This window comes from Hippopotamus amphibius, chromosome 3, assembly GCF_030028045.1.
Source record: "Hippopotamus amphibius kiboko isolate mHipAmp2 chromosome 3, mHipAmp2.hap2, whole genome shotgun sequence".
NCBI classification, from domain to species: Eukaryota; Metazoa; Chordata; class Mammalia; order Artiodactyla; family Hippopotamidae; genus Hippopotamus; species Hippopotamus amphibius.
The window spans coordinates 89,809,608-89,881,696 of NC_080188.1; the positions used below are offsets into that span (position 1 = coordinate 89,809,608).

Below are 72,089 nucleotides of genomic sequence, written 5' to 3' on the forward strand. Positions count from 1 at the left end.
GAGATGGTGATTGTGATCCAAGTGAAGACATGTCCCTGGAGCTTAGATAGTACAGAGACTTCAGGCTCAGCCAGCATAGGGGTGATGTTAACACTCCGATAATGTGTCACTTTTCTGAAGGAGCAGACCCAGAATGAAGGTGTAGGGGCTATGATGGACACTTTGGGAAAGGTACAGGAGCACTAGGAGCTGTTAAGAGGGAAGATAAATGGGTCACCAGTAAACAACACAAATAAGAATGAAGAAAAGGGCTTGGGTTCAAGCTGAAAGGCCATTGGCTAATGCCTATAAGAGCATGACATCAGCAGAGAGGTGATAGAGGGGATTTTAAAGGGGGAATGTATAGTAAAGAACAGGAACAGAAATAGTAGACATATCACTGGAGGATTTGGATCCCCCAAAAATAGCAAAGTAGGATCTTGGAATAAAATTCTTTTTCTTAAAATGGATAAGATTGAAGCATTTATTAAAGGTAGACTTAAAATAATGAGAGATTGGTAATCAACATACTAGATGGTGAGTTATTTTTGGTGGATAATGTTATCCTTTAAGTGAATGACTTGAGCCTGTGGTGTGTTTAATGTGTAACTTTGTTAGTGTGATTGCCTTGATATGAGAAAACATTTTTGTCTTTAAAAAGACATCTTATGAAGTTGGTCATTCATTCTCTTATAAGCAGCAAATTGGAAAAGAAAGATAAAATAAATTTTTATAATTTCTATCTTTTTAAGGGAATAATTACTCATAATAGAGTGAAAGACTTTTTCCAAGTCAGTGAGTACCTTCACGTAATTCAGAGGCAAATGCCTGTTGGAGACAATTAATGGACAAAGTGTTTTTCTTAGAAAGAAAGTGCTTCCCATGGTTAAGAAAAGGAGAGAAAAAAGGTAAATAACATTTTTCTTGAATTTTTGACTTTTAAGAAAATAGTAGGAATAAAGATAATATTATTATGGAGTCTTTGAAAGCTACTGTCAGTTGAGCTATATATGTGCAATAGTTTACACTCACATAGTACTTCCTGAGTGCTAGGCACTTTTAATTCACTTAATACACTGACTCCATGAGGATAGTACAATTACTATTTCCATTTTACTGATAAGCAAAGTGGCAGGTTAAGTAACTTGCCTGGAGTTGCTCACCCAGGCAACAGAGTCAGGCTGAATCTGGGTAATAATCCAGAGCCAAAGTCTGTGTACACTGTACTTGATGACCTCTTGTAGTGGAGACAGAAAACAGATGGTACAAATTCCCAATGTGATCCAGCTCTTCAAAATATATCTATGAACAACACATTTAAGTGAAACTGGGTAAAATTAAATGTTAAAAATGATCAAAACCAATGTTCTGCTTATGCTTTGTATATTTCCTTTAATGCATATTTTCCCTAAAAAGATGTGGATAGAAACTTTCTTAGCAGCTGATACAAGAATATTCTTACTGAGTAAGACTGGCTTCATGGAGAACATATTATAAATGCTCTACTTTTTCTCATTTTCCTGATGAGGAGCTCCAAAAATTTTATTTGGTTGATGGGAATATATAACCTTTTGGGGATGTATCAAAATTGAGCATACTACATAAGTATAATATTGAATTTATTAGTAATTACAGGTGTGTATGTATGTGTGTGTGAGCACGCTCTCAGGACTGATGGTCTACACAGCACTTTGTGGGAATTAGGAAAAGATGTCCTGCCTGCTTGGACGGATTAGAAAAACAAGCCTAGCTGAGCAATGAGAACTCAGTGGACCTGCACACCCTAAATCCAGGGTGTGTGGGTTCTAATTCTGGCTCTGCCTCATCCTTGTGAAATTACTTTGGGAAACTACTAGCTTTTCTGTGCCTCCATTTTCTCATCTACAAATTAGGGACTTTTAGTTCTTTCTCACAAGTAATTATGTGTATCACTTGAGGTGATAAGAGGAGTGTGTGGCTTATAGAAAGCATTCATTAAATATTAGCTATTTCTCTTTTTAAAAATTATATATGGTGTTAATTAGAAGTAGTGATTTTTCCTATTTGCATTTAATGAAAAAAAACTTATTGAGAATTTTCCCACTCATATTTAATATCTGACTTTATCATCGCTAGACACACTTTTGAATCAGTTACAACAGTTTTTCAGGGCCTGATACCTTGAACCCCAAGTTGAGACACAGCACTGTTTTTTGTGTTTGATGCTGTCATAGAAAATTTTATCCCTAACCAACAATACAGTTCACAGAATATAAAGGCACTTTTTTTCTATTCTTTTGAGTGTGGGTGAGCTCTACAATGTAACTATTGCTTTTTTTTTTTTAAACTAGGAATAGAAAAGAACATTTTTATTCTGTTTAATGATGTTTACTAAATACATACACATAAACAAAGATATATAGGTATAAACACATATATAGGTATAAACACTATATATGCAGTTTATTCTTAATTATGTTCTAGAAAGTCTATGTATTGCTTTCTAAAGGGCTGTTCAAGATGTTTGTAAAGAGTGACATCCAATGTTTCTTGTTGTGACTATACTTGAGAAGTAATTATTAAATCTGAAATTTCTCTACTCTTCTTATGCAGAAGAATTTCTTCTATTTATTTTCCTTTTATGTCAGGTGACTCAGTAAGAATCACAAAGTGGCATTGATTGAGGACATTTCTGGCTAATGTGTCTTCCTCAAACAGTACTTTATGGTTCAAAACAAAGAAATTGAATTAGACCTTCATAGTTGATTATACGGTCAGAAAAATTTTGTAGCTATATATTTTTTTTAAGAACTGTTATTGAGATACAGTTGACATACAATAAACTGCATATATTTAAAGTGTACAATTTAATATTTTTTTTCTTACTAATAATGTATATATGGCAATCCTAATCTCCCAATTCATTCCCCCCAAACCCTTCTCTTTCCCCACTTGGTGTCCATATGTTTGTTCTCTACATCTGTGTCTCTATTTCTGCCTTGCAAACCAGTTGATTTGTACCATTTTTCTATATTCCGCATTTGTGTTAATATACGATATTTGTTTTTCTCCTCCTAACCCACTTCACTCTGTATGACAGTCTCTAGGTCCATCATGTCTCTACAAATGTCCCAATTTCATTCCTTTTTACAGCTGAGTAATGTTCCATTGTATATATGTGCCACATCTTCTTTATCCATTCATCTGTTGATGGACATTTAGGTTGCTTCCATGACCTGGCTATTGTAAATAGTGCTGCAATGAACATTAGAGTGCATGTGTCTTTTTGAATTATGGTTTTCTCAGGGTATATGCCCAGCAGTGGGATTGCTGGGTCATATGATAGTTCTATTTTTAGTTTTTCAAGGAACCTCCTTACTATTCTCCATAATGGCTGTATCAATTTACATTCCCACCAACAGTACAAGAGGGTTTCCTTTTCTCCACACCCTCTCCAGCATTTACTGTTTGTAGATTTTCTGATGAAGCCCATTCTAACTGGTGTGAAGTGATACCTCATTGTAGTTTTGATTTGCATTTCTCTAATAATTAGTGATGCTGAGCATCTTTTCATCTGCCTCTTGATCATCTGTATGCCTTCTTTGGAGAAATGCCTATTTAGGTCTTCTGCCCATTTTCTGATTGGGTTGTTTGTTTTTTTGATATTAAGCTTGCAGCTATATTTTACATTAGGATGTTAGGGTGCATAGGGAGACCCTAAAAGCCATGTTTCGGGAGAAAATAGGTGGGTTTAAAATTTTCCCCTCGGAAGCAGGTGTCCTGGTGCTGGAGAGTTGATTGCGATATGTATGTTTTGAAGCAAAACACTACATCTTACATAGGAAACAAACTTATAGTTAACAAAGGGGAAAGGGAGGGGAGGAACAAAATTGGAGCTTGAGATTAACTGATACACACTACTACATATAAAACAGATAAACAACAAGGACCTACTGTGTAGCACAGGCAAGTATACTAAATATCTTGTGATAAACCATAATGGAAAAGAATCTGAAAAGTGTGTGTGTGTGTATGTAACTGAATCCCTTTGCTGTATACCTGAAACTAACACAACATTGTCAATCAACTATATTTCAATTAGGACTTCCCTGGTGGCACAATGATTGAGAATCTGCCTGCCAATGCAGGGGACATGGGTTTGATCCCTGGTCTAGGAAGATCCCACATGCCGTGGAACAACTAAGCCTGTGCGCCACAACTACTGAGCCTGTGTTCTATAGCCTGTGAGCCACAACTACTGAGCCCTCTTGCTGCAACTACTGAAGCCCATGCACCTAGAGCCCATGCTCAGCAACAAGAGAAGCCACCCTACTGAGAAGACCATGCACCGCAACAAAGAGTAGCCCCTCTCACCACAACTAGAGAGAGCCCACGCACAGCAAAGACCCAACGCAGCCAAAAAAAATTAATAAATAAATTTAAACACACACACACACAAACAAACAAAAGCTATATTTCAATTAAAAAGAAGGAAAATAAAACGTAAAAAAGACTTCAAGTCACAAATACCTAGACATGTTTTATTGTTTGATTATTTGCAACTATTATTGCTTGAGGTAAGAAAGTAGTCAATAAAATTTAATAGAAATTAAAAAAAGAAACCCACTACATCTTGAAGCATAGTCTCAGGTTAAATCTGAGACCTTGCATTCAGGGTTGCCACATAGAGGCATCCTTTCCTAGAGATGGGGCCTAGGAGCCTGCATTTTAAGGTTGGTCTTTCCTATCAAAAATGTTTTTATCCATGCTAAAACTTGAGTCATTTTGCTCTGTATAATAGAGGATATGTGTGGTAGAAAGGAGGAAAGAGAAGAGTGGGAGAAGAAAGAGAACAGAAATAGACTTTGTAATTAAGACAGGGAAGTGGGAATTATGAAAAATATAGAAGCTGCTGAAAATGGGCAGGACCCCTGTTTGTCAATATTGTAAAGGGGTCAGTTTGTGATTCAAATACTCAGTCTCCCCCTTCTTATTCCCATTTCCTCATCACAGACCGCCTCCCCCACTTACATGGGTCCAGTACCCCAATTTTTGCCTGTTTTTCCATTTTTTTCCTCAGCTTTAAGTTCTTTTAATGTGATGGTTGACAAAGTATACTTTACTACAACGAATTCCAGTCCATTCACTTACCTTGGAAACCATTTAATCAGGCACAGATGACCAAGTTGGGGTGAGAGAGACTTAGAATAACAAGGAGGAATTTGGGAGTGAGGAGCACTTGTCTCTCTTCCTCTCCCTTTTATGCCTGCCTGAGAGTTTTCAAAGAGAATGCTGGTCTTTCCTTGACTAAATGTCAAGAGAAAACTGTGCTGGCTGGAGTTAAATAGGCAAGGAAGACTCTATTCAAGACTCCTGAAATAGAGGTCAAGAACATTGCATTAGGGAGAAAGATTGAACTCAACTCTGAATACAAGGATGGCTAGGGATTTATAGTAAATGGGTTGGGTGAGGGAGTCACTGGATGGAAACTGCTAAGAGCAACTTAGTTCAATATTGAGGGTGGGATAAGAGGAACTTGATTGGATATTAAGGTTTGGAGGAATCCTTGCTAAACAGGTTTAGCAGGATTATTGCTAAAACTAGGTTCAGCAGGATTTTTTGCTAAATTTAGGCTCAGCTGACCAAGGTCAGGTCCTAGTTGAGAAGAACACCCAGAGAAGTATGACTAGAGTTTTATCCAAAAGGGAATCCTTGTCAATAACTCAAAGTCTGTTACGAGTGCAGCTGAAAGGTGTGGTGTAAAATGAATGATATAATTTATAGATTTCATTCAGCCAAAACTTTTGGTGTTTGAAGTTCTCCTATTCCTTCTCTTCAGTAGTAATTGTCACAATAACTATTACTTCTGTATAGTCCTGTGTGCTAGTACATTTTGCCCTCACAATAGCCCTGTGGGTCCCTCTACTATTCCCTTTTCACATGTGAGAAAATTGGAGCCTAGTGAGGTACAGTAAATTAGCCAAGGTCACACAGCTGAGAGGTGGGATTCAGCCACCAGAGACCATGCTCTTTTCTGCTAAGCTATCCTGCCTTATTGTGAGGCTTGCACGCAATCAAAGGCAGGCTCCTAACACCCCAATCTGTCTTGGATCCCTTCTCTCTTTTCTTTGTGGAGAAGAGTCCTAAAGTTCAGTCTGTTCTCCCATCTGTGTCTGGGTCTCCACCATCTTCTTCTCTGCAATGTTGCGACTGCTAAGGCAGCGGGGAAAGCCCTCCACAGCCACATGGACCAATCTGAACTCTCTGCATCCTAGTAAATGCTATTCAGGTATCCCACAGGAAAGCACAATGAGGTACAGAAAGCTTCTTGAAGTGGGAAAGCAAGAGACATCATAATTACTTTCCTGGCTTTTGAACAAGTATTTATTAATGTGTGTGCCAAGGTATTTGTATCCCATAATAAAAGAACAGGAAAGTAGGTTAACACTGAGGGACCTTAATAATATTGAAGAACTAATAACTTAAAAAGAGAAAAAAATGTTATTAAAATTTGTGTTGTCATAGAAAGTAACACCAAATTCCAAGTTGGTTACTATGTATGCACCACTCTGGATATGAACAATCATGATCTTGATTTAAGGAGGAAGGCCCCTGGGATCTGCTGTGTAAATAACTAAATGGCAGATTCTTACGCTAACTCAAATCATTGCCCTGGGAGGGAGGTGTAAAAGTTTTCTCTTTTTTTTAATGATAAAAAAGTTTGTGCCTGACTTAATACAGGTGATAAAAATAGTTTGGATAAATGAAGGAACAAAATCATGTATGCCAAGATTAAGCTTACTTTGAGCCTCAGAGAAATAAGAATCAACCCCATTTTTGTCATTTTGAAAGGGTGCCTATCTCCCTTTCTTCCTTTCATCTTTTATTTCTAAGGAACAGCCAAGAAATGGCTTAAACTTGCCCACCTGAAAAGCTGGGTTACAATCTGGAGATGAACCATTTTGCTGAAATCACTATTTGCAGAAATATACAGCTCCTTAGCTGACGAAGTTATTCCTGTCATGATGGAAAGCAGGTGTGACACGGCAGGAAGGCAAGTGTTGCCATGGTCACAGCCAAAGCCTTCAGACAGCTCGGATGCTTCAGGAGAGTTGGCCTGCCAGGATAGGTGTAGCTTCTGATCCTTCCATAGCCACAATGGATGACATTCCCCAGGGAAGTTCCAGTGCTCACTACCATGAGGTGCTTTCACTCCTTTGTGGATTCAAGTTTGATTTGGCAAAATAATCCTGCAACATTTGATTTTAACCTTGTGTTTTATAGTCAAAGCAACTCACATGGGTTAAGAACACTTCAGGTGTTTGGGGCTTTTGAATACATTAGTCACTCTCACTTGTTTTGTTGCTGAACAAAACTTGGGTCCAATTGCCTGTGCAGTAAAACTAACCTACTGACACTGGATTGTGGTGAAGGAAAGTGCAATGTTTATTGCAGCCACCAAGCAAGGAGTCCAGGCAGCTAGTTCTTAAAAGGCCTGAACTCCCTGAAGACTTTCAGGGAAAGGTTTTTAAAGACTGGGTGAGGGAAGAGATTGTGGGGTATGTGATCAGCTTGTGGACATTCTTCTGATTAGCTGGTGGTGAGGTAATTGGGAGTCAACATCATCAGCCTCCTGGTTCCAACCAGCCTGGGATCTATGTGCTTGTGGGCAGCATGAAGTTAACTTCTCCTAGTGGGGGTTTCAGTATCTGCCAAACAGCACAAAGGACCTGGCTCAGAATATTATCTACAGCCCTTGAGGAGGAACTAAAGGTCCTTGACTTTGTTTCATGGCTACACTATTACTATTTTGTCTTGGTTGACTGTTTTCCTTTCTTTCTGCATTTTCTCACTTCTCTGATTAAATTTATTCTTTAGCTAAAGTTTTTTGTACAGTCAAAAGGCAGGGAGAGAACTTTGGGGGTGGTGGTGGGAGGGTGGTGTCTGTTCTGGGAAGGTCCCGTAAAGTCCTGCCCTGTTACAGTTTTATCAGAGGGGATGATATCCAGTGTTCAATTGGATTCTGGAGTCCAGTCACCAGGGTTTCAATGTAGGCCGTAGTACTTTTTAGTGTGTTTGATTCTGAGCAGCCTAGTTTACTTTTCTGTTCCTCATTTTCACTTCCATAAAGGGTAGGGTGATAACAGTCCCTCCCTCATGGAGGGTTTTGATGAGGATTAAATGAGATAGCTGGAAGCACTGGGAGTTCTGTTTGGCACATATACAGGTTCAGTGAAGGTTAGTTAACATTTTCTAAAATGAGCAGTGAATTGAGCAACTCACATTCAAATGAAGGGCTTCTTTTCTAAAAATGTTTAATTCCTAAGTTTTAGTGATTTTGAAATATATAGAACCCAGCTGAGAGTGTGTGTCTATATATGCATGTGTTGAATTCTGGGAGAGGGTAAGCAGTGTAAATCCAGGCATTGCTGTTTACCTCTGTGGTACTGAGGATAAAGAAAAAGGAAGGCCCCAGCTAAGGAATACTAGATTTCTCCATAATTTGTTTTATTTTATTTTATTTTTTAAGTTCTAATTCTAGAGTTAGAGTTAGTCTTTAATTATGTTTCCACCACTGTGGGAGGGTGAAATGATTTTATATAGTCTTATAGACATAACATTTTGGTCCCAGTCAGAAATAACAAGGTCATTTTTATGGATTTATTGTGGGATAATTGACATACAATAAACTGTTTATATTAAAAAGTATAAAATTTGATTAATTTTGACACCCATGAAACCATCACCACAACTAAGATACTGAGTATCTTTCTTCCTCTCAAGGTTTCCTTGTGCCCTTTTTAATCCCCTCCCCCGCAATACTCCACTATCTCTAAGGCAACCATTGGTCTTTTTTCTGTCACTATAGATTAACTTTCACTTTTATTGAGTTTTTTATAAGTCAAACAGTATGCACTCTACTTTGCTCCTTTCACTCAGCATAATCATTTTGAGTCATAGATGTATAAATCAATCTATTTCTTTTTATTGCTAAGCAATATTTCATTGTGTTGATACATACATGTGTCTACTCACCTCCCTTTGCTGAACTTTTGGATTGCATTTGTTTTTGGGCTAATACAAATAAAAGTCCTAAGATCAGTTATATACAAGACTTTGTATTGATGGATGAATGGATAAAGAAGATGTGGTACATATATACAATGGAATATTCCTCAGACATAAAAAAGAACAAAATAATGCCATTTGCAGCAACATGGATGTTACTAGAGATTATCATGCTAAGTGAAGTGAGTCAGAAAGAGAAAGACAAATACCATATTACATCACTTACATGTAGAATCTAAAATACAGCACAAATGAACCTATCTACAAACAAGAAACAGACTTACAGATATAGAGAATAGACTTGTGATTGCCAAGGAGGAGGGGTGTGGGAGAAGGAAGGACTGGGAGTTTGGGATTAGGAGATGTAAATTATATATAGGATGGATGAGCAATAAGGTCCTACTGTATAGCACACGGAACTATATTCAATATCCTGTGATAAACCATAATGAAAAAGAATACACAAAAAAGAATGTGTATATGTATATAACTGAGTCACTTTGCTGTTCAGCAGAGATCGGCACAATGTTGTAAATCAACTATATTTCAACAAAAAATTAAAATAAAAAAAGAATTTGCGTATATATACACTTTCATTTAATTGTGTAAAAACCTAGGAGCAGAATGGCTGGGTCCAATGATAACATTATGTTTAACTTTTTAAAGGAACCATGCACAGTTTTCCAGAGCAGCTAAATCATTTTACACTATCAAAATAGGCATGAGAGTCCCAGTTTCTCTGCATATCTGCTAACACTTGCTATGCTCAGGCTTTTAAAATTTAGCCATTCTAGTTGATGTGTAGTGGTATCTCAATGTGGTTTCATTTGTTTTCCTGAAAGAATAAAGATATTGGGCACTTTTTCATGTGTAAATAAATATCTGTATATCTTCCTCGGTCAAATGTATACAAATATTTTGCCTTTTTTTTTCTTTTTTCTTTTTTTAGTGATTGCTTGTCTTCTTGAGTTGTAAGAGCTTAAATATTCTACACACAAGTCCTTTACTAGATATCTGTTTTGCAATTATTGTCTCTAAGTTTGTGACTTACTATTTTATTTTCTTCACAATACTGTATAGAGTAAAAGTTTTAAATTTTAATTAAGTCTAATTTATTGATTATTTTCTTAAATGCCTTTTTGTACACTATTTAAAGCACCATTGCCAAACCTAAGGTTACCAAGATTTTTCAACCATGCTTTCTTCTAGCAATGTGATAGTTTAAGCGTCTATATTTCAGTCTATGAGTAGTTTTGTTTTGTTTTTTTTTATTTTTTATTTTTTAACTGTGAGTTTGGTGGAGATGCAATGTTGCCTTTTTTTTTTTTTTTACAAATTTATTTATTTATTTATTGGCTGCCTTGGGTCTTCGTTGCTGCACATGGGCTTTCTCTAGTTGCGGAGAGTGGGGGCCACTCTTTATTGTGGTGCATGGGCTTCTCATTGCTGTGGCTTCTCTTGTTGCATAGCACGGGCTCTAGGCACATGGCTTGCAGTCTCTAGAGAGCAGGCTCAGTGGTTGTGTCACACAGGCTTAGTAGATTCACAGCATGTGGGATCTTCCCAGACCAGAGATCAAACCTGTGTCCCCTGCATTGGTAGGCAGATTCTTAACCACAGTGCCACCAGGGAAGCCCCATGATTAGTTTTTTAATATGATGTCAGGGAATGATTGAGGCTTTTGTTTTTTTAAATAAGGTTATTCCATTGTTCTAGCCCAATTTATTGAAAGGATTATCATTTCCCCATTGAATTGCCCCATTGAACTGAATTTCTGTTGAAATCCATTGACGGTTTGTGCCTGTATCTATTTCTGGATTCTCTATTTGGTTGCACTGAATTACAAGTCTATTTTTATGTCAACATCACACTTTCTTGATTAATGCAGTTTGTAATATATTTAAAAATTAGGTTTCATAAGTCCTCCAACTTTTTCTTTACTTTTAAAAATAATTTTGGTTTTTTAAGGTCTATACACTTACATATTCGAGCCAGATGGTCTGTTTCTATTAAAAATCTGCTGGAATTTCATTTGAAATTGCATTAAATCTAATACATCAATTCAGGAAGAATGAAATATTAACAGTAATTGATGTGACCCCTGAAGATTGTATGCCTGTTCTTTTCACATCTTTAAATTTTCTCTCATCAATGTTTTATAGTTTTTAGTGTACAGGTATTACATATATTTTGTCAAATTTACCCTTATATATTCTAAAATTTTTCATGCTGTTGTAAATGGTGTAGCTTAAAAATTTTAATTTCTGATTACTCATTACTAGTTTGTAAAACTATAATTGATTTTTGAATTTGGTTTTATAAACCTTGCTAAACTTTGTTATTAATTCTAGAAGAATTTTGCAAATTCCTTAAGATTTTTTTACATAGGTGATCATGTCATCTGCAAATTTTCTTTTTTCTCCAATCTGTATGTTTTTTTTTATCTCCTTTAATGCACTGCCAAGGACTGCCAGTACATTAAATAACATTATCAGGGTGACTTAGTGAATTTTGTACTGTCTGGTTCTGGAATTTCTGTATTCTTTCACATGTTTTTTGAAGTTTGTCCTATGATTTATCTAAGTTCCTTGAAAACAGCAGAGTAGCCTTTAGCAGGGAGCTAACTTGGCTCCACTACTGAGATAATCCCCTTCCAAATACATAAACTGTTTCCTCATGCATTAAGAGATTTCTGCACTTTAGCTGTCGGGAGGATGAATTCTTCCCAGCCTGCAATGATCTCTGGAATTGCTTCACCAGCCGCAGGTAGTTATCTGACAGGCAAGTGCTGAAAAGTACTCAGGTGAGGACTCAAGAGAAATTCCTTGCATATTTTCAGATTTCTCTCTCTCTCTGTTTCTGTAGCACTCTCCTGTTTGTTATGCCACCAACCTGCAGTGTTTGGCTTCTTTGGATTCCTGAATTCTTAGCCATCTCCTCAATTCAGCAAGACTTCCAGGGTGTCTTTGTTTTCCACCATTCTGAGATGGGGCTTAGGAACTCTACAAACACTAGGCTGGAGAAATTTTAGGCTTCACTTCATTTGTTTTCTTTTTCTTAAGAATCACTGTCCTGAGATGACTTCTGTCCAATGCTGAAAGTTGTCATTTTCTACAATTTTGTTTATTTTAAGTTGTTTATGGTGACAGAGTAAAACTGGTTCATGTTAATTCATCCTGAAGCAAAAGTCTTAGATATATTTTGAGTTCATAAAATTTGTTAAAGTTATTAGGATTTATTCAGTTGACTCATTCAGGCTCATTTAGTAACAGAAACACGACTTCCTGAAATAGCTGGAATATTAAAAAGCTCCCCTAAGTGGGAAGTAAAAAGTAGATTGCAGGATACAGAGGTTTAAAAGTGTCATGAAACCCACTCTCTTTCTGCTTCACATTTGCTTGCTTTCCTGTAACAGCTTGGCTTGATTTTCAGAGAACCTCTTTCCATGGAATGAAAAGATAACCTGGCAGCTTTAATCTTATGTGAAACTTAGACTGCTGGTCTCAGAGGAGTTATATTTCCAAATAACTCTGGTAACATTATTTGGGGGGATTCTGATTGGCCCAGTTCAACTTCCATGCACAGATCTGAAGCAATCACTGTGGTCAAGGGATGGCATCCTCTGCTTTGCTGGGCTGGTCTGCCTCCTTGCCAGGGAGGGAGTAAAAGTCAGCCATACCAAGAATGCCATGGATTGTGCAGAATTATTTAGAGCAGGGAGTGAGTGATTATGCAAAGCAAGGGATGTTGGGGAAACACAAGTGTCATGTCTACTATATTTTATTTACTTAGTTATTTAGTTAGTTGGTTAGTTAGTTATTGGTGTATAGTTGCTTCACAATGTTATAATAGTTTCTACTGTACAGCAAAGTGAATCAGCTGTACATAAACATATATTCCCTTGTTGTTAGATTTCCCTCCCATTTAGGTCACCACAGAGCACTGAGTAGAGTTCCCTGCATTATACAGTAGATTCTCATTAGTTATCTATTTTATACATAGTAGTGTATACGTGTCAATCCCAATCTCCCAGTTCATCCCACCCCCCTTCCCCCCTTGATATCCATAAGTTTGTTCTCTACATCTTTAGCTCTATTTCTGCTGCAAAGAAGTTCATATGTACCATCATTCTAGATTCCATATACAAGCGATATTATATGATATTTGTTTTTCTCTTTCTGACTTACTTCACTCTGTATGCATGTCTACTATATTTAAATGCTAGAACTATTTAGGGCATGCATTAATTATTCATCTCTGCATAATGAATTACTCCAAAATGTAGCAGCTTAAGACAACAAATATTTGTTACCTAATAGTTTCTGTGAGTTGTGATTTTAAAGTCAGAGTCATCTGTAGCTGGATGGTTCTGGCTCTGGGTCTGCCTTGAAATTACAGTGAATGATTGGTCAAGGTTGCTGTCATCTGAATGCTGGACTGAGGAATAGTGAGTGGGATCTACTTCCAAGCCCTCTCACTTGCTCGTTGGCAGTCTTTGGTTCTTTGCTGGCTCTTCGCTGGAAATCTCAGTTCCTTACTACATGGGGCTCTCCAAAGCTTCTTGAGTGGTCTCATTACACCACAGCTGAATTCCTGAGTGAATGATCTTTTTTATACCTAAGGTGGAAGTTGCAGCCTTTTCATAACCTAACATCAGAAATGAAATAATATCACTTCTGCCATGTTCCACTCAAGGGAAAAAGAATTAAGTTCCATCCCTTGAAAGGCGAAATATTTTTAAAAATTGTGTACATATTTTAAGAACCACCGCAGGACTTTTATAGGTAGAACTTATGACATAAAAATCACAAGGACTTTTTTTTATTTTCCAGTTCTTTCTTTACATATACATTTACCTGACTTGTGGCTGGAAAAAATGAGAATTATCTTACTGTCTCAAAAAGAAAATAATGCTGAACTTTGGAAATTCTCTCAATTTTTTTTTTTGTGATGATGGTTATAATTTGTTGATTATATGGATTTCTTTAAGGATATAAAGAAGCCTAATGATATGCTAATAGACTCTACTTCAAACATTTTGAAGTATCTCATGCAAATTCAGAAAACCATATAGAATGGAAAAATAACTGCAAACTTTTGCCTTCAGAGACTTAATGTAACTTCGTGTCTGTACGCTTCAATTGAGGTTACTGCCAAGTTCACTACAGTGTGAAGGAGATGAATTATACATGATACCTTGTATTCCATTTAAAGTTATGGTCTGTAGACACTCACTTTGATATATTTTACAAATAATTTTCTATCTTGTGTAGACAATCTAAAAATATCATGTGCTGATATCTTTAGAAAGATAATAGGATGAAAATTAAAGTTACTGTTTGTTACTTTAGTTATTTCAAGTTCCTAGCAGTGAAATATGTACCTTGACTGTAACCGGCTACCTTTTTCTCAATCTTAATATGTTTACTGTAAGAAAGGGGCAGAAAATATTTAAAAATGCTTTCTCTCCCACTTGCCTTAATTCTAATTTTCCTTCAACATGGAAATTGAATGAAAAAAACTCTACATGAATAATGACTGTGAACATTTCTTTAGTTTTAAGCCTGAAGATTAAAAAAAAATCTACTCTTGTCAAAGACATTCACAGAAAACCAATTCTAATAGTACACAAGGTTATATCAACAGCAAGCTTTGCTTCCACTCTGGGCTCCTCCTGCCTTTGTTCTCTTGTCTAGTAAGGGTAACTCTTACAGGTTCCTATGTACTTTTAGAGGGTAGTCTCTGCATCCAAAGGGATGCATATGTGTCAGTGTGTGTGAAAGAATATATGTGTGTGTCTGTGTGCACATGTGCACTGTTTCTTTTTCAATTATAGCAGTGGTTCCCTAACTTTAGCATGCTTCACAGTCATCTGAGGGCTTGTTAAAACACAGTTTGCATTAACGCACCACCCCCCAGGGTTTCTGATTCACTAGGTGAGTTGAGACTAACAAGTTCCCAGGTCATGCTGATCACACTTTTAGAATGACACTGTTAGAATCACTGAATTATATTAATGGCAGTAACTGGCTTTTGAAGATTTGTTCATGTCAGTTTGTTTGAAACTGCACTATTCTCTTTTCAACAATTGATCTCTATGGATATATTATAATGTGGTTAATGTGTCCTTGTTGATGGATGCTTGGGTTGTTTCTAATGTTTGAAGCTTTCATCAGTGCAGGTAAATTGTTCAATATTCAATTTTTCAAAATTGAATATTTACCTAATATAAGTTCAAAAATCAACTCACAAAAAACAAATTAAAGTTCAATTTGTAGAATATCTAATTTGATGAACTTACCAAATTATAGTCCTATCAAGAATGTTTTGATAGCTTTAACAGAAATGATTTAACAGCTTTATGAGAATGTCCAATTTTGATTACTAGTGGCACACACTTTTCTTAAAATTAATTAAAATAAGATTGCTATGTTATTGATGACATTGGCTAGAGAATCTTTAAACTGCTTACAGACTAACTGAAATAGCAATCAGTGTATTCAGGAATACCCTGGAGTTACTGTGGGTTCAGTTCCAGACCGCCACAATAAAGTGAATATCTCAAAGTGAATAGAGCAAGTTGCAAAAATTTTTGTTTTCCCAGTGCATATAAAAGTTATATTTATACTATACTGTAGCCTATTGTGTGCAATAGCATTGTCTAAAAAAAATGTACATCCCTTAATTTTAAGACACTTTATTGTTAAAATATGCTAACCATCATCTGAGCCTTCAGCAAATCTTAATCTTTTTGCTGGTGGAGGGTCTTGCCTTGATATTCATGGCTGCTGACTGATCAGGGTGGTGGTTGCTGGAGGTTGGGGTGGTTGTAGCAATTTCTTAAAATAAGACAACACTAAAATTTGCTTCACCAATTGACTCTTTCTTTCAGGAACAATTTCTCTGTAGTTTGCAATGCTGTTTGATAGCATTTTACCCATAGTAGAACTTCTTTCAAAATTAGAGTCAATCCTCTCAAACCCTGCTGCTGTTTTATCAACTGAGTTTATGTCATATTCTAAGTGATTTGTTGCCATTTCAATAATCATCACAACATCTTCACCAAGAGTAGTTTCCATCTCAAGAAACCACTTTCTTTGCTTATCTGTAAGAAGCAACTCCTCATCAATTAAAGTTTTATCACGAGATTGCAGCAATTCAGTCACATTTTCAGGCTCCACTTCTATTTCTTTTAAAAAATTTATTTATTTATTTATTTATTTATTTATTTATTTATTTTTGGCTGCTTTGGGTCTTTGTTGCTGTGCACGGGCTTTCTCTAGTTGCAGTGAGTGGGGGCTACTATTCGTTGCAGTGTGCAGGCTTCTCATTGCAGTGGCTTCTCTTGTTGTGGAGCACAGACTGTAGGCTTGTGGGCTCAGTAGTTGTGGCTTGTGGGCTCTAGAGTGCAGGCTCAGTAGTTGTAGGACTTGGGCTTAGTTGCCTGCGGCATGTGGGATCTTCCTGGACCAGGGCTCAAACCTATGTCCCCTGCATTGGCAGGTAAATTCTTAACCACTGCGCCACCAGGGAAGTCCTCTAATTCTATTTTGCCTGCTATTTTCACCACATCTGCAGTTACTTTTTCCACTAACATCTTGAACCTTCAAAGTCTTCCATGAGGAGTGGAATCAAGTTCTTCAAAAGTTCTGTTCATGTTGATTGTTTGACCTCTTCCCATGAATCACAAATATTCTTAATGGTGTCTAGAATGTTGAATCTTTTTCAGAAGGTTCTCAATTTACTTTGCCCTGACCCATGAAAGGAATCACTATCTATGGCAACTATAGCCTTACAAATTGTATTTCTTAAATAATAAGACTTTGAAGTTGAAATTATTCCTTGATCCATAGGCTACAGAATGGATGTTGTATTATCAGCCATAAAAATGACATTAATCTCCTTGTACAACTCCATTAGAAATCTTGGGTGGCTAGGGGTATTGTCAATAAGCATTAGTATTTTGGATTTTTTTTTTTTCCTGAGCAGTAGGTCTTAACAGTGGTCTTAAAATATTCAGTAAACCATGTTGCAGACAGATGTGTAGTTACGCAGGCTTTGTTGTTCCATTTATAGAGCACAGGCAGAGTAGACTTAGCATAATTCTCAAGGGCCCTAAGATTTTTGGAATGTGAAATGAGCATTGGCTTCAACTTAAGTCACCATCAGCATTAGCCCCTAACAAAAAAGTCAGCCTGTCCTTTGAAGTTCTGAAGCCAGGCATTGACTTCTTCTCTCTAGCTGTGAAAGTCCTGGATAGCATATTCTCACATTATAAGGTTGTTTTGTCAGATTGAAAGTCTGTTGTTTAGTCTAGTCACCTTCATTAATTATCTTAGCTAGATCTGGATAATTTGCTGTAGCTTCCACACTAGCACTTGCTGCTTCATTTTGTACTTTTATGTTGCAGAGATGACTTCTTTCCTTAAATTTCATGAACCAACATCTGCTAGCTTCAAACTGTTCCTCTGCAGCTTTCTCACCTCTCTTGGCCTTCAGAGAATTGAAGAGAGTTAGGACTTTGCTCTGAATTAGCCGTTGGCTTAAGGAAATGTTGTGGTTGGTTTGATCTTCTATCCAAATTACTAAAACTTTCCCCATATCAGCAATGAGGCTGTTTGGCTTTCTTATTATTTATGTGTTCACTGCAGTAGCACTTGTAATTTCCTTCAAGAACATTTCCTTTGCATTCACAACTTGGCAAACTGTTTGGCACAAGAGGCCTAGTTTTCAGTCTATTTTGGCTTTTGACATGCCTTCTTCACTACTCATTCCTAGCTTTTGATTCAAAGGGAGAGATGAGACTCTTTCTAACTTGAACTCTTAGAGGCCATTGTAGGCTTATTAATTGGCCTAATTTCAGGATTTTTGTGTCTCAGGGAATAGGAAGGCCCAAGGAGAGGAAGAGAGACAGAGGAATTGCTGATCGGTGGAGCAGTCATAACACACAAAACATTTACCAATTAAGTTTGCTCTCTAATATGAGTACAGTTGGTGATGCAACCAAAAATTACAGTAGTAACATTAAAGATTACTGAGCATAGATCATCATAACAAATATAATGATAAAGACTTAAATATTGCAAGAATTACCAAAATGTGACACAGAGACACAAAGTGAGAAAATGCTGTTGAAAAATGACACTGACTCAGGTATAAAAAAGGATAAAATAATGCCATTTGCAACAACATGGGTGGACCTAGAGATTATCACACTAGGCAAAGTAAACCAGACAGAGAATGACAAATATCATATGACACTGCTATATGTGGAAGTTTTAAAAGAAAAAAAGCTACAAATGAACTTATTTACAAAACAGAAATAAACCCACAGGCATAGAAAACAAACTTACGGTTACCAAAGGGGAAGGGGGGAGGGATAAATTAGAAGGATGGAATTAACATATACTTGGTACTATATACAGAATAGATGCCCAACAAGGACCTACTGTATAGTGCAGGAAACTGTACCCAATATTTTGTAGTAACCTATAAGAGGAAAGGAATCTGAGAAAGAATATATACATATTATACACATTATATATATTATTCTTTTTCAGAATATATATATTGATATATATATGTTTATATTATATATATATTTATATTATTTATATATAAAATATATACATTTATATTATATGCATTTATATATATATATAATTTTCAGAATATTATATATGTATATAACTGAATCACTATGCTGTACACCTCAAACTAACATGACATTGTAAATCAACTATACTTCATTTAAAAAAAATGGCACTGATATATTTGTTAGACTCAGGGTTGCCACAAACCTTCAATTTGTAAAAAATTCAATATCTGCAAAGTGCAATAAAATGAGGTATACCTGTATTTAAAAATCCTCCTTAATTTATCCTATTTTTTAACCAAAATTCTGCCATTTTACATAGGATCATAATAAACTGCCAGTGATTTTATTTATATGCCTTTGAATATAATCTTACAGTTTCTAAAACTTTAAAATATTGATTATTCTTTTGAGAATTCCTCAAATGATATGTTTTAATTTTATATGTTTAGCAAAAAAACTAAAAGTTAAGTGTGAATACTGTTAAATTTTTATTAGTTTCTCAATTTAAGTTAAATTAAGCACTTAAATTCCAAAACAACTGAAGGAAACAGAAATAGTTAAAATAACCTTATCACATATAAAATATTGAAATTTTTGGCTTTAAAAACCAGCAGTTATGTTTACTTAAAAGCAGTTTGCAGAAAGATTATATTTGAAAGGACAAAATCATTCAGAAAACCAGGAAAAAATGAGGTACTATGGAAGGAATTTTGTGATTAGTGACTTAAATTCAATATACATTTATTATAAATTAAAAACTCTGAGGCTTTTACTTTTTTGCCTAGGAGGCAAAAAGTTGAAAAGTGTTTCCAACCTAAAAATAAGAAAGAGTCTGATAAATTACAGAATCAGAATCAAAACTTGAGATCATCAGAGAGCTAATGTCAAAGGAAATCCAACAGGAAATCCAAAGACAGGCGGTCTGCTCCCAGGAGAAATGAGGTGTAAGTTGTGGCTTAGGTGGCAGAGCATGGCAGGGAGAGGCGTTGCATACTGTTCAGCTAAACTTCTTAATGAATTTCTCAAGGCCAGGTGAGAGTATTGAAACCCTGGGAGTCACAGACACAAGTAGAGTCTGCATTAAGTCACAGGTTCTTATTCACAGGCCTCCAGTGAGTGCTCATGAGAAAAATTAGAAGCAAGGAGTCAGAGATGGGGGACTTCCACAGTGACAGTGTCTATGGGAAAAACATGAAGCGCCTCCTAAAAATTTCTCTCAAATGGTACAAAATATTTATGATGACAGGGAAAGGAAAATGAATGCTGTCATCCCCAAGGAACATATGAAGACCCGTTGCAGCTAGGGAAAAGGTATAAGGTAAAAAGGATCCTTCTACCTAGGGGGAAAGGCAGGAAAATTCCTGGTGTTAGGGCCCTATACTAACTCAGTTGTGTTGCCCTTTCCCTGGGCAAGGAGCTGGAAACTCTCTTGCAAACAAGGCCCAGCAAATATTCAAGGCAGAGTATGCTGCAGTGAGGAAGAAGAGCGTGATCATTAACAAAACCCCACTCCAGACACCTAAGCCCAGGATTTGCTTAAGAATGAGGCTGGACCAAGACCACAGAGAAATACCTTGCCTCCCCCTGCCCCTGGGTAGTAAACAATCTCAGTGGCTTATGAAAAAGAGTTCCTGTGTGGTTCAGGTGCACAGGGAAGAGTGGAAGTTGAGGTGTAGCATAAACAAACAAACAAAGCACTGGAAATGCTGGTACATCCCTGCCTGAAAACACATGCTAAAGGAAATTGAAGCAAGAAGTACAGTGAAAGTTACCATAACAATAACAAAATGAATTTAGCTCAACCCCTGATTAGATTGCCTTGCTTATTCTCATCCTTCCACATTAATATCTGGCAGAAGAAGAGGCATGCACATTTCCAAGCATAAATATCATTTACCTAAATCTCTACTATTCTACACAAGATGTACGGAATGCAATGAAGAATTATGAGATACACAAATGTCAAAAAACAAAAACAAAACAAAAAAACAAAAAAAAAAACAATCTACAGGTCAAGAGACAAAGTAATCAATAGAACTAGACTCAGATATGGCCCAGATGTTGAAACTATCAGACAGGGATTTTGACATAACTCTGATGAATATGCTAAAATCTCTAGTGAAAAAAGTGGACAATAGGGTTTAACATGTGGGAGATTTCAGCAGACAGATGAGAACTATTAGAAACAGATGTAGGGACTTCCCTGGTCCCTACATTTAAGAATCCACCTGCCAATGCAGGGGATACAGGTTTGATCCCTGGTGTGGGAACAACTAAGCCTGTTTGCCACAACTAGGGAGCGTGTGCTGTAGAGCCCATGAACCATAACTACTGAGCCCATGTGCCACAACTACTGAAGCCTGTGTGCCTAGAGCCCGTGCTCCACAACAAGAGAAGCCACTGCTCTGAGAAGCCTGCATACCACAACGAAGAGTAGACCCCACTCACCGCAACTAGAGAAAGCCTGCACCCAGCAATGAAGACCCAACACAACCAATAAATAAATAAATAAATAAATAAATTAAAAAAAGAAACAAATGTAAATGCTAGAAATAATTTTTAAAAACATAATAATAGAGATAAAGAAAGGTTTTGATGGGCTCACTTATATACTTGACATAGCCAAGAATGGAACTATTTCATTTAAAACAGGTAAATAGAAATACAAACTGAACAACAGAAGAAAAATAAAAGTGAGCAAAACATATCAGGGCACCTGAGAGCTGTGGGACAACATCAAATATTTTAACATACATGAAATTGGAATCTCAAATGGAGAATACATTTTTGATTTGAGACATTCCTCTTGATAATATAAGCATTTAGTGTTATGAATCTCTTAGCAGTGCTTTAGCTGCCTCTCACAAATTTTCATATGCCAAATTTTCATTTGTCAGTATACTTTTTTATTTCCCTTGTGACATCCTCTTTAAGCCCATAGATTATTTAGAAGTGTGTTGTTTAGTCTTCAAGTGTTTGAAAATTTTTCCTGTTATTTTTCTATTATTGATTTCTAGTTTGATTCCATTTTGGTCAGAAAATATATACTGTATGATATTTTTTAGTTAGCTGAGTTTTTTTTTTATGGCCCAGGATGTGGTTTCTATTTGTATGTATTCCATGGGCACTTGAAAGAAAAAAGTATTCTGCCATTGTTGAGTGAGGTGTTGTATGAATGTCAATTAGATCCTGTTGATTGATTGTATATTTTTTTTAATACCCTTGATATTGCAGTGTTCCTTCCTTCCATTTTTTTTTTTTTTCTTTCTTTCCGCTGAGAGAACTTCCTTTAGCCATTATTTTAGGATGGGTCTGCTGGAAATACATCACATTAGTTTTCTTTCATCTGAAAATGTCTTAATTTCTCTTTTATTCATGAAAGATATTTTCGCTTGGTACATAATTCTGCACTGATAGTCCTTTCCTTTCAGCATTTGAAAAATATTGTGCAACTTCTTTCAGGCCTCCAGTGTTTCTCATGATAAATCCACTATCATTGAAATTGTTTTTTACATAGAGTTGTCATTTCTTTCTCAATACCTTCAAAAGTTTAATTATGATGTTAAGCATATATTTTCTTTGGACTTAGACTGTATGAGGTTTGAACAGGTTCTTGAATTTGTATTTTTATGTTTTTTTTAAAGGAAATTTTTTTTCTACCAAATTTGGGAATGTTTTCAGACATTATTTCCTTGAGTATATTTTTAGTCCTGCCTTCTTTCTCCTCTCCTTCCCAGACTCTGATAACACACATCTTAATCTTTTGTTTGTTTTTTGTTTGTTTGTTTTTAGTCTATTTAATCTTTGTTGTTCAGATTTCATTGTTTTTATATATTCCAGTTCACTTATTCTTTCCCCATTTTCTTCTGTTCTTTTACTGATCCCATCTATTGAGCTTTTTATTTAGGTTATTGTATTTTTCAGTTCAAAAATTTCCATTTTATTTTCCTTATCTAGATATGTATTGTTATTGTTTATTGAGGAGAATAACATTGGTTTATAACATATGCTTCATGTGCACAATCTTATATTCAGCTTCTAATTATACTACAGTGTGCTCACCACCAAAATTTTAGCTTTCTCCCTCACCATGCTGTTGACCTTGTGTCCCCTTTTTGCCCTCCCTCCACCTCCCTTCCCCTCTGTGCTGTCTGTATCTTTGTGTTTGTTTCAGTTTGGTTGGGTTATTTATTTACTTATTTATGTATATTACATATATGAATGAAATCATATTGTCTTTTTCTGTCTGACTTATTTCATTTAGCACCCATGGTTTTCACCCATGTTGTCACAAATGGCAAGATTTATTTTTTTAATGAATGAGTAGTATTCCATTGTATATATACATACCATATGAATGGATGGCAATTTTTTTAAATTGAAGTATAGTTAATTTATAATATTGTGTTAGTTTCAGGTGTATAGCACAGTGATTCAGTTATATAGAGAGAGAGTAAAAAATATATATCTCAGATTCTTTTCCTTTATAGATTATTACAAAATATTGAGTATAGTTCCATGTGCTATGCAGTAGCTCCTTGTTGGTTATTTGTTTTATATATAGTAGTGTGGATGTGTCAAATGCTTTTTCTGCATCTATTGTGATCATGTTATTTTTAACCCTTCTTTTCTTAGTGTGGTATATCACATTGATTGAATTGCAGATATTAAACCATTCTTCATCCCTGCAATAAATCCCACTTGACCATGGTGTATGATCTTTTTAATGTATTGTTGAATCTGGTTTACTAATATTTGTTGAGGCATTATCTGTCTATATTTATCAGAGGTATTGTTAGTAAAAACTAAATTCCATCCTCTGTAATTTTCTTTTTTGTATCAACAGTACCTTTTGTCTTGTTTTGGTATCAGAGTAATGGCGACCTTGTAGAATACATTTAGAAATGTTCCTTCCTCTTTACATTTTTGTAATAGTTTGAGAAGGATAGGTATTGGTCGATTGACAAAGTAACTACTGATAGGTGTTTACTAATTCCCATTTTGTTGTTGTTTTCTGGTGTTTTTTTGTTTGTTTGTTTGTTTTTTGTGGTTATTCTTTGTTCTTTTCCTCTCTTTTTTAGTTTCTTCCCTAGTGGTGTGATGATTTTCTTCAGTGGTGTGCTTGTGTTCCTTTCTGTCTAGTTTTTATGTATCTATCATAGGTTTCTAATTTGTGGTTACCATGGGGTTCACATACATTGATGTGTAACTATACCTACTTGTTTTACATTGTTAGTCATTTAAATTCAAACACATTCTAAAAAAACTACCTTTTTTACTCCCTTCCTGTATGTTTAGTATTTTTGATGTCTTATTTTACATTTTCATATCTATTCCTTAACTGTCTATTGTAGTTATAGTTGATTTTTACAATTTTTGTTCTTTAATCTGTGTGCTGGCTTATTTTAGGCATTGATCCACAACTTTTACTCTATATTTGCCTTCACTTGTGGGATTTTTCCTTTCCTATAAATTCTTTACTCCTTGTTGTAGCCTTTTCTTTTCCACTTAGAGAATACCCTTTAAAAGTTCTTTCAGGGTCAGCTTAACATTAATGAACTCTTTTAGTTTTTGTTCATCTGAGAAGTTCTTTATCTCTCCCTCAATGCTAATTGATAACCTACTAGGTAGAGTATCCAAGGTTTCAGATTTTTTTTCCTTTTCAGAACTTTAAATTTATCATGCCACTTTGACGTGCAAAGTTTATGCTGAAAAATCACCTAATAACCTTATGAGAGTTTCCTTGTACATGATTCTTTGTTTTTCTCTTGCTGCCTTTACAATTCTCTCTTAATCTTTAAGTTTTACCACTTTAATTATAGTTTGTCTTGGAGTGGGTTTCTTTGGGTTCTGCTTGTTTGGGTCTCTCTGTGCTTCCTGCACCTGGAAATCTGTTTTGTTTTTCAGCTTCAGGTAGTTTTCAGGCACAATTTTATTACATTCATTTTCTACCCTTTTCTCTCTCGTCCTCTTCTAGGACCCCTATAGTGCATATGTTAGGACTATGTTAATGTTAGTCCCCTAAACTATCCTCATTTTAAAAAATTTATTACTTATTTATTTCTTTATTTTTGCTATTCCAATTGGATGCTTTTCATTATTTTATCCTTCAGATTAAGTGTGCATTCTTCTGTGTCACTTACTCTGCTGTAAATTCCTTCTATTGTATTTTTCAATTCAGTTATTTTTTTCTTCAGTTCTGACCAGTTCTTTTTAAATATTTTCTAGTTCCTTTGTAAAATCTCACTGCATTCATCTATTTTCCCCCCAAGTTCAGTTAGCATTCTTATTACTAATGCTTTGAGCTCTTTGTCTGGTAAATTATTTATCTCTGTTTCATTAGGATTTTTTTCACATTTTTTTCCATATTCTTTCATTTGAAACAAATTCCTCTGCATTGCCATTTTGTTTAACTTTCTCTGTCTATATGAAATTCAATGATACTGTGACCTATCCCAGTCTTGAGTGGGTGTGCTTCTGTGGGAATGTGCCTATGCAGTTGCACATGACCAGTGGCTTTGGTGGGAGATCTGAATCTAAAGTGAGCACAGATCACATCTTCTCCCAGGGTGTGTTGGCTGCTATCATCTTGGTGGGAGGAGGGGCTGGAGATGGAGGGGCTAGAACCAGTGCCAGGTGTGAGCCATGGCTTCTCCACTGCTCAGTGGCCAGCACTGCTCTATCAGGGTTAGGATCAGGGCTCAAGGTAATGGAGCAGAAGCCCCAGGAGTTGGGTCTAAGCTGATTTATTTCTCTATAAGTGTGCACTCTCCCCTCAGCAAGGGCACTTCCATCCCAGTGGAGAGCAGAGGCAGGAAGGGCTCCAGCGGTCACCTGGTGTGGTCTGGGGTGCATGATGGGACTGTTCCAGCAAGCCAATCAGAGCCGCAACAGTTTCCAATCCTCTGTCTCTTCACACTCCCTGGCAACAGCTGCCTTCATCCTGTCAAGAGGCATGGTCATATGTGAGCTGGCTCTGCTTCCTCCATGTGTGCAGTCCTTGCCTGGCAAGGGTGCCTTTGCCCCAGGGACAGCAGCACTGGAGCAAGAGGGGCTGGAGCAGGCACCCAGTGTGTGTTGGCGTGCACACTGTGGTGGTTGCAGGAAACTGGCCAGAGCCTCAGGCCATTTCCAATCTGCTTCCCATGCCTGTTCCCAGGAGTAAGCAAGTGTGTGCATGTGCTCTTTGAGTGGATTATTGGTTTCTTGCAGCCCTCTGGTAGTTCCCACTGGTTTTCAAACCAGCTAAGCAGCTAAGGGGGTTAGTCTTCCCCTTTCAACATTTCTTGCAAAGCATTTCTAGTGGTGATGAACTCCCTCAGCTTTTGTTTGTTTGGGAAAGCCTTTATTTCTCCTTCATATCTGGATGATAACTTTACTGGATAGAGTTTTCATGGCTGACAGTTTTTATCTTTCAGTATTTTGATAATGTTATTCCATTCCCTGCTGGCCTGTAGTGTTTCTGCTGAGAAATCTGCTGATGGTCTAATGGGGGTTCCCTTGTAGGTTACCATCTGTTTTTCCCTGGCTTCCTTTAAAATTCTTTGTCATTGATATGTGACAATTTTAATATAATGTGTCTTGGAGAAGCTTTTTTGCACTTCTTAGCTTAAGTGTTCTCTTAGCTTCATGAACTTGTATATCTGGTTTCTTCTCCAGGTTTGGGGACTTCTCAGATATTATTTCTTTAAATAAACTCTGCTCCTTTCTCCCTGTCTTCTCCTTCTGGGGAACCATAAGCTTAATGTTGCCCTTCCTAAAAGAATCAAATAGCTCTCATAGATTTCCTCATTTTAAAAATATCTTAATTCTCTTTCCTCTTCTACTTGCATCACTTCTATATTCCTGTCTTTGATATCACTAATTCTCTTTTTCATGAGGTTTGCTTTATTTCAAGTACTTTTGAATGCATTCTTCAGCTTGTTTATTGAGTTCTTCAGCTCCAGATTTTCCCTTTAGTTCTTTTTCAGAGTTTCAGTCTCTTTGGTAAAGTATAATATTCCTTCTGTTCACTTCTGTTCATTAATTTTATTCCTGAGCTCAGTGAACTGCCTTTCTGAGTCTGTTTCATGACAGCTATTTTGGATTCTTTATAAGTTAGATTGCAATATTCTGTAACTTTAAGTTTGGTTTGTGAAGAATTATCTTTGTGTGTGTGGGTGGGTGTACAGTGTTACTGTGGTTCTTCATGGTGCTTGATCATTTGTTCGCCTGCTGGTGCATTTGAAGTGGGTGAATTTGAAGGTAAAGCTTTTTTTCTTTTATAAAAGATTCAGCAGGTTAGAAATTAGAGTCCTTTCTTTTATTTCCAGTAGGTAGGGCTATAGCACAAGTTTTGGGGTTGTCTTACCTGAGCTGCCTCTGCTTGTATTTGAGAGTTGGCACTTTCCACCTTTCACTGCCGCTGTCAGAGGTGTCACCTAGCACCCTGTTATCAGTGCTTATGCCTCCAGGGTTGTTGGTGTCTTTCTGCTGCAAGTGTTTCTTGTGTTGCTGCTTGAGGCATTAGGATGGTGCTTTGGCTGTGCACCTGATTTGCAGGCTCTGCAGCTGTGGTGGGGGAGAAGAGGTATAGGAGTATCTAGGGTCATGGGTGCCTCTGCTGTGTCTGATATTGTCAGATTCGTGGGCATCACTGCTGCTGGTGGGGGTTGGGTGGCTGGAATTGTGGGTGCCTTTGCACCTGGAGGGATGAGGTCCCAGGCTCTGCTGCCACTGCTCCCCAGTTGCCTGTGCCATGGGTACAGCTGCTGCCATGGGGTTGGTGTGTGAGCTGCCTTCTCTGATGCTACCAGGTTCTCTGGGGCTATGAGCTTTCAGCTGTTATGTCTGGGGGTTGAGATTGCAGGTATTGCTTCCACTGTTCTCCTGGTTCTGCTTCTTCTATGTGTTCTAGTCCAGCCACCCTTAGATATGCAGGTATGTGGAATTCTCCTGTGTCCTGGTGTATTTGGCAGAGGCACATTTGCTGAGTTGTGGATGCTCTACTTGTAGATTGAAGTGGAGAGAAAAAGGGAGTATCTCACTCCACTATAATGCTGACATCACACCTATATATTATTTCTTTGCTGAGACTATATTTCTTTGCTGAAGTTTTCTACTTTTTCATTTGTTTCTGTAATTACTCATTGAAGTATTCTAATCATGACTGCTTTAAAATCTTTGTCAGACAATTCTAACAACTTTGTCATATTGGAGTTGGCATCTATTGACTTCTTTTTAAAATTGTTTTAGATCTTTCTGTTTCTTGGTATAAAAAGTGACTTTTGATTGATACATGGACATTTTTGTATTATATTGTGAGGCCATATCTTATTTAAGCCTATTTTTGCTGGATTTATGTGATACCACTCTAGCCAGAGAAGATCAGCCTTGCTACTGCCAGTTGGAAATAAAAGTACAAGTTTCTAAAAAAGTGTACTCTGCTGACACACAGTTGGGAGGTCCTCATTATTGCTTGGTGGTGTGGGAAGTTTGGGAGTTGCAGTTCTCCATGTGGTCTCCACTGACACTGCAGGGTAGACTTGGTACTAGCCAGTAGAGATGAAACACTTGTCACCCTACTTGGGCATTTCTGAAACTATCCTGGCAGGGAGGGGACTGGGATAATTTATTATAGTCTTAAAAAGATTCAGGTAGTTTCCACACTTGGTCTTTGCTGGCATGATTGAGGTGGAGCTCTTCTTTTTTTTTTTTTTTTCCTTTGATTTTAAAATTCAGTAGAGAAGCTATTTTCTAAAAGTCTTCTGTCTTGCTAGGCTGCTCCTTTCCTGCTTCCTTCGGCTAGAGAGGCTTTTGTTAGAATTTCTTTTTATGTATGCCTGTTGGTTTTTCTAGTTTGCTAGTTTCTTTGGCTACAGATCTGGGATATATGACAAACTCCAAGGAAATCACCACTGTGTCATTCCCTGGATCCTATGGTCCCTAGACAGTCTTCTTTCTCCTTTCTACTTTTCAGAGTTTTCTTATGTTTGTTGTCTATATAATATATATAATATCCAGGATTTATATATACATTTGTGAATGTGTACATACATATATAAAATATGTATACATACATATATAAAATATTCAAGGTTTTTAGTTGTACTCAATGGGAGGAATAAGGAGTAGATCTACTCTATCTCCCTGGAAGCAGAAGTCTTCTTTTCTTTTTGTTTACTTTTTACTTACTAATGTTTTGTCTTTATGATTTTTTTATGTTTTAAATTGTATAATATTTTTACTGATAGTCTTCCAAATATAAAATATATTTCTTTAGAATAAAATTATTTGAGGGAGATGAAATAGAGATGTGAGTTCAAGAAGAAAAAAAGCAGATTTTAAATTTCTGAATGTTAAATAAAAGCTTGATTATGTGCTTAAAATAAATGGTGGTTGGTAAAAAATGTAGTTTTATATTCATATTCCTTAGACACAATTAAAAAGACAGATATAACAGTTTTATTTAATAATGTTATATTTACATTAAATAGGGAATTACATCATTTGGAACTACAGAAACTTCTGATTAATGATGGTAGTCAATTTAAAAATGGGAAAGATAGTTTAGCATTTTCAAAAATATTAAGGGACTATGTTGGCAAGAAAGATTGAATCCATTGCTTTGGGGTATGTGCTTGAGTTTGAGATTATTCGATTGTATGTGTGAATAGCTTTGGAGAATGTGAAATTATTTTCCAAAATAGTTGCATCTGTTTAAATTTTCATCTGCAGTGCATGCCAGTTCTCAGGGTCATTTGTTCTTGCCAGCACTGAAATTATCAGATTTAAATATTTTTGTTACTATAGTCAGAGTAATATCTCTCACTTTGGTTCTAATTTGTATATCTCTATTTTTGATGAGGGTGAGCAACTTTCAAGTGTTTATTTCCATTTTTATTTTCTCTTCATTTAAGTGGCTAGAGTTGCCAATATTTAAAATTTTCCTCAAATTTTCTGTTGGTTTAATTTCAACTTTCACATTGACTTGAAGGCATTCTCTATGTCTTCACTAATCTTTTGGCAATTATTATGGGTTCTCAAAGCTTGTGGGTTAAAAATTGCAGAGGAAGGAACACTCCCAAACTCATTCTATGAGGCCACAATTACCCTGATACCAAAACCAGACAAAGATACTACAAAAAAAGAAAATTACACACCAATATCACTGATGAATTTAGATGCAAAAATTCTCAACAAAATACTAGCAAAGAGAATCCAACAGCACATTAAAAGGATCATATACCATGATCAAGTGGGATTTATCACAGGCATGCAAGCATTCTTCAACAAATGTAAATCAACCAATGTGATACACCATATGAACAAATTGAAGAATAAAAAGCATATGATCATCCCAATAAATGCAGAAAAAGCTTCTGACAAAATTCAACACCTATTTACGAAAAACTCTCCAGAAAGTGGGCATAGAGGGAAGCTAACTCAACATAATAAAGGCTATATACAACAAACCTGCAGCAAACATCATCCTCAATAGTGAAAAACTGAAAGCATTTCCTCAAAGGTCAGGATCAAGACAAGGATGTTCACTCTTACCACTTTTATTCAACATAGTTTTGGAAGTCCTAGCCACCACAATCAGAGAAGAAAAAGAAATGAAAGGAATCTAAATTGGAAAAAAAGAAGCAAAATGGTCACTGTTTGCAGATGATGTGATACTATACACGGAATGTCCTAAAGATGACACCAGAAAACTACTAGAGCTAAACAGTAAATTTGGTAAAGTTTCAGGATACAAAATTAATGCACAGAAATCTCTTGTATTCCTATACACTAACAATGAAAGATCAGAAAGAGAAATTAAGGAAACAATCCCATTCACCATTGCAATAAAAAGGACAAAGTACCTAGGAATAAACCTACCTAAGGAGGTAAAAGATCTGTACTCAGAAAACTATAAGACACTGATGAAAGAAATCAAAGATGACACAAACAGATGGAGAGATATACCATATTCTTGGATTGGAAGAATCAACATTGTGCAAATGACTTACACTACCCAAAACAATCTACAGATTCAATGCAATCCCTATCAAATTGCCAATAGGATTTTTTACAGAACTAGAACAAAACATCCTAAAATTTGTATGGAGACACAAAAGACCCTGAATAGCTAAAGCAATTTTGAGGGAAAAAAAAAACAGGGTTGGAGGAATCAGACTCCCTGCCTTCAGACTATACTACAAAGCTACAGTAATCAAGACAACATGGTATTGGCACAAAAACAGAAATATAGATCAATGGAACAGGAATAGAAAGCCCAGAGATAAACTATGGTCAACTAATCTATGACAAAGGAGGCAAAGATATACAATGGAGAAAAGACAGCCTCTTCAATAAGTGGTGCTGGGAAAACTGGACAGCTACATGTAAAAGAATGAAATTAGAACACTCCCTAACACCATACACAAAAATAAACTCAAAATGGATTAAAGACCTAAATGTAAGGCCAGACACTACAAAACTGTTAGAGGAAAACATAGGAAGAACACTCTTTGACATAAATCATGGCAAGATCTTTTTTGACCCACCTCCTAGAGTAATGGAAATAAAAACAAAAATAAATAAATGGGACCTAATGAAACTTAAAAGAATTGCACAACAAAGGAAACTATAAACAAGACAAAAAAACAACCCTCACAATGGGAGAAAATATTTGCAAATGAATCAGCAGACAAAGGAGTAATCTCCAAAACATGTAAACAGTTCATGCAGCTCAATATCAAAAAAGCAAACAACCCAATCAAAAAATGGGAAGAAGACCTAAGTAGGCATTTCTCCAAAGAAGATATACAGATGGCCAAGAGGCACATGAAAAGATGCTCAACATCACTAATTATTAGAGAAATGCATATCAAAACTACAATGATATATCACCTCACACCAATTAGAATGGGCCTCATCAGAAAATCTACAAATAGTAAATGCTGGAGAGGGTGTGGAGAAAAGGAAACCCTCTTGCACTGTTGATGGGAATATAAATTGATACAGCCACCATGGAGTACAGTATGGAGGTTCCTTAAAATACTAAAAATAGAATCACCATATGACCCAGCAATCCCACTACTGGGCATGTACCCAGAGAACACCATAATTCAAAAAGACACATGCACTCTAATGTTCACTGCAGCACTGTTTACAATAGCCAGGACATGGAAGCAACCTAAATGCCCATCAACCGATGAATGGCTAAAGAAGGTGTGGTACATGTATATGATGCAATATTACTCAGCCATGAAAAGGAATGAAATTGGGACATTTGTAGAGACATGGATGGACCTAGAGACTGTCACACAGAGTGAAGTAAGTCAGAAAGAGAAAAAACAAATATTAACACATATGTGTGGAATCTAGGAAAATGCTACAGATCAAGAGGTTTGCAAGGCAGAAATAGAGATGCAGATATAGAGAACAAACATATGGACACCAAAGGGGAAAGCAGGGGGGCAGGGGGTGGTTGGGGTGGGATGAATTGGGAGAATTGGGAGGTTGGTATTGCCATATATACAATACTAATAAGAAAAAAAAATCAAATTGTACTTTAAATATATGCAGTTTATTGTATGTTAAAAAAAAAGAATACAGGAAAACTGAATAAAGAAAGGCAAAGGAAAGCTAAGCAACTATAGCATATTACAACCTAACTCTACCTATAACATGGTTTTCAGAGACTAAACATTCTCTAGTTCAGTGGTCTTCCAATTTGTTTTGATCATTCATCCCTACCAACAAAATAATTTTAATCCCACACCCCTAAATCTGGTATTTACCTACATATATATGTCTGTACTGGTATATTATGTACATTTTTAAATATATGCACGTCTTTTGAATTATAAAGATGAAATAAAAATTTTAAAAAAGCTTGCGGCTTATATAGTCACTGTTGTTATTGTCTTTTTGATAAACATATAATTTTAATTTTAATGAAGACATGTATCAATATTTTCCTTTAAAGTTTGCATTTCTTTTTGACTCTGAAAATTTTCTTCTTAAAACCCTGTTAATAGAGATATTTTCTTTTTCTTCTAAAAGACTTTGTAGCTTTGACATTCACATTTAAGCCTATAATTCATTTGTCATTGATTTTTGTATGGAAGATGATATAAGGTTCTGATTTCATTTCTACTCTATAAAATTGTTTGCATAACAATTTATTGTATAATTCCCTTCTCATCCACATACTGTGAATATCACCTCTATAAAAAATTTAGTTTCTATGTATTCATGGGACTGGTTCTTGGCTTGGTCCATTGGTCTCTCTGAGAAACTACCATAGAATTTTATTTACTGTAGCCTTAAAATAAATGTTAATATAATAAATAAATCTTGTAGTTCTGCTGATTTTATTCTTCTCAAACATACTTAAATGACTGTGATCTTTTTGTTTGTTTGTTTGTTTGATTTTGCTTGTCTCTAGTGCTGGCTATTATTATCAATTATTGCTTTTTAATGACTGGGGTTCTTTTCAGTCATCTACCATAGAATAGATGGCGTAGAAGAGGAGCCAGACTTAGTCTGGGCTATCAGGAAATCTCCCTGGTTCTCAGTGGAGCTCTACAGGGTGAAAAATTGTGTGTGTGTGTGTGTGTATCCTTGTCTTATTTTTACCTGAGAAAGACTGGAACTATTGGTGTACTTATCTACTCATAGCTTCTTCTCTGTCTCGCTACAGCAATTACAAAGAATGTGTCTATTTCTTCAGCTATCTTTTTCTCCCCTGCAAATTCTTTTTCCAATGAGACACCAGAAAGATCTTGTAACTGTCGTTACAAGCTCCCTTCTGTTGTAGGTGGTCCAAACTAGGTTTTTCTGGTATTGATTTTTCTCTTTCTACCTGAGCTCTTCAGCGATGAGCAGCTTGTATCCTTTTTCTTTTTTCCATCACCTTGGTCCACTTTGCACTCCAATAGTAGCCCTTCTTTATTTATTTTGAAGTTGGGCATAAGGATATTTATTAGTATCAATTAAGATGGAATTTTCACTTTGCTTTTACTCTCCTTGCATTTGGTTGATTTCAGAAAGATGTCAGCTAAGAGGTTTTTACACACCCAATCTGAAATCTTAGCCTGATGTTTGAAGTCACTGAAATAATTTATCTATCAGATTTTATCTTCGATCAGACTCAAACTCTGGAGACTATTTGCACAGGAAAAAATTTAATATCACATACACCGTGGAAAAGTTGCAATAGATCACAATGCAATCAAGAGTTTAAGATAAAGTTTTTGCAGATTTCAATTGTATTATAGAAAGTGTTTTTGCAAAAATGTTTACTGACATAATATATTTTTGAAATTCATAGCACATTTATAGAAATATGCATCAGAAGAAAATCTAACATGATAGGTTATCTCATTTTCCATTTTTGGCAGCATGATATAAACAGAAAGTATTAAGTGTATACCACATGTCTAGTATAAAGTAAATCAGCAACTGACTTTTTAGCACTAAGAAAGAGAATTAGTAACTGGCTAACATATACTGAGAATCTCCAAAGAACTACTAAAGATTATCCTTTAATATTTTGAAATGACTTACTTGAAAATAACCATGAGTATGCATCAAACTGCAGACACAATTTTGCAAATTCCTTATTTAAAGTGCTGCTTATTTTTTAATATTTATTTATTTATTTATGGTTGTGTTGGGTCTTCATTGCTGTGTGTGGACTTTCTCAAGTTGTGGTGAGCAGGGGCTACTCTTCATTGCAGTGCTCAGGCTTCTCATTGTGGTGGCTTCTCTTGTTGTGGAGCACAGGCTCTAGGCACACAGGCTTCAGTAGTTATGGTGTGCAGGCTCAGCATTTGTGGTTCATGGGCTCTAGAGCACAGGATCAGTAGTTGTGGCGCATGGGCTTAGTTGCTCCATGGCATGTGGAATCTTCCTGGATCAGGGCTCGAACCCATGTCCCCTCCATTGGCAGGCAGATTCTCAACCCCTGTGCCACCAGAGAAGTCCCAAAGTGCTACTTATTTTAAGGTGATAAAATTCTAGAAAAGAGAGAAATTTGAGGTGAATTCTGCCTCACTTGGGTTTTTTTATTTTTATTGGGTCCTGGAGTTGATTAATACTCCTCAACCTCTTGGTCAGCTCTTTAGGATTGGCAAATTCTTCTAGAACAAAGTCCCCCCAGGATGTAAAATCTTTTTCTCTAGATTTCCTTAATGTCCTATATCTTGGCTTGGTTAATCTAGATTCTCTTTTTAGTTCTTTAATGCTTTTTTTTTCCTTTTTCAAATTTTGTCCAACATTTTACTTCTGTGGGGGTTGAGAGGTTAATCTGAATTGTCTCACTTCCAATACTGGATATGATAGTTTTGTTATGTTTTATAACATTTAGAATTGTAATGGCTGTCCTAATGCCCTAATGGTTATCCTAATGATACTAAGAAGTCAAGATTCCAATCATATGTTATAGAAAACTACATGGAACCATTATTCTTTTCCTAACTTGCAATGGTTAACAAGCATTCAGAAGTATTTTTAAAGATACATTATGAAGAAATCCTAGATTTAAACTCTGTGATATTTATGAATAAGGTTTTACACTTTATGAACATTCTATAGTTGAGTAATATATTTTTCCCTTTTTAGCTACAATTATTAAATCTTTATTTGCTTAAAGAGCTATTATTAAATCAATGGTGTTCCTTGCTATTGACAGTGTCTTGTAATAGAAAAGGTACTGTATATTTATGTAGCTGGCTATAATATTTGCCCTTTCTGAATATTCAACTGAAGTTTCTAGGTAAGTTGCTAATTATTGTCATCAGAGACCTATTTATTTCAGTGCTGTCTTTGTAATGGGATCTTAAAATTAAATTATTATTTATGACAAGGTTTCCTGAAAAATTCCTGAACTAATCTTCCTTCCAGCCAGTAATATTTCTTCCAAAAGAAATCATTTACTTTAGAACACTGTAAAACAAAATCTCTAAAATTATGAAGGTTTAGCATAAAGGAAAATATTTAACTTTGATTTAACAATATTTATTGAGTAATTATTATAAACTGTTAGGTACCAGGGATTTGCAGTAAATAAAACAAATCTTGCCCCAACTTTTGTATATTTTTTTCACTTAGCTTAGATTCTGTTGTAATTTCACAGTCCCTAGTAAAACTTTATCATTTTTGTCAAGTCCAATTAACTCAAGATTCAGGATTTCTCATAAAACTGTAATATGTTCCTCCTTGGACTTAAATAGTATCTGAGAGCCTAATACCTTTATGAGAATTAATTAGTTTTATTACTGAAAAATGGGACTGCTTAACTTGGTATGAAGTTCTCTGCTTCAGGTTCTGAAATTCATGATATTGTAGTAGTTAGATACTGACTTTGGATTATTTTAAGGTTGTTCTTTGTGCAGCTATCAGGAAATGAGTCTTTGTCAGTTCTTATCTTGGGGACCTAGGGATGATAGGGGGCAAGAACCTGTGTGTTTAATTAATTAACAAATGAATGAATGAATGAATGAATGAATTAATGTTTTTGGCCTCACTGTGGCACGAAGGGATCTTAGTTCGCTGACCAGGGATCGGACCATGACCCCTGAGGTGGAAGCACAGGGTCTTAACCACTGGACCTCCAGGGAAGTCCCCAAGAAGCAGATATATTTAAAGAGACAGAATAAAGTAGTGAAATAGCATGAATATGGAGTCATGCAAGGATTGGAATCCTTGCCCTGCCACTTAATGAATTTCAAAAAATTATTTAATCTCTTGCGCCTCAGTGTTTATTTGTCTATAAATGAAGAATTATAATGCCATCTTGGTGGGTTTTGGGAGCACCAAACAATATAATGTACATGAATATCTCACACATGGTAACAGTTATAAATATAATAACAGCCATCACCTCCTTCTCTCTGCCCCCAGCCCCAAGGTGTTAGCAAATCGCAAGATCCAAACCAAACATGGAAAAAATTTGTTTTTTCTTTCTCTCATTCTAAAATCTCTTTTCTGGGCTTTACATTAAAGTAACTTATGAAAGTGTTTGTTGCACTCTTTGCCAAGTAAGGTCATTAAAGTTATCTAGTTGTGAATTAAAAGATAAACCTGTTTCACTCTGGAATATGAAACTTGTGGATAGGAGGTCAAATTTCTTTTTCTAGAAAAAGAATAATAATAGCTCCTGGCTGTTTAAGTTGAAATGATATATTTCCTGTGACATTTAATCTGATAATTAAAGGGTATGGGTAGCCCCGATAGAAGTCAGGCAAATGATGCAAAGAAAACCTCTGTTTGGTGCTAACAGTTTAAGGTTGAGTAACTTCATACTGATATAGCAAGAGCTAGTTAATCAGAATTCAACAAAACAAATTGGCAATCTGTGAATTCAAGATGATTTGATGTAATTGGTGATTTTACATTCAAATATATAATACAGATGGAAAAAAGATTGATACCATATCATATTTTGCTTTGAAAAATTGAGTTTGAACAAGCTGGTCTCTATGTGAGTCTTGAATGTCATGCTGGTTTATCTAATTTCAAGAGAAATTATTGACCCGAATTCATTGAAGGAAATTATTTTCCACACCATGAGATCTTTTCAGACTATTGTTCAAATGAACTCCAACATGGTAAATGTTTTACAAAAGAACAGAACAGAGCACTGGAGAGGAAGTTTTCTAGCATCCATAAGTGAAAATATATCTTTTAATTATGAATTTAACTTTAAAAGTAACTTGATCACACTCATAAATAACAATCCAATAAAAGAGTTCAACTTAGTTTTTATGAGAGTTGAATGATAGACATTAAAAAGCCGTTAGATATTTTCAACAAGTGTTTGGAGTGAACATTAGCATGAAATTCTTGTTGTATTTTCTGCCTTTGGTCTGATTCTGGTGATAACCTTTCCCATTACTAAACAAGCCACTTGAATAGAATCTTCCTTTTACATGCTCTCATGTTTAAAATCAGTACACTCCATATAAATTATGGATTTTTATATCTGATAGCTGAGTTTGAATTTTAGGTCCATTATTTACTAGTTGTGTTATCTTAAGTATATTTTTCAAAGTTAACCACTGTTATTTCAGGTACTTTTTGTAGCAGAGTAATATGTTTAAATATTTTACATAGATATAAATGTATGATACACATTGACATGAAAATGGTAATTCTATACATGTAGTTTTTGTATTCTGCTTTTTTGGTATAACAATATTTATAAGCATGTGTTTCACTAAATATTTTTGTATGATATAATTTTTAATGGCTAAATTATGTTTTAACACTGTACGGGCATACCATAATTTACTTGGTTGATTCCTCATTTTTGGACATGTAGGTAATTTCTTTCTCTTTTCCCCTCAGCTTTATTGAGACAATTGATTGATGACAGTATGACATTTGTAAGTTTAAGATGTACATTAATTAATTTGATATATGGTTATATTGTGAAACAATTACCACAACAAGTTTAGTTAATCTATCACCTCACATAGATATAATTTTTTTGTTGTTGGTAATGAAAATTTAAAATCTACTCTCAGTAATTTTCAAATATACAAAACCATGTTGTTAACCATAGTCACCATGCTCTATATTATATCCCCAGAATTTATTCATCTTGTAATTGGAAGTTTGTACCCTTTGTCAACTATAAATTGGCACTTGCCATGGGCACATGCCATCTACCTCTACTACAAGGATTAAATCACACGTGCTGCTGGCAGCTGCTGACCTTCAACATCCCCTGAAGGGAATTCAGGGTGGAGACCAGGAATGAGGTACTCTGTTCTTTGGAAAATGGGCAGAACAGGTCTTCAGATAGATGTTTTCAGGAGTTGATTTTATGAGCCCAACCCTTGCATCTCCTTATATCTAGAAAAGCACTAAATCCCTACATGGTGATGTCTGCTCCTTGTAACTAGCAGAAACCCCCTACAAAAATATATGTTTGTGATTGCATGTACTCCTCCTTCACCAAGATCACATATACTGGGAAGAAAGATGGCAGCAAAGTAGAAGGATGTGGAATGCATCCCTCTCCACAGATGCATCAGGAATACACCAAAAGACACAATAACTCCCACAGAGAACCAGCGGGACACCAGCAAACAAAAAAGGACTGCAAAGATCCCAACATAACTGGACAGAGGGGAAAAAAAAAGGAGAAAGAGGAGGAGAAGAAAGGGAAGGGACAGGTCCCACACCCTGGGGCTGGGGGATCTGAAACAGAGAGGAGATTGCTGAATTCAGGGAAACACCCCTTATCTGATGGGGAAACCCATTCTCCAATGGGGAATTTTCCTGGGTCAGAAGGGAGGCATTTGGGACTGTTCAAAGAGGGTGAAGTGGCTGAGCTGTGGCAGATGGGAAAGAGTGAGAAACACATGGAGGGTCTGCAACATGGGTCAGTGTGTCTGGACTGAGACATCGATTCACAGCTGAACAGGGGGTCTAGGAGCTGGAACATGGGAACTGAGGAACTGGTTCAGGGTGAGAAACATTGTTGGCAGTCGGGAGATGGACTGAGAGGACAGGAGGGAAGAAATCTGCAGCAGAGAGTGCCTACCATGGAAAGCTGCATGGCCATAGTGGTGGCTCGATACTGCTGACTCACAAGCAGGGGGGAGGACCCATAGGTGTAGCCTCTCTCTTGGCGCCTGCGACAAACAAAGGAAGGACCCTTATGGGCCTAGCTAACACACTCAGGGATAACAAAGGCCCCCGGGCAGGGCTGGCCTAGAGTGCCTGCAGCCGAGAGCCAAAAGCCTGCAGAGTGGCCCAGCTCTGGAGACATTCTGTTTACACCTGAGCCACCAATGTCCTCCTGCAACAGGCACCTCCATGGCTGACTGACCCACTGTGACCCAGGCAGGGCGCACCAGCAGAGTCATAGCTGGGGGGAGGAGCTGAGGTTGGAGTTGCTCTCTTGGCCTGAGCCACCCAAGCCACCGTGACCCAGGCAGGGCGCCACTGCTCACTCACTCCCAGGGGAAGGAGCTACTATTGTACCCTCTCTCTCCCCACACACCAGTGCTTAGAGATGAACAGTAAAGGAGGCTCTGCTGGTCGCAGAATAATATAAAAAGCCCAAGGCAGGTAGGAGGACACTTACAGCTGAGACCCCAAGGAAACAGAAATATTAGTATTAATTCTATTGATCTGGTTCATTCTGGGGTCAGTTCTGGGTTTTTTTTTTTTTTTTTTTGGTTGTTGTTGTTGTTGTTTTTTATTAATTACGATCTTAGTCCTAAGAGATTTACACATTTTATAACATTTTTTATTCTATTTTTTATTCTATTTTTATTTCTAGCCTTTTTATATATTTCTATTTCTAGCTAAGTTTTTTGTAGTGCTGACTGTATCTCTCCTACCTTCTTTTCATCTCTTTTACACATTTCTATTTATTTCTTTTTCTTTTCATATTTCCAGTCACACTACCCTCTTCTGTTGCCCTGTCTTCTATCATTTGTTAGTTATTTTATCTTAATATACTTATAAGCAATATTATTTGTCTGCTCTGTTTCCTTGCTTTATTCTCCAAATGACATATTGCTTTGGTTTTTATTATTAGGTTTTCTCTTTATCTTAGTTCTAAGTATAATTGATTTCATTCTGAGAATCTTCAGTCTGTCTGGTGGTATTCTTGCTCTTTATTATATTTGATCCTAGCTTTCAAAATCTCCCTGGATTTATGTTTGTGTGTGGGTGGTGTTTTTTTTGTTTTTGTTTTTGTTTTTGTTTTGTTTTGTTTTGGTTTAGTTTGGTTTTGAATTTCTGTTGGTTTTCCCTTTGATAGTCTGATAGCATACTGGGGTTCTTCTGCCAGGTTTCCTAGTGCCTAATGTTCTATTGGATTCAGTATTTATGTGTCTTATACATGTATGTGTTTCCTAGACTTAGTATTTGTTTGACTCAACACTCTGCCATTAGTCTGGGGCTTGGACAGTTTTTTTAAACCCCTTTATTGCCAGGACAAGCAACCTCTGAAGTTTGGACTACTCCATCATAAGTCAAGTAGGAGGCTCTTGGGAGAGAGCACTGAATCCAGGATGTTAGACTACTAGGGAGTCCTCAGACACAGAGAAGATTAACTACTGAGAACTCTCACAGAACTTCATATCAGAGTCTAAGACTAGGCTTCATCTGACTGTCTGCAACTGCCAGTGCTGGACACATCACACCAAACTACAAACAAGACAAGAACATAAACCCTCCCATAAGCACACAGACTACCTAAAGCCATATTAACCTCATGAATACCCTAAAACACACCTCCTGATATGGCCCAGGTCATCAGAGAGAAAAGACACAGAGCCACACACCAGAAAGCAGATACCAGACCCCCCACCAGGAAGCCTACTCAAGACACTGGACAAACCCCACCTCAGGGAGCAGAGGGCAGAAACAAGAGGAATTACTACTAGACAGCATAGGGAAAGGAGACAGCAAATCCTATAAATTAGACAAAATGAGCAAACAAAGAAACACCATGCATGCCAAGGAGCAGGAAAAAAACAAACAAACAAACAAACAAACAAACAAAAAAAACAAGACCAAATAAATGAAGAGGAAATAGGAAAAGTGCCTGAAAAAGAATTCAGAATAATGATAGTAATGATGATCCAAAAGCTCAATAATAAAACAGAAAATAAAAGAAACAGTTAATAAGGACTCAGAGGAACTAAAGAGCAAACAAACAATAATGGACAACAAAATAACTGAAATTAAAAATACTCTAGATGGCATAAACAGCTGAATAACTGAGGCAGAAGAACAAAGGAGTGAGTTGGAAGATAGAAAGGGGGAAATAACTGCCACAGAGCAGGAAAGAGAAAAAAGAATAAAATGAATGGAAGACAGCCACAGAGACCCTGGTGACAACATTAAGCACACCAACATTCAAATCATAGGTGTCCCAGAAGAAGAAGAAAACAAGAAAGGGTCTGAGAAAATATTTGAAGAAGTTATAGTGGAAAACTTCCCTAACATGGGAAAGGAAATAATTAACCAAGTCCAAGAAGCACAGAGAGTCCCATACAGAATAAACCCAAGGAAAAATACACCAAGACACATATAATCAAACTAATGAAAATTAAACACAAAGAAAAAGTATTAAAAGCAGCAAGAGAAAAACAGCAAATAACATATAAGGGAAAACCCATAAGGATAACAGCTGACCTTTCTACAGAAACTCTGCAGGCCAGAAGGGAATGGCAGGATATACTGAAAGTCCTGAGAGAGAAAAACCTACAGCCATGAATACTCTATCCAGCAAGAATCTCATTCAGATTTGAGGGAGAAATCAAAAGCTTTCCAGACAAGCAAAAGTTAAGAGAATTCAGCACCACCAAACCAGCCTTACAACAATTGCTAAAGGAAATTTTCTAAGTAGGAAACACAAGAGAAGAAAAAAGACCTACAGAAACAAACCCAAAACAATTTAGAAAATGGTCATCGGAACACACAGGTCAATAATCACCTTAAATGAAAATGGATTAAATGCTCCAACCAAAAGACACAGACTGGCTGAATGGATACAAAAACAAGACCCTTCTATATGCTGCCTACAAGAAACCCACTTCAGACCAAGGGATACATATAGACTGAAAGTAAAGGGATGGAAAAAGATATTCCATACAAACGGAAGTCAAAAGAAAGCTGGAGTGGCAATACTCATATCAGACAAATTAGACTTGAAAGTAAAGACTATTACAAGAGACAAGAAAGGACACTGAATAATGATCAAGGGATCAATCCAAGAAGAATATATAACAATTGTAAATATCTATGCACCCAACATAGAAACACTTCAATACATAAGGCAAATGCTAACAGCTATAAAAGGGGAAATCAACAGGAACACAAAAATAGTAGGAGACTTGAACACCCCACTTACATCAATGGACAGATCATCCAAACAGAAAATAAATAAGGAGACACAAGCTTTAAAGGACACATTAGACCATCTTGACTTAATTGATATTTATAGGACAGTCCATCCAAAAATGACAGAGTACACTTTCTTTTCAAGTGCACATGGAACATTTTCCAGGATAGATCACAGCTTGGTCACAAATCAAGCCTTGGTAAATTCAAGAAAATTGAAATCACATCAAACATCTCTAACCACAATGCCATGAGACTAGATATCAATTACAGGAAAAAAAAAACTGTAAAAAATACAAACACATGGAGGCTAAACAATACACTATTAAACAACCAAGAAATTACAAAAGAAATCAAAGAGGAAATCAAAAAATATTTAGAAACAAATGACAATGAAAACACAACAACCCAAAACCTATGAGATGCAACAAAAGCAGTTCTAAGAGGGAAGCTTATAGCAATACAGTCCTACCTTAAGAAACAAGAAAATTATCGAATAAACAACCTAACCTTACACCTAAAACAATTAGAAAAAGAAGAACAAAGAAACCCCAAAGCGAGCCAAAGGAAAGAAATCATAAAGATCAGAGCAGAAATAAATGAGAAAGAAATGAAGGAAACAATAGCAAAGATCAATGGAACTAAAAGCTGGTTCTTTGAGAAGATAAACAAAATTGATAAACCATTAGCGACACCCATCAGGAAAAAAAGGGAGAAGATGCAAATCAACAGAATTAGAAATGAAAAAGGAGAAGTAACAAAGGACATCACAGAAATACAAAAAATTTTGAGAGACTACTACAAGCAACTATATGCCAATAAATTGGGTAACCTGGAAGAAATAGATAAATTCTTAGAAAAATACAATCTTCCAAGACTGAACCAGGAAAAAATAGAAACTATGAACAGACAAATCACAAGTACGGAAATTGAGGCAGTGATTAAAAATCTCCCAACAAACAAAAGGCCAGGGCCAGATGGCTTCATAGGTGAATTCTATCAAACATATACAGAAGTGCTAACACCTATCCTTCTCAAACTCTTCCAAAATATAGCAGAAGGAGGAAAACTCCCAAACTCATTCTATGAGGCCACCATCACCCTGATACCAAAACCAGGCAAAGATGTCACAAAAAAAAGAAAATTACAGGCCAGTATCACTGATGACTATAGATGCAAAAATCCTCAACAAAATACTAGCTAACAGAAACCAACAGCACTCTAAAAAAATCATACACCATGATCAAGTGGGGTTTATCCCTGGGATGCAAGGATTCTTCAATATATGCAAATTAATCAATGTGATACATCATATCAACAAATTGAAGGATGAAAACCATATGATAATCTCAATAGATGCAAGAAAAGCTTTTGACAAAATTCAACATCCATTTATGATAAAAGCTCTCCAGAAAATGGGCATAGAAGGAAATTACCTCAACATAATAAAAGCCATATGTGACAAACCAACAGCCAATATTGTTCTAAATGGTAAAAGACTGAAAGAATTCCCTCTAAGAACTGGAACAAGAAAGGGTGTCCACTCTCACCATTATTATTCAACATAGTTTTGGAAGTTTTAGCCACAGCAATCAGGGAAGAAAAAGAAATAAAATGAATCCAAATTGGAAAAGAAGTAAAATTGTCACTCTTTGCAGATGCCATGATATTATACATAGAAAACCCTAAAGACTCTACCAGAAAACTGCTAGCACTAACTGATGAATTTAGTAAAGTAGCGGGATACAAAATTAACGTGTAGATATCTCTTGCATTCCTATGTGCTAACAATGAAAGAGCAGAAAGAGAAATTAAGGAAACTCTCCCATTTACCATTGCAAGAAAAATAATAAAATACCTAGGAATAAACCTGCCTAAGGAGGCAAAAGACCTGTATGCAGAAAACTTTAAGACACTGATGAAAGAAATCAAAGATTATACAAACAGTTGGAGAGACATACCATGTTATTGGATTGGAAGAATCAACACTGTGAAAATGACTGTACTACCCAAAACAATTCAGAGTTTCAATGCAATCCTGATCAAACTACCAATGGCATTTTTCACAGAACTAGAGCAAGAAATCTTATGATCTGTATGGAAATGCAAAAGACCCCGAATAGCCAAAGCAATCTTGGAAGGAAAGATGGAGTTGGTGGAATTAGGCTTCCTGACTTCAAACTACACTACAAGGCCACAGTGATCAAGACAGTTTGGTACTGGCACAAAAATAAAAAGGAAGATCAATGGACTAGAATAGAGAAGCCAGAGGTAAACCCAAGCACATATGGGCACCTTATCTTTGACAAAGGAAGCAAGAATATACAATGGAAAAAAGACAGCCTCTTCAATAAGTGGTGCTTGGAAAATTGGACAGCTACATGTAAAAGAATGAAATTAGAACACTTCCTAACATCATACACAAAAATAAACTCAAAATGGATTAAAGACCTAAATGTAAGGCCAGAGAGTATAAAACTCCTAGAGGAAAACATAGGTAGAACACTCTATGCCATATATCAAAGCAAAATCCTTTTTGATCCACCTCCTAGAATAATGGAAATAAAATCAAGAATAAACAAATGGGACCTCATGAAACTTAAAAGCTTTTGCGCAGTGAAAGAAACCATAAACAAGACAAGAAGGCAACCCTCAGAATGGGAGAAAGTACTTGCCAACAAAGCAACGGACAAAAGATTAATCTCCAAAATATACAAGCAGCTCATGCAGCTTAATACCAAAAACGCAAATAAACCAATTCGCAAATGGGTGGAAGACTTAAATAGACATTTCTCCAAAGAAGACATAGAGATGGCCAACAAACACATGAAAAGATGCTCAACATCACTAATCATTAGAGAAATAAAGTCAAAGCTACAATGGGATATCACCTCACACTGGTCAGAATGGCCATCATCAAAAAATCTGGAAACAACAAATGTTGGAGAGGGTGTGGAGAAAGGGAACTCTCCTGCACTGTTGGTGGGACTGTAAGTTGATACAGCCTCTATGGAAAACAGTTTGGAGGTTTCTTAAAAAACTGAAAATAGAACTACCATATGATCCAGGAATCCCACAACTGGGCACATACCCAGAGAAAACCATAATCCAAAAAGAAACATGTACCATAATGTTTATTGCAACACTATTTACAATAGCCAGGACATGGAAGCAACCTAACTGCCCATCAACAGATGAATGGATAAAGAAGATGTGGCATATGTATACAATGGAATATTACTCAGCTATAAAAAGGAATGAAATGGAGCTGTATGTAATGAGGTAGATAGACCTGGTATCTGTCATACAGAGTGAAGTAAGCCAGAAAGAGCAAAACAAATACTGTATGCTAACTCATATATATGGAATCTCAAAAAAAAAAAAAAAAAGTACTGATGAACCCAGTGACCGGACAAGAATAAGGATACAGATGCAGAGAATGGACTGGAGGATATGGGTTTGGGGGGGCGGTGGGCGAAGGGGAAGCTGGGAGAAAGTGAGAGAGTAGCATAGACATATATATACTACCAACTGTAAAATAGATAGGTAGTGGGAAGTTGCTGAATAACAAGGGGAGATCAACTTGATGATGCGTGATGCCTTGAAGGGTTGGGATGGGGAGGGTGGGGGGGAGTCATTGCAGGGAGGAGATATGGGGATATAAGTATAAATACAGCTGATTCACTTTGGTGTATCTCTTAAGCTGGTACAAGAGTGTAAAGCAATTATATTCCAATAAAGAGCTTAAAAAAATAAAAGAAAAAAAAAAAGAAAAAAAAGATTACATATACCTAATCTTCCCCCCTGGCTCTTTGGAACAGTTTCTCAGAGCTATCTGGGATGCTCTCTCCTGATCTGCAGTCCTCATTTTGCCCTAAATAAAACTTAACTAGTAACTCTCACATGTGCATTTTTTTTTAAATTGACACCTTTGACCCTCCTTTCCCATTTCCCACACTCCTACACCTGGGAACCACAAATTTGTTCTCTGTGTGAGTTCAATTTTTTAGATTCCACATGTATGTGAGATCATATAGTATTTCTCTGTCTGACTTATTCCACTTTGCATAATGCCTTCAAGCTTCATCTATATTTTTGCAAATGGCAGGATTTCCTTCTTTTCTTAATGGCTGAAAAATATTCCATTGTATATATGTATCACAACTTCTTTATCCGTTCATCCACCAATGGACTCTTAAGTTGATTCTAGTATTGGCTACTGTAAATCATGCTGCAATGAACACGGGAGTACAGATACCTTTTTGAGGTAGTGATTTCATTTCCTTTGGATATATACCAAGAAGTGGAATTGACAGATTATATGGTAGTTCTATTTTTAATTTTTTGAGGAATCTACATGCTCTACATATTCTTTGAGGAATCTACTACTACATACTTTTCCATAGTGGCTGTACCAATTTACATTCTTACCAACAGGGCACAAACGTTCCCTTTCTCCACATCCTCTCCAATGCTTATTACTTGTCTTTTTCATAACAGCCATACTAAAATGTGTGAAGTGATATCTCGTGGTTTTCGTTTGCATTTCCCTGATGATTAGTGATGTTGAGCACCTTTTCTTCTACCTATTGGACATTTGTATGTCTTCCTTAGAAAAATGTCTATTCAAAACCATTGCCCATTTTTAAACTGGATTATTTGCTTTTGGCTATTGAGTTGTATGAATTCCTTGTATATTTTGGATGTTATCCCCCTATTTTGCATGTGGTTTGCAAATACTGTCTCCCATTGTGTAAGTTTCCTTTTCATTTTATTTATTTTTCTTTTGCTATGCTGAAACTTTTTAGTTTTGATTACTACAGTTTTGTAACAGAGTTTGAAATCAGGAAGTGTGATACCTCCAGTTTTGTGCTTCCTTCTGGTACTGGGGGATGTGTTAATTGACTCAAGAAATGAAACCACATTGGGTGGAGCAGCTATAATTGGAGTCACAACCTATTTAAGATTATGATCATACACTGTCATTCTCCAAGGTCCTAAGCAACCCTGAGAAGTGACCAGATGTGTGATTATATGCTGATACATGGGCAGTTATCCAGTTGGGTGGTCAGGGATTTGAACGGGATATGATTAGAAAATTGGTGACAACAAAATTTTGGGAAAAGGTATGTGGATAGACCTCTATGAAAGGGCAAGCAATGTGAAGATATTAGTGTTCCATGTGAGTGCTCCCCAAAGGGTGCCCTTAGTAGAGGATGATTTTAATAATAAAGTGGATAATGATGCATTCCATAGATATCTGTCAGCCTTTCCCCCCAGCCACGCTTGTCAAAACCCAAAGGGCTCATGAAAAAAGTAACCATGGTGGCAGGGATTGAGGTGATGCGTGGGCTCAGTCACAGGGACTTCCACTCAGGAAGGCCTACGTGGCTACATGCACTGCTGTGTGTCCAATCTACCAGGAGCAGAGACCAACTTGAATCCCCAATGTGGCACCATTCCCTGGGGTGATCAGTCAGCTACCTGGTGGCAGACTGTTTACATTAGATCCCTTCCACCGTGGAAGGGCCAGTGTTTTGTTCTTACTGGAATAGACACTCTGGATGTAGATTGCCAACCCTGAACTCAGTGCTTCTGCCAAATTGCCATCTGTGGACTCACAGAATGTCTTATCCATCAGCATGGCATTCCACACAGCACTGCTTCCAATCATGAAACTCACTTCACAGAAAATGAAGCACAGCAATGTGGGGAATCCACTGGTCTTACCATTTCCCCCTCAATCCTGAAGCAGCTGGCTTGATAGAACAATGAAGTGGCCTTTTGAAGACTTAGTTACAGTGCCAGTTAGGTGGCAATACCTTGTAGGTCTTGGCAAGGTTTTCCAGAAGACTGTGTATGCTCTGAATCAGCATCCAATATACAGTGTTCTTTCTCTTGTAGCCAAGATTCCTGGGGTCCAAGAATCAAGGAGTGAAAATGAGAGTGGTACAACACACTATTACTCCTAGTCAACCATTAACAAAATGTTTGCTTTCTGTCCCCTCAACTTTATGCTCTGCTGAATGCTGGCCTAGAGATCTTAATTCCAGAGGGAGGAATCCTTTCACCAGGAGACACCGCAGTGATTTTACTGAAAAAGAAGTTAAGAGTGCTACCCGGCCACTTTGGGCTCCTCATTCCTCTGAATCAATAAGCAAAGAAAGGAGTTAGTGGGCTGGCTGGGGTGATTGCTCTTGACTACCAGGGAGAAATTGGAGTACTGCTCCACAGTGGCAGTAAGGAAGAATATGGTAGATCTCTTAGGGCATTTCTTAGTGTTACCATGCCCTGTGATTAAGGTCAATAGAAAGCTACAACAACCCAAACCAGGTAGCGCTACTAATGGCCCTGACCCTCAGGAATGAAGGTTTAGGTCACCTCACCAGTTGTAGAACCATAACAACCTGAGAGGCTTGCTGGAGGCAGAGGGACTATGAATTGAGTCATGGAAGAATGTAGCTCCACTATGTGTATTAAAATATACACATATATACATATGTCACACACAAATGTATTCACAATATTTTTGTTTTCTTCCCTCCCTTATCCCCTTATCATGTAACATAAGTTACATTGATTTTATGTCATAGTGTTTAAGCATTGTTAATTTTACATAATGGTACTTAAGTTATGAGATATCAAGGAGAAGATTAAATATCACTTAAGGATTTTACCTTCTCTTCTGGGAAGGAGTTAATGTGCTTTTAGTTGTACACAGGTTGTTGTATCGTGTTAGGTGGAATTATGACTTTGTTACTGTTTTTATTTGGAAGTTAAGTATGGTTTAAGGATATGTGTATGGGTGTCAAGTTGACAAGGGGTAGATCTGTGATGGTTAATTCTGTGTGTCAACTTGACTTGGCCATAAGGAGCATAGATAGGTGGTTAAACATTTTTGAGTGTGTTTGTGAGGGTGATTCTACATGAGATTGGTATTTGAATCTGTAGACCGAGTAAAGCAGATTGACCTCCCCAATATGGGTGGGCATCATTCAATCAGGTTGAGGGCTTAAACAGAACAAAAAGGCCAAGCAAGAAAGAATTCACTTGCTTTCTGTCTGACTGCTTGAGCGAGAACATAGGTCTTCTCTTGCCCTTCAATTGGGACTTATACAATTGGCTTTCCTGGTTCTCAGGGCTTTGGACTCAGACCAGAATTTATAGCATTGGCTCTCTGGCTTTGGGACCTTTGGACTTGGGCTGAAACTGCATCACTGGTTTTCTTGTTTCTCAGACTTTCAGCTTCCATCTGGAACTACACCTCTGGCTCTCCCGGATTTCTACTTTGTTGATTACAGCTGGTGGGATTTCTCAGCCTCTATGATCATGTGAGCCGATTTCTTATGATAAATCTCTGTATATACTTATATACACATGTATAATTACATATGTTACTAATAAATATTTAACAATTATTATAGTGGTAAAATGTATAATTATGTAATAATTATACATAGCATATAACAGTAAAGGTAATATATCCTCCCTATGTAATATAATGAATCTCTCTATGCATATTTATTTGTTTGTTTTTCTATATATCATATTAGTTCTGTTTCTCTAGAGAATGCTGACATGCAGTGTGTTTTTGTGGAAATCTTAGATTACATTATAAACTTTTTTGGAGAAACTTACATAACTCTTTGCATCTCCAGTCTTACCTCTGTCCTTATGATAAATGTGGGCTGAGAAGCTTTATTGACACTGACCCTGAGTCAGGTTTTTAAATTATTGGATGGAGACCATCCTGGAGTTTTTCTTGATGCTATCACTAACTGTATATTTGTTGAGTATGTAGTGTCAATAAATGTTATAAGCTTCCTTAAGCACATTAGAAGTAAATATTTACATTCTACACAATGGATATGCTGCTGGGAAATCATATCTCTTCAATAAAGCCAGAAATTTCATTACTCAGTCTTCCATTAGTTTAGTTCTAGACACATTATTCTTTAGAAACAGTCTCCGCATATTAAATATTTTACTAATTCAGAATGCCTTCTATTAGGCCATACTAACAAGTTTTATTGAAAAAGCAGAATGTATATGATACTCATAGAACCACTGCTATAAGGATATTTAACTTCTTTGTATCCATATGGAGGTCATGCCATGCTTTAGGCATTTTACGGTTTGAATTCTTTGTTTCCAAGAATATAAAAAAAATGAGGTACATTGACATTCATAGTTATAATGAGTGAAATGAGGCAAAGGAATTGTGACTTGTCTTGTTGCAATGAAATATTTATGCCTTTTGGAAGTCTCAATTATAATGTTCTCTGCACCCACTTACTGTTTCAGAAAATGAAAAAAGAAAGAAGAGAGGAAGGAAGGAAGGAAAGGAGGAAGGAAGGAAGGAAGGAAGGAAGGAAGGAAGGAAGGAAGGAAGGAAGGAAGAATAAATAGAATAAGTTGGTGAGAAGATTTTATGGTGTAGAACCAAAGCCAAAGCGACCTCAGAGGGCACTTGGATGTCGGGTGACATTCTATCCTGGCCCCCAGGAGATCCTGTTGCCTTCACAGGCAGAGCTGCCCTGGCAGACGCCCCTCTCTTTGCAAAGGTTGACTGCAGTGAAGGAGGAAATTTAGAGATGATTTCCTTGTTACAACATGGCCAGTAGAGAATTTATAGCAAAAGAGGAGTGCTGTCATGCATGGTTTGGAATATGACAATGGCAATTGTTCTTATCATGATTACAAACTATTCTTGCGGGATGTGAATGGTCCAGCCGGCTGGGGAAGTTTTCTCACACTTGGACTCTGTCTACTTTCCTGCTGTGTGGAAAGCAGTTGTTCACTTTCTTGTTCTCTTTCTGTTCTGTCCTGGCAGCCTATCAAATTGAGGTTATGAAGCCTTGTAGTTTAGTTAATGCCTCCAGTTAAGCTTGGGGAAGAAAGCGGGAAGAAGGAGACTGGCTTTCTAGCAGGTTTAAAGGGGGTAGGGCACACTTAACAGATGGCAGTTTGACTCATGGAAAAGTCAATTGCTTCCTTTCATTTCCAGCAGGTATTGAGAAGAGCTGGATGAACAGTTCACAGAGCAACCTGGATACAATATGACTGAGTGTAGAAAGAGGGAACAAGGGACTTCTGAGCCATATTAGATCAAAAGATGTTTGAGGCTGGGTTAGCACTGGCACTTCAAAAGTGTGAGGTGAGCCACTCTGCCCATCTGCAGCCTCAAATGCTGATCCAACCTTCTGGGGTAAGCTTTCATATGCAAAGCAAGAATGAGAACTGGCTTTCCCATGAAATGCCTTGTTATTTCTTGTCCTTCATTAAGCTGGGACCTGAGAGCACAGAGAGAGGAGAAATATAATGATGAAGTTAAGCTGATTTTTTTTTTTGCGGAGCTGATGCTCTTGTTAAAACTCAGATGCTTAAGCATGGGTAGTGACTGTTTAAAACGATTATTTCAAATGCTAGGCATACTTCTCCCTACTGAACTCAATTGCTGATTATGTCACTCTGGTTTTGAATTTTCTGAATAAAGGAATGAATGAGAAAGAAAGAACTGGAGGAGTACATGAATAAAATGTCATTGCTGGAACTCTAACGCTATGAGCTTGCAATGCCATATTGAACAGGCAAAAAGGAAGAGGAAAGCTTTCTGTTCAGTGACCTTTTGAAGCTCACCAGTGTGCAATATATTTTCATCACATTGAAAGCATCTGACAATAGAAACGTGATATGCAGTTTCTTTCTTGCTCTCTCTCTTTTTAAAATTGAATGGCTGAGGTATACCATTGTGCTATGTCTTGACTTTGACTAGAAAATACTCGGAGTATTGTAAAGCCACAACAGATGGAAAGGCTTCAGCTAAACTGAGTAAAAGAGGAGATTTTCGGTCTCTTGATTAAACTTATTCACAGGAAGAAGGGAAGAGAAAACTATAAAAATAAGTAAAAAATGTATTTGTCTCAGTAAAATTACAGATGATTGAACAGAGCAGCAACTGTAATATTGCAGTCAAATTCCTCTTTAAAAATATTAATCAAGATTGACACAAACAGAACTGAAACTGCACTCCTTGGATGGGACTCAAACCCAGCCACACCTTGAACCCATGATCCCTGACTTAGAAGGGGATTTGAACCCCCTGTCTTTTAATTGAAACCACTCACCTGGTGTCAGGACTTACTGAAGCTCAGCTTCTTTTGATTTGATGCAGAAAAAATTCGGCCTGAGGCAAAGCGATAGGCAAAGAGCAGGTATCAGCATAGGATGCTTGTGAGAGGTAGAAGTGGGCAGGCAGGGGAGCGCAACCCTGAGAACACAGAGGGCTACATTTTTATAATCAAAGAAAAAGTGGAAAGGGAGAAGACCACCTTCTTCCTCATTTTTGAGTAAATGGCAAGACTTACATTATTAGTTCCTCCTTTGACCCTATATAGTCTAACCACATTTGTCATGGGACTATTTAAATCATATGTGTATTAGCAAAGGGGTGGAAACATATACTAAAGGATGATAATTCATCTCAGGTTTCAGTGTAATTTCCCCTTTCACCTAGTTTCTTTCCCGTTTCACCTATATTCCTGTCCTGGCTATGTGCAGAAATTCTACTCTTCAAGAACCATTAATTCCCTGACTTCGTGTAACAAGGTTCAGACCCCATGTCTATTGTCTTATGTTTTAAGTATTCAGGATTGTGGCTTGAGTGTGCCTGGTGCTTGGACGCACCTGGTCTTCCTTCAGGGTAGAATAGGTTGTTGCTAGGTTACTGGATTCTTTTCTTGAGTCGTCATTAGCTTACAGCAGTCTCTCGAACCTCCTTAAAATTCCTTTTCTGTCTTTAACCTCCTAGTGGGATTTCTTTTTCTTTTTTTAAGAACTTTAATTGAGATATAATTGACATACAATAAAGTGCATATATTTAAAGTGTACAATTTGATATATTTTTTTCTTATTAGTAATGTATATATGGCAATCCCAATCTCCCAATTCATTCCACCCCAACTCCCCCCCCCACCGCTGACCCCCCAGCGCTTTCCCTGCTTGGTGTCCATGTGTTGGTTCTCTACATCCATGTCTCTATTTCTGACTTGCAAACCAGTTAATCTGTACCATGTTTCTATATTCTGCATATATACGTTAATATACAATATTTGTTTTTCTCCTTCTGACTCACTTCACTCTGCATGACAGTCTCTAGGTCCATCCATGTCTCTACAAATGTGCCAGTTCCATTCCTTTTTACAGCTGAGTAATATTCCATCATATACATGTACCACATCTTCTTTTTCCATTCATGTGTTGATGGACATTTAGGTTGCTTCCATGACCTGGCTGTTGTAAATAGTGCTGAAATGAACATTGGGGTGCATGTGTCTTTTTGAATTATGGTTTCCTCTGAGTATATGCCCAATAGTGGGATTGCTGGGTCATATGGTAATTCCATTTTTAGTTTTTAAAGGAACCTCCATACTGTTCTCCATAGTGTTTGTATCAATGTACATTCCCACCAATAGTGCAAGAGGGTTCCCTTTTCTCCACACTCTCTCCAGCATTTACTGTTTGTAGATTTTCTTATGATGGCCATTCTAACCAGTGTGAGGTGATACTCACTGTAGTTTTGATTTGCATTTCTCTAATAATTACTGATGTTGAGCTGCTTTTCATGTGCCTCTTGGGCTTCTGTATATCTTCTTTGGAGAAATGCCTATTTAGGTCTTCTTCCCATTTTTTGATTGGGTTGTTTGTTTTTTTGATATTGAGCTGGATGAACAGTTTATATATTTTGGAGATTAATCCTTTGTTGATTTGTTTGCAAATATTTTCTCCCATTCTGAAGGTTGTCTTTTCATCTTGTTTATAGTTTCTTTTGCTGTGTAAATGCTTTTGTTTCATTTTATCCCACTTGTTTATTTTTGTTTTTATTTGCATTACTCTTGGAGGTAGGTCAAAAAAGATCTTGCTGTGATTTATGTCAAAGAGTGTTCTTCCTATGTTTTCCTCTAGGGGTTTTATAGTGTCTGGCCTACATTTAGGTCTTTAATCCATTTTGAGTTTATTTTTGTGTATGGTGTTAGGGAGTGTTCTAATTTCATTCTTTTACATGTAACTGTCCAGTTTTCCCAGCACTGCTCAGTGAAGAGGCTGTCTTTTCTCCATTGTATATCCTTGCCTCCTTTGTCATAGATAAGTTGACTATAGTTTATCTCTGGGCTTTCTATTCCTGTTCCATTGATCTAATGTCTGTTTTTGTACTGGTACTATATTGTCTTGATAACTGTAGCTTTGTAGTATAGTCTGAGGTCAGGGAGTCTGATTCCTCCAGCTCTGTTTTTTACCTTCAAGATTGCTTTGGCTATCCAGGGTCTTTCGTGTCTTCATACAAATTTTTGGATTTTTGTTCCAGTTCTGTAAAATATGTCATTGGTAATCTGACAGAGATTGCATTGAATCTGTAGATTGCTTTGGGTAGTATAGTCATTTGCACAATGTTGATTCTTCCATACCAAGATTATGGTATATCTTTCCATCTCTTTGTGTCATCTTTGCTTTCTTTCATTAGTGTCTTATAGTTTTCTGAGTGCAGGTCTTTTACCTCCTTAGTTAGATTTATTCCTAAGTATTTTGTCCTTTTTGTTGCAGTGGTGTGTGGGATTGTTTCCTTAATTTCTCTTTCTGATCTTTCATTGTTAGCATATAGAAATGCAAGAGATTTATGTATGTTAATTTTGTATCCTGCAACTTTACCAAATTAATTGATTAGCTCAAGTAGTTTTCTGGTGATATCTTTAGGATTTTCCATGTATAGTCTCATGTCATCTGCAAACAGTGACCATTTTACTTCTTTTTTTCCAATTTGGATTCCTTTTATTTCTTTTTCTTCTCTGATTGCTGTGGCAAGGACTTCCAAAACTATGTTGAATAGTAGTGGCGAGAGTGGACATCCTTGTCTTGTTCCTGATCTTAGAGGGAATGCTTTCAGTTTTTCAGCATTGAGAATGATGTTTGCTGTAGATTTGTCATATATGGCCTTTATTATGTTGAGATAGCTTCCCTCTATGCTCACTTTCTGGAGAGTTTTTATCATAATTGGGTGTGAGTTTTGTCAAAAGCTTTTTCTGCATCTATTGAGATGATCATATGGTTTTTATTCTTCAGTTTCTTAATATGATATATCACATTGATTGATTTGCATATATTGAAAAATCCTTGTATTCCAGGGATAAACCCACTTGATCATGACGTATGATCCTTTTAATGCATTGTTGGATTCTGTTGGCTAGTATTTTGTTGAGGATTTTCCCATCTAAATTCATCAGTGATATTGGCCTGTAATTTTCTTTTTTTTGTAGTATCTTTGTCTGGTTTTGGTATCAGGGTGATGGTGGCCTCATAGAATGAGTTTGGGAGTGTTCTTTCCTCTGCAATTTTTTGGAAGAGTTTGAGAAGGATGGGTGTTAGCTCTTCTCTAAATATTTGACAGAATTCACCTGTGAAACCATTTGGTCCTGGACTTTTGTTTGTTAGAAAAATTTTAATCATGGTTTTGATTTCATTACTTGTGATTGGTCTGTTCATATTTTCTGTTTCTTCCTGATTCAGTCTTGGAAGTTTATACCTTTCTAAGAATTTGTCCATATCTTTCAGCCTGTCCATCTCATTGGCATATAGTTGCTTTTAGTAGTCTCTTATAATGCTTTTTATTTCTGTGTTGTCCATTGTAACTTCTCCTGTTTCATTTCTAATTTTATTGGTTTGAGTCCTCTCCTTTTTTTTCTTGATGAGCCTTGCTAAAGGTTTATCAATTTTGTTTATCTTCTCTGAGAACCAACTTTTAGTTTTATTGATCTTTGCTATTGTTTTCTTTGTTTCTAATTCATTTATTTCTGTTCTGATCTTTATGATTTCTTTCCTTCTACTAACTTTGGGATTTGCTTGTTTACCTTTCTCTAGTTTCTTTAGGTGTAAGGTTTGATTGTTTATTTCAGATATTTCTTGTTTCTTGAGATAGGATTGTATTGCTATAAACTTCCCTCTTAGAACTGCTTTTGCTGCATCCCATAGGTTTTGAATCATTGTGTTTTCATTGTCATTTGTCTTTAGGTATTTTTTGATTTCCTCTTTGGTTTCTTCAGTGATCCCTTGGTTATTTAGTAGTGTATTGCTTAACCTCCATGTGTTTGTGCTTTTTACAGTTTTTTTTCCTGTAATTGATTTCTAATCTCATAGCATTGTGGCCAGAAAAGATGCTTGATATGATTTCAATTTTCTTAAATTTACCAAGGCTTGATTTGTGGCCCAAAATGTGATCTATCTTGCAGAATGTTCCATGTGCACTTGAGAAGAATGCGTAATCTGCTGTTTTTGGATGGAATGTCCTATAAATATCAATTAAATCTATCCGGTTTATTGTGTCATTTAAAGCTTGTGTTTCCTTATTAATTTTCTCTCTGGATGATCTGTCTATTGGTGTAAGTGGGGTGTTAATCCCCTAGTGGGATTTCCAAGCTATTTAGTTATCCTACTCTATCCCTATCAGAACTGGTTGCATTCAGTTCAAAGATTTATGTTTCATTTTGAGCTACTGACAAACTCATTCATAATTCATTTTCACCAAACAGCAGGCTGCCTCAAAGTTACTTATGGGACTCAACCATAGTTTTGATGATAAAGGTGCATAGGTGAAGTGAATTCTTCAGCCTCATATATCTTGTTCTTCTTGGGGCACAAAAGGTCAAGTACATGGCCTGTGGCATGAAGCAGCCTGCTAAGATGTTTAAGGTTAGACAATGTAAGATTTGTGTGTATGTGTATATGATAATGAAAATGTAGTTCTTGAGGTAAACTTAGTTTTTAGAATTTTAGGTAACTTCTGGGAAAAGCAAAGCCCACAAATTTTTATTTAACCAAGAGCTTCTCCAGGTCATGATAGGGGCCCATATACCATAACTCATCACTAACTTTCAATATTTTGTAAAAGTATTTATACACACAAGTCACTGAAGTACCATTTACACTTTCAAAAGCACAGTTCCTCTTATACAGTTACCTTTTTTTTTTCCTTGATGAAAAAAGTAGGAACTTGAACATCAAAGAAAAAGAAGTGCCTCCTGGTCTTCAATACTGAATAAAATTTCTAAAATATGACATGTCTGACTTTTGCGTGTAAAGAGTGATGTAGTTGATGTATACAGTACATATACCAACATCTTTGTCCTTCCTAAGTGTCAAATGGAATACTGATGAGTCTTTTCCTGGGAAACTGCCAACAGTGTTGCATCTCTGGATGTGGATTATCAGATTTACTTTTCTGAGTCTTCATTTTCTCATCTATAAAGTGGGGATAATAACAGTAAAACTCAATGGAGTATTGTGAGAATTAAATAATCCATGTAAAGCACTTATTCCAGTGCCCAGAAATAGTACATATTCCTGGTCATTATTGTTTTGCTGTCCTTGCTATATTTATTCTATTTTAGCTATAACATCCTTGTAGTAACAAATCATAGTTTTAATAATGGTGGTATTTCATCTTTATGCTGAAGAAAGCTCTATGTGCAATATTTTGCTCTTCAGAGCATTTGTTTATTCAACGATCCTATTTCATGTGACCACTGTTCTAGAGGATGCTGCAGGAAGCATGGAGGAAGGCGTCTCTGAACAAGGATGCAAAGGGAAGTTTCCATGGAGGAGGTAATGTCTCCCTGAATTCTGTAGACTAGTAGGAGCTGGAGAAAGTTAGATGAAAAAGCAGGAAAGATGGTTTGAGGCAGATGGAACATGTGAACAAACAAGGACCTAAGGACTAGAATTATGGAGTGGAGTGGATAAGTAATTTCCAGGGATGGAGGCAACGGAGAGATGAGGGGTGGAAGGTAGTGTTATACATATTTACAGACTGGAAGATTATGAAGAACTTCAGTGTAAGGGCAAGTCATGGAAAGCTCCTGAAAGGTTTTCAAAATGTGACAAGACAGCTTGATCATACTTGTGGTTTGGAGTGGGGGCTAGACTGAGAGGGGTGGGTAAGCAGAATTAGGGAAATCTAGAAACAATTATTGCGGAGTTTTAGGTAAGAAATGATGATTTGAGATTAGAATATACACACTAATATATATAAAATAGATAACCAACAGAGACCTACTGTATAGCACAGGGAACTATACTCAATGTCTTATAATAACCTATAGAGGAAAATAATCTTAAAAATAATATATATAAAACTGTATCACTTGGCTGTACACCTGAAGCTAACACATTTTAAATCAATTATATTTCAATAAAAATTTTAAAAAATGTGAAAATAAAAGAGATGAGACACTAACTCAATAAAGGTGGAAATAAAGGGGCAGGGATTCATAGGAGAGGGATGAAAGGCAGTGTCCAGGAGTTTGTGGCTTTTCAAAGGTGTGGGATTATGGAGAGAAAGATGCTGTTGTGTCTGAAAGACAGTAATGTCTGAGTTGACAAAAAGAGATGTGATGCAAATTGTGGCAGGAAGTGGTTTATTTTGGATATGGTGAATTTGAGGTGCCTACAGGATATTCACAAAAGATTTCTATTAAACATGCTCAGAGCCAAGAGGATTTCTAAGGGTGTCTGTACAAATAAGACTGTCAGCTGATACAAGTTTATATAAAAATATATGTATGTACCCCAATCATCAAAAGTACTTAATTGAAGTAATTTCTAAGCTATGTTGCATCAATTTGTTGTCTTGAGTATTAAAAATATTAAATCTATTAGTAGTGCTGCTAAATCACTGAAGCCTCTAGAAATCCACTAACACAAAATGGAATGGTCTTTTGCTCAAACAGCTCATTCAGACATAATTGTGCCCAAACAAAATAAAATAGAGAGACGTTAAAATAAGAAGACAGGCTGGTTCTGCATAACTTAGTTGATAAAGTCTAGTCATATTGGGCCCATTGCTTTATATCAAGAATATATAGAATTACAGTAAAATAATACCTTTCCCTCCCTTAAGAATAAATCTGTGATTTGAATGAAAAGTATAGATACTCTTCAACCTGGAGGCAAAATTTCTAGCTAAATTTTGGGCCAATTCCTACTTCTGGATTTGTTTAGCTAGGCACTAATCATCTTATTTATTTCTAAAAAATGCCCAAAAGCCATCTTGTAGTTAAGGTTGATTTATGTTTATATATTCACAAAGTATTGTTTTGACTACAGGTATTAACATCTTTTGTGAAAGGATACTCCACTAAATTTCACACACTGTGCTACCTGTTTCCATGTCGTGTTCCCCTCAGTGGCCATGGCTCTTGGCTCATGTTTGCCTAAAGGACTTGAACATGTTTGACCCACAGAAACAGAGAGACTTTTATGGACCACAGTATCCCTGCCATCCCGTGGGCGATTGGCAGTGTCTCAGCCCACACCTCTCTCAGAGAAGAAGCTTGAGCAAGTTATGTTTATTAACTTAAATATTTATAAATATCACCCTGCTCACCCCCAACTTCTCCCTCTTCTATCACTATGACGACCGTAGTAACAAAGGATTAGGAGAGGATTTTGACATTTGTTTTAACCAGGAGGCTTACTTTTTCCATGTAAGTCCCACAGTTTATAACCTCAACAAATAGGCTATCACAAGACTTGATGGTATCCCTAGGCTATTTACCATAAATCCTGGAATTACAGATATTTTTATAATCCAGACATAGAAAAATATACACTTCGTGACCTTTTACGTATATATTTTCCCTCACAGGGGCCCATAATTTAACTAATGTAAAGAATAATAAAATCTGGAAGGAATAGTCTAACATAATTAGCTGGAAAAGAACAGAAAAGCAATGATTTGAGATATTGGATTATTTAAAGGGTATTTCTTCTTTAGGAGATAATACCAGATTCTTGCTTTAGACAGAGAAAAAGTCAGCTTTTTACTTGTTCATAATTTGTAATTTGTTGGAAGATAAGACTTCCTTAACATTTATTATTAAGGTCTCTGAAATGGTCACTGGTTTTCTTTAGTAGTTTGGTGTCTTAGCAATTAACTAATAAATGGCCGGAGGTATGAACAGATGGGTAGAACAGACGACTCTTCTGGGTTTTGCTGGGATCTCTCACACTTTCAAGAGCTGATCTAAGCCGGCAGTAGGGTGACTGAGTCCTGCAGCACGAGTTTCTCAGCCTCCAACAGGATGGACTAGGTGTGTTTTCTGGCAAAGGCAGTGCAACAGAAGAGCCAAGCTATGCCTCCAAGGACAGTCCAAGTGTCATGTACACACAGCAAATAATTGTTGATGGAGTAAAGCATATATAACGGAGGGCTGGAAAGTGTTCTCAGAAGACACGTTATTCTTGAGAGAAATTTTGGACCATTGGACGTGGTTCTTCTTTTTACATTTTATGAAGACTAAATTACATCAGTTATTATGTGTATGTGGAAGTGATTGCTTTTAAAACATATGTATGACTTGGCAAATATTATTATTACCAATATGAATTTATAATATAATTGATTTTTCAGCTTGCTACATTTAAATCAGTAAAATTTTTATTCTCATTACTTATAGGAGTGTTGAACATGATCTATTATGAAGTAGCAAAAATTACATACATCTACATGTACCAATAAAAATCACATATTTTGTTACACTTATTGGAACTCAGGGAAATAACAAATTTGATGCTGGTACTTGTTTAAACCAACAAACTACACTAAGTCTGGCTTTGGACTGTTATAGTACTTTTCTGTCATAAGACTGCTTGCTCGCTTCCCCCAGAAATTAGTATCCTGAGTGATAATGTTTCTTGCAAGTCTTTTGATTTTTCTTTCTTTGTGCAAATAATAGGCAGACATTTTTACTTTAAATTATCTTGGATTTTGATTTTTTTTATAGACACTGCTACTTTAGGCTAACACTTTTCTTGTCAAAGTGCTATCATCTGACAGCTCAAACAGGGATATTCTAATGAGAAGTCACCACCCTGTATGTAAATGATTCTCAGCTTAAATGGGAGACAGTTGTTTGGATTATCTCCCGTTCAAAGTCTGATCCTGCTTCAAAGACAGCGCCAGGGAACACACGTCACCGATACTAAGAGGGACTCAGTGTGTCTAGGACAGAATCACTCTTTTTCTTGTTTCCTGAAATCTCAATTTTGCCATAATAATTGATATTGGATATCATAAAGGATTCTGGCAGGACACTGAGATAACCTTTAATTGAACATCTGGTACATGGAGATAATGTTTGTTAATATAGATTTTATTATTATTAACACATCAAACATTAGCCAAAGTATTTTCATGCCAATATCAGAGCATTAATTTAAGATCTGTTTTATTCATATGCTTCATAGTCTCTTTTGATTTAAATATAAATTGAATTTACATAAAATGGCTTCATGGCAGTTAATCTAAATATAAGGATAAGGTTTCCAGAGACTATGAGAATATTGTTAAACATATTAAGCATTCTTTGGGGATCAGGATTACAAGTTACATTTAGGAATGTGCTATAAAGCAGAGAGGGATAAACTAAACGATAGAGGGTAAGTTTAAATTCAGACTTATTAATGCACCTTTCTTTAGTTGAAATATAAAAATAAAATGCAGTGTGAAGACATTCTTTTTTTCCTGGTTGAGGGAAATTTAAGGGAAGTGGGGGTTTTGTGTTCCTTAAACTCTATCCTGGGAAGTCCAACTAAGCCAATTCAAAGGCTGTTAAGGCACATTATCTGATTAGTATATGGGATTAGAAGATCAGATTATTAATTTGCTTTTTTTATTGAAAGATGGACAAAGGAAAACTTCTCAACAGTGTCTTAAGACTTGGCAGAAAGGCACTGGGGAGAGGTTAGAGCTATTGGAAACTCCGTTCAAAGGTAGTTGGATTCTTCTGCTTGACACTGATACGTTTTGAAACATGACACTGCCCAGTTAATTTGCTTTTTTTAAAAAAATTATAGTCCACTTAGGTTTTTATTTCTTAGCCAATTTTTTAAAAAGAGATTATCATGCCCTTTTCAACTTTTTTTCTTACCAATTTGTAATTTCTGTTTTTGTTTTTTGAGTGAAGTTCATTTCTTGCCCCCCTGCCCCGCCCCCCCATTATAAAAATAATATACTCAGGATAGACTATCAACGGGAAAAAAAAATAGTGTTGATCCCTAAATACTTTTAACCTGAAATTATCACTGGTGGTTAACAAATTGGTATATTTCATCCCACTTTATTTAGCATTGTTGAAAGTGTCCTATATATAGATATTTTCATCATGCTTTTTCTTTGTAACACTGTATCAAGAATCTTATGGTATTTTCAACATACCAAACATTATATATCTGTGTATCTATGACTATGTCTGTATAATATTTTACGTGTGGATGTGTTTTTACTTTATCTAGAGCAATTCATGTTTGATTTAAAATTTTGGGATTTTGTCATTGTTTTATTTTCTTAAGTAGCTAATTGGGTGCTCTTACTTTATGCAATTTTAAGTTATTTAAAATTTGTTAAAGCAAAATTTCAGCTATGCATGCATTCCATCCTGAAGTCCCACTTCTGAAAACTTTCATTTTAGCCAAACACATATGGCATACATGGCTTTTCTTTAGGAATATTTATCACATATTCTCAAAAAGATTCCCTTTTAAAATCTCTCTATATATGGAGTTAGCTTTTGGCTATTTCATATCAATATCTTTTTACTCTCCTTAAAAATAGCCAGCCTGTAGACTGTGCCATGGAAACAAATGATTGGTTATCACTGATCTTATTCCATTGTTGAGGAAAGATTTGGAATTATGACTGGTCATCAAAAAATATTTGAGGGTCAAAATGCATCCTTATGATAAATTAGAAGTTTGGGATCAGCAGATACAAACTACTATGTATATTAAGAAAAAATCTGATCCTTATGAGATGCACAAAACTGGTTAATGATCAGCAAACTGATAAACTGTTCGAATGAGCTATCGGTTGACTTTAAGCACATAAACTAGTCAGAAAACTAGTTTCTTTCTTTAATTAAAAAAAAATCCGTACTGCAAAAACGCTTCACTAATTCATGTGATGTGATACGTGGCATCGTGAGATCTCTTCTGATATTTTGCCGGATGGAATATTTTGCTCAACAACAGGCTAAGCCAGTCCAATGTTGAGTGCAGAACCTGGACGTGTAATGCGTCCTAAATAAGTACTTACTGACCTAACATTGATCCGGCAACAAGTCTTTCAGAATTGCAAAAAGAGATGGCTTTTAGAAAATGAGTTTCTTTATCGTTAAAGAGTTACATCCCTTTCTATTTCAGATGTATTATTTAAAAAAAATTGAGAGATAAAGGCAGATTGCTATGTTAATCTTTGTTAATGTCAGGGAGGTGGATTTTAAGCATTTAAGCCCATGTAAGATAATTTGCTTTCATCTGTTTCCATTTTGTTTTTCAGTGAAACAGAGATGGGATGCACTGAGGTTCTGATCCTCCTCCCAGTGGTGAACCGATTATGCTGAGCTGTGCTATTCAGAGTGGAGTCCATAGACACACAGTAAGATAAGTTACCCGTCTGCAGTAAGATAAGTGGGGATTCACAGCCACTGAATAGAAAACATTTTATAGCAATTTGACATTGTCTAAACACCTTAGCATCCGAGTGGACTCATCTCCTTGGACATGATATAGACCAAAAATATCAGTTCACCAATATGAAAAATGAAGTGGAAATAAAGGCAAGCAAAACTGGGCTTCTAGCACAGATGGACTGAGAAGCATTGATGCATGTAGATATGTGACCTCAACATGACAGCCTTCTGCACTTCGTATATTCTCTCTGCCTGATGGTTAAGGTGATTCTGGAGATCTGAATGGCGGACTTGTTAGTGACAATATCCAAGGTTTGCCCATATATTTAGGTCCTCAGAGGCTTTTCTTCCTTCTCTATGAGTCCATTGGTTAATAACGGTCATATGACTTCAAGAAGAAAGCACCTGGCAGAATTCACTAAAGCACTAATTTAATGTCAAGCAGCTGGTTCACTGGGAAGACATTTGCACTTGGCCACCTGGTGCCAGTCCTTTCTCACTGCTAGGGTGTGCGCCTTTGTTTGCTAACACCTTCATGTGAAAGCATGTATATTGTGTGTGTTTGTGTGTGTTGTGGTGGCAGTGGGCACAGAGGGATCAGCTAATTCCACGGGCATCTGTCATAGCAGAAGCTACCTGATTATAGCATTTTCTTGAAGATGATATTGGAACTCAGACTACAGTTTGGATTCATTCACAAAAACAAAAACCATGAAGGCTAACCATCATGTCATGGTGTATGGGGATAGTAGATGCTCATAATCTGAGGGGTGGGATGGAAGTGGGGGGCTGTTCACTCAGAGGCTCAGTTGTGTCCTAGAAGGAAGGGGTTTCTGCTGGGCCATCTGCCTTCGGAGTTGGTTCCTGGCCAGTTCTCTGAAATTATATGCCTGAAAGTGCTGGATATTCTATTTGGTCCAGAGAGAAAGCTTTTGGCTTCCATGCTTTAGAAGTTCAGTTGCAATAAGGATGCAGGGGCAATGACAAGAATGTTGCATAGTTGCCATTTGCAGCAACATGGATGGACCTAGAGATGATCATACTAAGTGAATAAGCCAGACAAAGACAAATATCATATGATATCACTTATATGTGGAATCTAAAATATGATACAAATGAACTTATTTACAAAACAGAAACAGGCTCACGAACATAGAAAACACTTATGGTTACCAAAGGGGAAAGTGGGAGAGGGATAAATTAGGAGTTTTGGATTAACATATACACACTACATAAAATAATCAGCAAGGACCTACTGTACAGCACAGGGAACTCTACTCAATACTCTGCAACGGCCTATATGGGAAAAGAATGTAAAAAAGAGTGATTATATGTATACGTATAACTGATTCACTTTGCTGTATTCTAGGAAGTAACACAATATTGTAAATCAACTATAGTTCAATAAAAATAAAGAATAAAAAAAGAATGTCGAGTAATATTCCTCATATCACAAGACACATGCCAACAACAACACCCACTGCCCTACAGAAGCAGAGCAAGTTGAGCAGACCAGAATCTTTGCATCTCTGAGCAATTTCCTCACTTGATTCATGTTCTATTAAGCACCATCCAGTCCTCTTTCTTATATCCAGGGGGAAATTTATCAAAAGCTAAAAACTCTATACTTTAGTGAGAACCTAAATAAACATCATCTCTTAAAAATATCTAAATGTAATAACTTTTTGCAAACAGCCAATTAGAGACTCAAATTTCTGACTTAGAAACAATTTTATGAAAGCACTATTACTTAAAGGAAATTGAAACACTCCATTCCATTTCCATAACCCTGTGTGAAATATCTTTTTTTTAAATAATTTTATTGGATTATAGTTGTGTGTATATTAATCCCAAGCTCCTGATTTATCCCTCCCCAACATGTTTCCCCTTTGGTAACCTTAAGTTTGTCTTTTGATATCTGTAAGTCTGTTTCTGATTTGTAAATAAGTTCATTTCTATCATTAAAAAAACTCAGATTCTGTATGTGAGTAATATCATATGATATTTGTCTTTGACTTACTTCATTTAGTATGACAATCTCTAGGTCCATCCATGTTGCTGCAAATGGCATTGTTTCATTCTTTTTTATGGCTAAGTAATATTCCATTGTATATATGTACCACATCTTAATCCATTCATCTGTCGATGGATATTTAGGTTGCTTCCATGTCCTGGCTATTGTAAATAGTGTGGAATATCATATTCTGTAAACCCTAAATACTATAACAGGCTAACCAGATTTGCCTCTACTAACTTTTTCCAGTGTAGTCAGATTTCTGTTTCAGAAGCATCACAGTCTTGGTCTCCAGGAAGCAGACTTGGAGACAGAGATTAATGACTAGGAAATGTATTAGGAAGTACTCTTGGAATCAAACCTGTGGAAGGGAAAGAAGCAGGACTGGGCAGGGGGAGAGTCTGATATGGGTGCAGTTGCAACAGAAGCCTCAGTGGACCCCATAGGTTGTTTTGATGCTGATGAATCTTCAGAATCGTGCCAGGTTGATGTTAGGGGCTGGGTCTTCACATTTTCTTTTCTTTTCTTTTTTTTTTTTGGATATGAGCTACTGTAAGAATAGGATCTTGGGGAAGGAGATTTTTCAGGCAAGACAATTCCTGTAAAGGGCTGACTGGTGAAGGCTGTGTCCTGAGGGCTCTTCCAGCATCTGGGGGGATAATACCTTTTAGTATTAACAGGGGATCTGTGCTGTGTGTCTCCATGTATTGAACTGAATGATGTACCTCTCAAATACGTATGTTGAAATCCCAACCCTCAGTACTTCAGAATGAAACTGTATTTGGAGATAAGGTCTTTAAAGACATGATTAAGTTAAATGAGGTCTTTATAGTGGGTTCCGATCTAGTCTGACTGGTGTCCTTATAAAAAGAGGAAATTTGGGGAATTCTCTGGTTGTCCAATGTTTAAGACTTGGCAATTTCATTGCCAAGGGCCTGGGTTCGATCCCTGGTTGGGGAACTAAGATCCCCCAAGCTGTATGGTGTGGCCAAAAAAATAAAAAATAAAAGGAGAAAATTTGGACATATGGGGAGACACCAAACACATGCACTCACAGAGATGCCTGTGTAAGGCCACAGAAAGAAGGTGGCTAAATACAAGCCCAAGAGCAGCCTCAGAAAGCAATAAACCTATCCACACTCTAGTCTTAAACTTCCAACCTCCAGAACTGGGAGAAGATAAAGTTCTGATGGATAAGCCACTAGGTCTGTGATATTTTGTTAAGGTGACCCCATTCTATAATACACTCAGTATGCACTAGAAGTAACCAGATAGGAAGACTTCTATAACAAACTTGAATTTTGTCATCAGGCATTCTGAAATTAATTCAAACTCTTTCTGTGCTTTACTAAAAGCATTGGGAGAGACTAATTAGCACTAATTTCTTACCTTTATCGTAGTTGTATTGATCCTATGTTGGTTTTGCATAGCTAATATGTCATCATTCAGTCATTTATTCAACTCCTGAAATTTGAGATCAGCATTCAGCTCTAAATCAAAGAGCTGAATTTATTACTTCAGTTAAGAAAGGAGAACTGTGCTTGACAGGCACAGTATCTCCAAACAAAGCAGACTGCTGACTTATATAGGATTGTTAGGAAGCATGGAATTCAAGTATTGGTGAACATTCAGTGTTAAGAAGCTTGGTCATTGGCGATGGGGATGTTGCTGACAGGCTGAGTTTCAGAAATGTATTCGTTGAGGCGAGTTTATCGCTGATTGGCTGGCTGCAAAATGTAGGAGGATGGCACCGGTTGGCTGGCTATAAAAGGTGGGTGGATGGCACTGATTGGCTGGCTGTGAAAGGTGGGAGGATGGCACTGATTGGCTGGCTGTGAAAGATGGGAGGATGGCACTGATTGGCTAGCTTTCAGAAGCATGTTTGCAGGGGTGAGTTATCACTGATGTAGCAAACAAATTTAATCCAGTTGTGCTTGTTACTTTTTACCATGACTATAAAACAATCAATCTCTTCCTAGGAGTGTGGAAACTGTGAGTTGCAAATAGTAAGTGTCAATAAGTGTTTGCTGAACTAACTGACAAATGAAAGATGGGCCTTTAAACACACAAATGTGGGTTTCAGGGGAGAGTCTCGGCCGTCAGGAGTAGCCACTATATTGTTGGGATTTAAAGCCTGATTCTGGATAAGCTCACCTTGGGAGTACGAATAAGAGAAAGAGGGTAAGTTGGAGAAGTGATTCTTGGGGCATTCAGGGTTTTGCAAAATTTTCTTCTCTTTAATGTTGTGGTTTACAACTTCAGTAGCCTGAAAAGAGAAAATATTAAAAAAGGTATAAAATGAATTGGCATATGGCTTATTTACTTATTGCGAAATTCCTCAAGTTTGCACTGAGGTCCTTGTAACCATTCTCCACTCCAGGTTCCTGAGCACAAAGAAATGAGAAAAGTGATGGTAGGTTTTAGTGACCTCTTTTGAGCCATGAGATAAACCTGAGTAAGTAAGAAAGATCAAGGTTTGTTCCCACCTTCCTCTCCCCAGGTTGGAGCATAAATAGAAAATTCATTGGAAGACAGTGTTCTTTCCAGAAAGCAGAGGTTACTGAAAAGGGATCACAATGTCACTTTTCTGGGAAAACCTCCTTTGCTCCTCTTCCACGCCATGCTTTCTTGACTCTTGTACTAGTTTAAGCAAACAAGGGAGTTTGTTGGTGCCACCATCCAAGACAGAGTGTGCACAAGTGTGGAGATGGACTTTGAGAATGACTGCAATCCAGGGTTCAAGTGCTGCCACAGCCTTCTCTCTGTATCTTTTGTGAATGCTTCACTTGAAAGTAGTATTAATTTATCCAAACTAGTTTTCCGCATGAGGACTTAATCCAGGCTACCAGAAGTAACCATGGCTTACATGTTCCAGCTTCATCACTGGAGAAAAATGGAACCTCTCTGCTTGATCTCAGTTCAATTTAATGTTAGGGAGTGGACTCTGCATATGCCCAGCCAAGTGGTTATGGGATTGGGGTGGTGATTGGCAGTCCCGTGGACAAGAGGGGAAGGGGTACCCAAACAATCGTGATGGTTTTCCTGAAAAAAAAAAAATAAATAAACCTACTATGCAAATCAAGCCAAGATAAATTAAATACAGGGAGAAAATGGAATAACACTGTAGTGACTAGAAAATTACTTCACATTTCGTATAATCTTGTTAGGTTTGTGTTGCTGTATTACAAATATGAGGAGGGTATATTAGATTAGGAATTGAGTGAGGTAATAGAACTTTTGCAATTTAGGGATTTATCTTTATATCTCAAGACTCAGACTGAAATGATGATACATTTTCTAATTTTTTGTTTTTTATTTTTTAAATTGAAGCTTAGTTGATTTACAATGTGTTAGTTTCAGGTGTATAGCACAGTGATTCAGTTATATCTATCTATCAGTAGATATATCTATTCTTTTTCAGATTCTTTTCCATTATTGGTTACTATGAAATATTGACTATATTTTGTATACTGTGCTATAGAGTAGATGTATTTTCTATTTTCTAAGTTAATATAGGTATTACATATCAAAACATCCAAATTATTTATGCACCATATGAGGAATAAAAAGACCTATTTGGTTTCATCAGAAATTAACTTCATAAGATAACTCAGTTATTTGAAGAATATTTCATAAAATAGCGTATGCAATGGAAACAATCAACACCCCCACAATGTATTGTGTCTAATTTATAATCTGTTTATAAAAATTAAGTTTTAACTTAAGCAATCTACTCAATTGGTCTACAAAGTAGACAATTCTGACATTCTAATAGATGCATTAAAATGTTTCCTGTGAATCTAATCAAATCCTCTCAGGAAACACAAAAATTGTAACATATCTGTAGAGTCAAAATGCAAAATTATCACCATGCAGGCAGAATACTGGTTGCTGGTTTCCAGAGGGTTGTAAGGAGGAGGGAGTGGGGAAAAACTGCTTCATGGCTAAGGGATTTTGCTTTTGGAGTGATGGAAAAACTTTGCAAATAGTAGAGGCGGTGGTATCACAACATTGGGAATGTGCTAAATGCCACTGAAATATTTTCTTTATAATGGTTAATTTTATAGTTTGTGAATTTCACCTCAATAAATTATTTTTTTCCTAAAAAAAAAAATTAACTGCATGATGTGTTCATAATGAAATCAATATTGTCAGTGCCTTTTGGTTATTGCTGATACTGTTTTTTAAAATATTCAAATATGAAACTTCCCTTGACACACACCACAATTTTAGGGGTGACCTTTGTCTATCATCTATCAGTGTGTACACATAGAATTCAGTGACTTGAAGTGAGTTTACAAAAACCATACCATATTTCTGCAAACAACAACAAAATCAGTTTAGGTTCAAGTAGCAGTGAGGATAAGTTCTAGAATGGCTCTTTTTCATAATCTTTCAGATTATGCCAAATGTTTCTATGAAACAAGTAGGCAGATATTTGAGTAACATAGAAAGCCAGTCTCGTGATCGTGTATTCACCCTTCACAGTTTTCAATTGTATTTCTCACTGTCATGCCCCAGAGGAAGGAGCAACACTGATAGCTGTGGTGGGATTTGTGATCTATTGTCAATTCAGAGCCACAGCCCAGGATCTTCATCACATATAAAATTGTCATCATTTTAGTTGACTCATTTACTTGTTAAAGATGGCTGCCCTGAAGGTAACTCTGACAGTTAGATTTAATTTTACAGTGGCCATTAAGTGACCAGATGACTCATTTACAAAGGGCCAATTTGTAATGCAATTAGGGGAGAAATCAGATCCTAGTATTTTAAAACTTTGCATCTTAGATCTGAAGACTAAAATGTAGTTCCTGTGTGTGTGTGTGTGTGTGTGTGTGTGTGTGTGTGTGTGTGTGTTTTGATAAAGAATAGGTATTCCAGTGTGGTCTAGGAGAATTTCCTTTGCCATTTAGAGACATGAAGCTGAATTTTCTGATTCACATTTGTTTGCTTTTTTCATTAGCTAGACAACAGTTTATGGCACCTCCTCATTGTATAAGATGTGGTCAACAACAGCAAAAATGTCCCATCATAGATATCAAGAAAAAAGAATCAGGGAGTCTTCCCACAAGTGGTTTTTTTGCACTGTCTAACTCATGCATGTCATCCTGGTGACAGCTGTGGATGCAGAATTGAGAAAACAATAACAAAGCTTAATGAGATTTGTAAATTATTATAATAAAAAACCCCTTCAAGCACCAAGCTCATTTTTGCAGTCATGTAAAACTCAGTTGCAGAAGGGACTTTGTTTAGAATAAACAACATTTTTCTTCCCCGCAAAGGAACAGAAAATTTAAGAGATCTTTTTACATATGAATTGTTAAAAAAAGCTCTTATAGTTGAATGTGGTAGGCTGAATTTTGGCCCCCCTGAAGATTTTCCACAGCCTAATCCCTGGAACCTGTAAATATATTACCTCACATGGTAAAAAGGACTTTGCAGCTTTGATTAAGTTAAGGATCTAGTGATGGGGAGATTATCCTGGATTATCTTGGTGGACCTGATGTCCCCAGTCACGAGTCTTTATAAGAGGCAAGCAGGACAGAGCTGCTTCTAGATGTGACAAAGGAAGCAGGAGATGGAAAAGATGCCAGGAAGGGGCCACAAGCCAAGAACATAGCTGGTTTCTAGAATCTGGAAAAGACGAGGAAAGATACATGCACCCCAATGTTCATAGCAGTGCTATTTACAATAGCCAACACATGGAAGCCACCTAAATGTCCATCAACAGGTGAATGTATAAAGAAGATGTGGTTCATATATACAATGGGATACTACTCAGCCATAAAAATAGAATGAAATAATGCCATTTGCAGCAACATGGATGGACCTAGAGATTATCGTACTAAGTGAAGTAAGTCAGACAAAGACAAATATCATATGATATCAATTATATATGGAATCTAAAAAGATGATACAAATGAACTTATTTGCAAAACAGAAAGAGACCCAGAGACTTAGAAAGCACACTTATGGTACCAAAGGGGAAAGCAGGGAGGAGGGATAAATTAGGAGTTTGAGATTAACATATACACACTACTATATATAAAATAGATAAACTACAAAGAGCTACTGTATAGCA

General features: G+C 36.6%; 1 pseudogene; it reads right to left on the minus strand.

Moving 5' to 3' along the window:
- Positions 1-15,740: 15,740 nt before the first annotated feature.
- LOC130848491 (tigger transposable element-derived protein 1-like) lies at positions 15,741-17,861 on the minus strand (annotated as a pseudogene).
- Positions 17,862-72,089: the final 54,228 nt, after the last annotated feature.